Source organism: Mya arenaria, chromosome 1 (genome assembly GCF_026914265.1).
Source record: "Mya arenaria isolate MELC-2E11 chromosome 1, ASM2691426v1".
Taxonomy (NCBI): Eukaryota; Metazoa; Mollusca; class Bivalvia; order Myida; family Myidae; genus Mya; species Mya arenaria.
This window is the reverse complement of record NC_069122.1, coordinates 9,891,847-9,960,215: the sequence shown is the minus strand read 5'-3', so window position 1 is coordinate 9,960,215 and position 68,369 is coordinate 9,891,847. Positions and strand designations below refer to the sequence as shown.

The 68,369-nt window shown below is 34.3% G+C and overlaps 3 protein-coding genes across 8 annotated transcripts in view; all 3 read right to left on the bottom strand.

Moving 5' to 3' along the window:
• The window catches only part of LOC128214035 (uncharacterized), a 28,098-nt gene extending 28,005 nt beyond the window's left edge, over window positions 1–93 (bottom strand). The window contains exon 1 of the mRNA XM_052920302.1: window positions 1–93. This exon is cut by the window's left edge and continues 155 nt beyond it. Coding sequence (XP_052776262.1) covers window positions 1–45 — 45 coding nt within the window. The 5' untranslated portion in view covers window positions 46–93.
• Window positions 94–10,506: 10,413 nt separating this feature from the next.
• On the bottom strand, window positions 10,507–59,154 carry LOC128220090 (fatty-acid amide hydrolase 1-like). 4 transcript variants are annotated; one of them, XM_052928453.1, is made up of 19 exons: window positions 59,031–59,154; window positions 57,876–58,031; window positions 31,630–31,729; window positions 30,559–30,649; window positions 29,850–29,963; window positions 28,725–28,781; window positions 28,340–28,438; window positions 27,242–27,375; window positions 25,764–25,861; window positions 24,594–24,702; window positions 22,181–22,221; window positions 21,414–21,538; window positions 20,858–20,983; window positions 18,391–18,488; window positions 16,281–16,386; window positions 15,440–15,483; window positions 14,551–14,702; window positions 13,083–13,222; window positions 10,507–12,556 (listed from the first exon to the last, which is right to left on the bottom strand). In XM_052928453.1, exons 2-19 carry the CDS (start codon window positions 57,928–57,930, stop codon window positions 12,419–12,421), a joined length of 1,827 nt encoding a protein of 608 aa, XP_052784413.1. In that variant the 5' UTR covers window positions 57,931–58,031; window positions 59,031–59,154; the 3' UTR covers window positions 10,507–12,418. The 4 variants fall into 4 exon arrangements, with proteins under 4 accessions (XP_052784413.1, XP_052784569.1, XP_052784490.1 ...); XM_052928609.1 differs by lacking the exons at window positions 57,876–58,031; window positions 59,031–59,154 and adding exons at window positions 34,671–34,729; window positions 50,492–50,651; XM_052928530.1 differs by lacking the exons at window positions 57,876–58,031; window positions 59,031–59,154 and adding an exon at window positions 50,492–50,670.
• A 4,406-nt stretch (window positions 59,155–63,560) lies between these two features.
• Window positions 63,561–68,369, bottom strand: part of LOC128238600 (sulfotransferase 4A1-like) — an 11,266-nt gene continuing 6,457 nt past the window's right edge. For all 3 annotated transcript variants that reach the window (XM_052954696.1, XM_052954686.1, XM_052954701.1), the window contains 4 exons: window positions 67,795–67,924; window positions 66,837–66,931; window positions 65,413–65,599; window positions 63,561–63,989 (listed from right to left, as the gene is read on the bottom strand). In XM_052954696.1, the coding sequence (XP_052810656.1) occupies window positions 63,883–63,989; window positions 65,413–65,599; window positions 66,837–66,931; window positions 67,795–67,924 (519 nt within the window). In that variant the 3' untranslated portion in view covers window positions 63,561–63,882. The remainder of the gene's footprint in view (window positions 63,990–65,412; window positions 65,600–66,836; window positions 66,932–67,794; window positions 67,925–68,369) is intronic.

Below are 68,369 nucleotides of genomic sequence, written 5' to 3'. Positions count from 1 at the left end.
GATGAAATTATTAAACTGTTCACTAACCCATAAATCAGGCGTCATTTTTAATTCGATTTTGAAGTAAAACAACCTCAGGCCTGTTTATCGACATACAAAGGTTGTTATGTGTAATCGATTTGTGAACAGTTTTGAATATAACCCAAGTTATAGCATTGATTAATTTAAACGGGATCTTTAAATATAGACTCACACATGGTATCAAGTATTGGTAAAAGTTTATAAGTATGACTTGACAAAAGAGTATCATCAAAACAGTGGTTAAGTGCGACGCCCTGTAAAAGAACCACAATTGTGCTAGAAGCACACATTTTCCCGACATGAATATTTACATGAAAAGCTACAGAAACAAGCTCTGAAGCCAAAAGTTTAAACATAAACCCCGTTTAATGGCACAGGGTAAACGCCAAAGACATAAAACACAAAAACAAAAATCACAAACAAGAAAATCGGAACAACAGCTCAAAACTCCACAAATAGCACAGTGCATATATAATTTATAAAAAGTAGGTGTGTTAATCAAGGACTATTAGGTACCGCCTTGGAACGGTCCGTAAAATAAATTTACTGGGGATTTAAACTAGTTTGCGTGCACAACCTCACTCTTATCCCAACAATCCTGAATAAAGTAAAAACACAAAAGGTAAACCTTATCAATGCATGCATTAACTTGAGGAAACTTAATAATAATAACAAAGTACTTAAACTAATAGGTCATCCCCAAGTACTTCGATGATTAAGGATCCCAACTCTATCAGCAAACAAAAGAATACAATGCAGAGTACCTAATGCAAACTTTTAAAAAATACCATGCATTTATTGTTTGAAACAATGAGCATCACACATAGTCTTCCTTAACAAATAAAAGGTTTAAAACTGTGTGATCATAGAGTTTCTTAATAAAAAGCATCCATGTACTTAAACTGGTGAATAAGTAAAGAAAACATTATTAAAAGTAAAAACGACATGTATTAGCTAAACTTTTCTTGCAAATGATTACCTAAGTAAAATTTTACAAGAAAGAGACGTCACACGCTGGAGCATCCATAGCCAGCTGAAAAGACGGACTTAAAGATAACATGAATCTGCAGAATTGTCATAAAATCAAAGCACTGAAAGATTAGTTATGAAAGGACGTCATATTCAACCTTATATTTTGTATGGGGAATTCATCATAAAAAATTGAATCCAATTTCATCCTTTGACGCTTCTATTTTCTTCTCTAGTGTACAGTATCAAGATTATTTACATCCGTATGTTACCATATAAAACAAAGGCTATTTGTAAAATTAAACACAGAAGTAACATATTTGTATTTGAATGAGACTCCGTGCGTATGGTCACAATATCCCAGATGGGAGGTCGGTGACTATGGTCCTTATTCCCTAGTAAGAATGTCGTCATCTATGCGTATGGCTTCGCATTCTAGGTAAGATGTCGGTCTGAATGTGCATTGTCAATATGTCCCAGTTGTCAGTCTTAAGGCGCATGGACCCCATACTAAAGGTGGAATGTCGTTCACCATCTCCCCCAGGTGGTATGTCAGTGTACACCTCCCCCAGGTGAGAGTTCGGTTTCCTTTAACCTAAGGTGGGATGTCCGTCAGCATCTTTCTCATCTTGGAATGTCGGTCTCTATCTCCGCCAGGTGAGATGGCGATCACCATTTCCCCCTGAAGGTTTCGGTCTTTATCTTCGCCTGGTGGAATGTCAGTGGCCATTTCCCCAAGAAGGTATGACGATCTCCATCTCCTCCAGGTTGGATGTTAATCTACATTTCTCCAAGGTGGTATGTAGGTCATCATCTCCTTCACATGAAAAGTCGATCTCTATATCCCTCAAATGGGAGGTTGGCCGCCATCTCCCCCAAGATGGGATGTCGGTCTACATCTTCCTCTGGTGAGATGTCAGTCTCAATCTTCCCTAAGTTGGAATATCAGTCTGCATTTCCCAATGTGGGATGTCGGTCTTCATCACCCTTAAGTGGAATGTCGGTCTCCATCTCCGCCAGATAGGATGTCGGTCTCAATCGCCCCTTGGTAGGATGTCAGTCTCAATCGCCAGAGGTTAGATGTCAGTCACAACTGCCCTTGGCGGGATGTCAGTCTCAATGCATATGGACCACTAGAATCGTGTGGTATGTAGGTCTCGATTTCCCCCATGTGGGATGTCGTTTTCCTTATCACCAAAGGGGTGATGTCGGTCTTCATCTCCCCCACATGGGATTGTTGTCTATATTTACTCGGGCTAATTAATTATTTCTCGCTTTAATTGTCATCAAGTTTTCACGCACCTTTCAAGAAATAATGCTTCACTTTCCTCTGAACTTCTTAAAGACCGATTCGACATAATCTCAGAATCACTGCGCGCATATCCATGACAACCACGAATTATCACATAAACATACGCATTAATTTTCACTACTCACAAGAGTTCCGGCAAAAAAATCGTTTTCACTTATTTTTGTTTAATTGAGGTGGGTGGCCACTCTTTTAAGATATGTTCATCCCAACCCTCGCGCAGGCTGTTTTGCGCAAATTCGGTAAACCTCGTTACCGCAAAACACCTTACGTTCGGGTCGGGATGAACCTATCTTACACTCTCGGCCATGGAAGATACTTATAATCTCCCACTAGGACATTTCCCATGGAAGGGATGGAAACTGACGATCCCATCTTGGGAAGACGTCCGGCAACCCAACTGGGGAAGATGCAGATTAAAAACCCCTAAGGGAGATGGAGACTTACACCCCAACTAATGGAAATTGAGAACGGAGGATAGAGAAAGACGCATATTCCCCCTGGGTGAGATGGAAGACAACATCCAAGTTTGGATAGGTAAATTGGCATTCCCTATGTGGAGATAGAGACCTTTATCAAACCTGGAGAAGATGGAAACTAACATTCTAACCTACGGAGATTGAGAACGAAATTCCATACAACGGTAATGGAGACCAACATCCCACTTTATTGGGGGAAATGGAGGCCGACATCCAACATCCCGAAGTTGGTAACCGATTTCACACCAAAGGGAGATGGAAACGGTCATCTTTTCTGGAGAAAATGGATACCGACATCCAACCTGGCGGAGATAAACACTGACATTACACAGTGTGGATATTGAGACAGACATTACATTTGTCGGAGATGGAGACCAACTTCTCAACTTGGGGAGTTGTAGGCCGACATAACACCACGGGGAGATGGAGACCGATTTCCCACCTGGATGCAGATGAAAAGCGACGACCAAAACTAAGGAGAAAAAGACCGACATCATATATAATTATGTGCAAATGAGGAAGATGGAGGCCGATATTCCCCCTTCCATAGATGGAGACCAAAATTATACTTGAGGGAGATTGAAGCCAACATCCATACAAGGAAATATCGAAACCGACAACATTAAACCAGGCAGAGATAAACAGTGACATCCCCCCTTGCGGACATGGCCGCTGACATCACACTTGTCGGAGACGGAAACCAACTTCCCGGCTACGGGAGTTGATGACAGACGTACCACCTCGATTAAATAGAAACAAACATATTCTACTTGAGGATATAGACAGTGGCGTGCAATATGGGAGAATAAAAGACTCACAACCCACCTGGCGGAGGTGTGGACCAACATCCCTACTGGCAGAGATGGAGACCGACATCCCGTTTGGCAGAATTGGAGACCGACAAACCACCGTTATCAATTGGAGATTAACATCCCATCTGGGGGAGATGGAGGCTGATATCGTACCTGGAAACATGGAGACCGTCGAACCGACAGGGGAAGATATGAAGACGGACATCCACCTGGGAGAAACGGAGACGGGCGTCGCATTTTAGGGAGATGGAGACAGACATCCCACCTCAGGAAAACGGAGACTAACATTACACCTTGGCGAGATGGAAATTGACTTTACCCTTGCGGCGATGGGGACCGACATACCACCTTGGGGAGACACAGACATCCAAGTTTAAATAATTGGTCTATTGGCATGGCACCGGACATCCCACTTTGGGGAAATGGACACGGATATCCCTTCTTGGGGAAACATCACAGCATCACAACTGAGGGAGATTGAGATATATATCTGATCTGGGGGAGATGGAGACCGATTTTTTTTTCAAGGGGACATTGTGACCAAGATCCCGCCTGGGGGAGATGGAGACTGACATTGCACCTTGAGGATTTGGAGACGGATACCCTAGGTGGCATGTCGGTCTCCGTCTCCCCCCCCCGCAGGGTAGTGTCGGTTTCCATCTCCACCATGTTGGATGTGAGTCTCCATTTCTCCTAGGATTTATGTGAATCACCGTCTTCGTCAAATAGGAGGTCGGTCTCCATATCTCTCAAATTGGATCTCGGTCTCCATCCCCCACCCCCCGGATGGAATGTCGGTCTTCATCTTTCTCTGGTGGGATATCATTCTACATATCCCCAAGGTGGGATGTGGAAATCTTAATCTGCAAGGGGGAATGTCGGGATCCATTTCCACCTGGTGAAGTCGGTCTCTATGCTCTATATCATAATGCATGTTGCCTCCATACCCAGTTGGGATGTCGGTCGCAAGGCTTAATGTCACCTTACTTGATGATGTATGTCTGTCTCCAAGCATATTGTCACCACTCCCCATACTTCTTGTGGGATGTCTGTTTAAATGCGTATTTATGTGTAATGTCCCATACCTCTTGTGTGATGTCTTTCTCCATGCATAATTTCCATACCTCTTGTGTGATGTCTTTCTCCATGCATAATTTCCATACCTCTTGTGTGATGTCTTTCTCCATGCATAATTTCCATACCTCTTGTGTGATGTCTTTCTCCATGCATAATGTCCATACCTCTTGTGTGATGTCTTTCTCCATGCATAATGTCCCATACCTCTTGTGTGATGTCTTTCTCCATGCATAAATTCCCATACCTCTTGTGTGATGTCTTTCTCATTGCATAAAATCCCATACCTCTTGTGTGATGACTTTCTCCATGCATAATTTCCCATACCTCTTGTGTGATGTCTTTCTCCATGCATAATGTCCCTTACCTCTTGTGTGATGTCTTTCTCCATGCATAATGTCCCTTACCTCTTGTGTGATGTCTTTCTCCATGCATAATGTCCCTTACCTCTTGTGTGATGTCTTTCTCCATGCATAATGTCCCTTACCTCTTGTGTGATGTCTTTCTCCATGCACAATTTCTCATACTTCTTATCGGGTGCCTTTCTCCATTTATAATATTAGTTACACTGTTAGTAGCTGGGGGGGTATGTGATATATACACCCCAGTGGTTTCATACCACGCTCGAGCTTCGCTCTCGCATGGTATGAAACCACTGGGGGTGTATATCACATACCCCCCCCCTCCCAGCTACTAACAGTGTAACGAATATATCTCACCGAGTACCTTTAATAATAAGATTATATTAAGATATAATGTATGTGTTATGAAAATATTCAGTGACGCTTAAATATTGTCACAAAATTATATTTTAAGAAATACAAAAAGTTTGTTATCAAGTTTATTTGGAATAAAAACAATAACAATGTAAATATAGTAATAACATTGTTTGACAGCATATATATTTTCTCAGTAAGGTTACATTAAATTATAACTGTACAAGAAAGATGTATCACAGCCAATAAATTTAATAATAAGAAAAACAACAACAGTAAACTGTTTTTAACACTTTTTTTAACAATTTCTTGAAGGCAACTCCTCAGCACACTTGCAGATTTCTTGTTGCATCAAAGCATCTCTTCTGAATTTAATTTTAACCTTTTTTGAGAGATTCGTCAGTTGTTGTGCTTGTAAACCGTTTTTTAGTCGCCATTTTGTAACCATTGACTCATGTAAACAGTCGGTTACACTCAACAGATTGCTGGAATAAAATCGATATTCAATAACGTGCATGAGTTGGCTCCCCTACAGTGAAAAGATAAGCCGAGAGAGAAGTTACACATTTTTCGGCCGCCATTTTGTTACGTATTCTGCGGAGTATGAAAGTTACAGGGGTGGTATGAAACCTACTGGAAATTACGGGGGGGGGGGAGGGTATGGATTATACACGTCGTGCACGTGACCGCTCTAGGCCAATTGGATAGCGTCATTCATGTAGATAGATAAATAGATTTATTCGTGCATATATATGTCATAGTAACAAACCAAATATCTCATAAAGTTATAACACAGACTGATATACAAAGTATTAGTGATGATATCTATACTAAAGCACAACATCATTAGAATGCTTTGGATACATACGTGCGTTAATAAAGATTTAATTCAATGTGGCAAATATATAACACAGGATAACCCATTAAAGTTATTCAACTTATTTCCAATGGGGTCCTTATGACAAATATAATTATTTGCCAAGATCTCAGTTGTAAGCTGTTTAAAGTAGGTTTTCTTATACAAAAATAGCATGCATGTACTCTTGACCAGTTAAAGAATGATTAAATGTTTGATATCGAACTTTTACAGTTATAATGCAACCGACTGTTAAAACCATATGACACTTAAGCATAATATGACAAAAATCTTTGGACTGATATGCAAGATTAAATGAATAACAATTAATAAAATAGGAAATCTTCCATTTCTGCACATTTCATACCAACAATGAGATGTGATTTCATTTCTTTTTTAAAAGTATTCTTATTTTTCAATTCTTTTAACTTTATTGGAAGACTGTTCCAGTCCTGGATTGCTTGATAAAAGATAGTATTTAATATAAAACTGTCAGCCTGTGGCACTTTAAAATTTCCAGCACTATGTCTACTGTTGTAAGAATGTGTGGACGAGACTAAAGTAAAATGTTCCTGTAAGTATGATGGGCATTTGCTATTAAAGATTTTATGTACATGGTATAGTCGTAGTTGCTTTATCCTATTTTCTATATTACGCCATCCAATATCACTGAAAGCCGAGACTTTCAGGGAAGTTCTACAATCATAGCCATAAATAAATCTGACAACTTTGTTCTGAGTGACCTGTAATCTGTTCTTGAATTGTTTATATATACCACTGTACCAAGATGTCGATGCATAGTCAAAATGACATTGTATTAAGGAGTTACATAACAATCTTCTTAGATTCATATCTAAAAAACGATTTTGTCTATATAAATTTTATAGCCTTGAATTAACTTTACCGACAATATTGTTAACAATAGATGCAGCACTGGGATCATTGTCCAGTATACTTACAAGATATTTAACAGATTGTTTAGGTTTTATGATATGGACATTGCAGTTAACATTAAAGCTATCAACTTTTGTTAGTTTTCTTTTAGACCCAAATAAAATACATTCTGTTTTTCCAAGATGCAAAGATAGTTTGTTGTCAACTAACCACTTACTACTGTTTTCAATTTCCTTGCCGAGTACATTACTAATAACAGACGGATCTTTGTGTGAGAAAAGGATAGCACTATCATCTGCATATAATATTAATTTACATTTTTCACTTATCCTTATACTCATATCATTGACATAGCATAAAAACAGCAACGGTCCAAGTATGCTTCCTTGAGGAACGCCACAAGAGATGTTCATGAATTCAGACGTTGTATTATTTACATTGACAACTTGTTTATGTCCAGATAAATATGATTGAAACCACTCAATTGAGTCCACACCAATTTCTTTTAACTTCTGACATAGAATTTTGTGATCTACGGTATCAAACGCCTTTTGAAGATCCAGCATAATCATTCCTGTATATAGACCTTTGGAATTTTGTTCTTTTATATGGTCGGTCAAATGAATTAGGCAGGAGTCAGTTGAATAGTTACATCTAAAACCACTCTGAAGTTCGTATAATAATCCATGTTTAACAAGAAAAGATTCTAGTTGGTTGTATACAACTCTTTCTAAGATTTTTGAAACTATACATAGTACGCTTACAGGTCGATAGTTTGAAACATCAGATCTGTTGTTTTTCTTAAACAATGCTTTAACTTTAGCATTTTTGAGTTCAGATGGTACAATGTTACTTGTGATAGAGCTGTTTATCAGAAATGTTACTGGTATCTTTAAAAATGGTGCAGGAATGTTATCTAACCCTGTGCTTTTTGAACAATTTAGTTTACATAGTTCCTTGTAAATGTATTCTTCACTAACAGTGTGAAGTTTAAATTTAACAGAGTCAGGATTTCTATCTTTATAAAATCGTTTAAAACAGTCAGACTCATAGTTAAACACATTGAAGGGCAAAGGTAGTTTTGTTACTAAAGTTGAGGCTACAGTAGTAAAAAAAGTATTATTAAAGTGATTTGCAATCTTACATGGTTCAAAACAATTTTCATCATCAATGTTCAAAACAATATTTGGAGAAGATTTACTTTTACTACTATATCCAAGATTTTTTAAATCTGACCACAGCTTTTTTGGATCGTTTTTATTTTCTTCCAGCTTGTTCGACATATAATCTGATTTGGCCTTAATTACTTCTTTCTGAACAAGGTTTCTGTAAAAACGATATTTATAATGTAGGAGGTGAGATATTGTCCCATACCTATTGTGTAATGTCTTTCCCCATGCATAAATTCCCATACCTATTGTGTGATGTATGGCTCCATGCATAATGTCCCATATCTATTGTGCAATGTCTTTCTCCGTGCATAATGTCCCATACCTATATTTGTAATGTCTATCCCCATGAATAAATTCCCATACCTCTTGTGTGATGTCTTTCTCCATGCATAATGTCCCATACCTCTTGTGTGATGTCTTTCTCCATGCATAATGTCCATACCTCTTGTGTGATGTCTTTCTCCATGCATAATGCCCCATACCTATTGTGTAATTTCTTTCCCCATGCATAAATTCCCATACCTATTGTGTGATGTCTTTCTCCATGCATAAATTCCCATACCTCTTGTGTGATGTCTTTCTCCGTGCATAAATTCAAATACCTCTTGTTGGATTTTTTTCCAAGGCAAGGTAAGAGCTGTCTATCCAGGACTGAGGACACAACGCACCCAATGATCCCTTATATATTGAATGTAAAGCACCCATCTTGGAATGAGGGAATTTTCAGAAGCGAATTAACTGAACTCGACTGTATTATAAGTGATGGACTGTTTCCATTACAGTTCACGCCCATTACTGAATATGATAATCAGAACATGCATTTATAGTAGAAGTGTTGACATTCCTCTGAAAATATTTATGAAACATATTAAACATTCACTCTTACTCCCAAATATGATTTACCACAATTAATACAATTATTTTAATATACCTACAAGTGTGTGTATACCACGTGATAAATTGCGTCATAAATGCTACGTCGGCAAGCAATATTTGATTTGAAAAAAGATTTTAAACAAAGATAACTTCAAAGTTTCTTCACCATTTTAAATGAAACATAGCGCAGTCTACGCCGCTTACGGAGCCCCACCTTCGTTCTTTTACCAGAATTTGATTGCGAGTTTAGTTTCTTACAACACTTCGACAAACCTTTTCACAATACGGCCGTCTGACGAAGCACGGTCAAAAACAGGTCTGTCGAAGTGTTTGATGAAACTAATGACCTCATCAAAATTTGGTTATAAAACAAATGCGGGGCTCTTTATGCGGCATAGACTGCCCTTTTTTTCATTTAAAATGGTGTTGTAATTAAAAAGTTATCTTTGATTTAAGTCTTTTTTCAAATCAAAATATTGCCTTCCGACGTAACATTATGACGTTATTATTTATCACGTGGTATACACACACTGAACAAGAATAAGTAAATGTTGAAAACGATGGTTATTATGCAGGATACTGTGTTTGATTTGAAAGGAAGGAGCAGAAAACACGGTTTTTCAAATTATTAGACCATAGTAGATCAGAGTAAATCTTTTTGCACCCACCAATCATTATATTTTTGCATTTTCAGATTTATCATTTTAAACACACAGTTTCCACCTTGTTATCAGTAATTTATAGTTTCCACACATGCATTATTTAGTAAGTGGTTAAAGATGAATCGCTCAAAATTTATCTTTGATATACATGTGTATGTATTGATTTTGACTTAGAGTGTCACTTTAATTGGAACATTTTACGACTCATTGTAAGCCCCGGGTATCAAATCAAAGCTTTTTCATTGTTTGAACTTTTTTTATCACTAGTATAATTGCACCTAACGAAGCTTTCTGTAAAGTTTCAATAAATTTGACGTAGTTGTTTCAAGCCGAAACACGGAGTCGGCCATTTTGATGTTGTATGTAAATCAAGACGTCTTGTATTTTTGTATAAGGTAACCATAGGAAGCCATCTGTGAAGTGTCATTGAATTTGGCCTGCTTGTCTTGGAGAAGAGGTCTTCCAAGCAACTGTTGGCAGGCGTAAGGACGGACAACAGACGAAAAACTGAGCTTAAAAGCTCACCTGGATGATGAGCACTCAGTGATAAGGTGAGCTTAAAATGTAAACATAAAGTATATGGTGGAATTTTATATTCTGCTTATGGACAGCCAAGATGTAGTATTATCATACTTCTGTGAACGAATCAGAGGGAAAATAACAAAACATGTTTAAAATTTATTTGTATTCACTACACACATCATGAAACCTTACACACGATCAATTTAATAGCTTTACCTTTTTAACTGTTGCCAGTTTTTCTGATTTTCTATTCAAGTCAGGAATATATTATTACCTTTATATAACAACAAATCAATGGAAATGTTTACCAAAAGACAAACATTCCTGTAAAAACTCCCAAATCATATTTAACATCTTGTTAGCCATAGCATATATTTAACATATTCTAATAACAATGGTATTGCCTACACCTGCTCCTGTTTTAAAACTAAATGGAAAAATAATGATTTTTTTCGCTTGCCAGCTCTGAATAAAAAAACAGCAAAATCAGTAGAATAAGAAAAGATGTGGCTTATATTCTAGTATCTGGCAGCTTTTATGGTAATATGTGGAAATGGCTAGATAACTAGATCAATTAATTATCCTTGGTACCAAGTAAATACATAATGTATAACTCCAATGAATGACTGCAGAAAGCAAGAGCTCATGAGCTATTGACGAGATGAATCTGGACATTTGATTGGACCCCATGACACGCCTCAGGAACTTTTTAAATAGGCGAGAAGTTACATTTATTTACTAATATTGATGTATTTTGAAGTTTGCTAACATATTTCCCATGGTATATTTTGTATAACAATCTGAATAGAAATTGGCTTTGTTTTCATGTATGTATATATAAATATATACATAAAAGTATATCATTTTTTTCTTTTCATCATTAAATAAACACAATAGGAAATGACATCTTGAGCAAATATAGATGTGAATATCACTTTATATGCACTCTGTCTCCATGGCCAAGTGGTAAAGGAATCCGCTTAAGTAGCAGGAGGTCTTCAAGTTTTGAGCATTGCACAGGGCTTGTTCTAATATGGCCGGTTGACGACTGAGCAGCTAGCTAAATCGAGGGGTACCCATTGCCTTCCTGCTAGGCACCTGGCATATGGGATAGGAATTAGGGTAAAGATGTTCACAAGGGTGGGTGTCTCATAAGCTCAACTGGCTGGCCCTTAACTAAGAGGGGTCACACTATAAAAAACAAACTCTTTACTTTACTTAGAAATATGGAAATTACAAAATGAAAACACATCAATAGCTATACTAATTACCGGGTATGGTAAAAAATCTAAATAAATTCACATCTATTATCATTCAATGCCTACATTCAATAAAAGAAACAAAAGATAAATGAATAAAACTACATGTAAAAGCAACTCACATAACATACAAATGTTATCCTTTAATGGATTTCAAACAACTACAGCTACTATTGATATGACATGATATGATAAAGTCCCCCGAATAAATGCGTATAAGTACCACTATGGAAATAAAATTTTAGCACCGGAGCAGGTCCCACCTCAAATCATCCCAAGTTTACTTTTTATTTCAATATAGGAAAACAAAAGTTCTTAAAAAAAAAAAATGCATTTCTGACTTGAAATTTTCTTAAGGGAGTACCCCAAAACCTCATTGCCAACACTTAAGCTAAATATATTTCTGGTCCTGAGGCACAGGGGCGCAAGTCAAAAGGTTAGATCGCAATTTGTTAAAAAATGGCCACAAAGTTTCAAATAATGTACTAAATCCAAGACCACTCTGCTATATATTAATGCTTTAAGTTTCCTTTAATTTCTTGTAAAAAAATCAAGTTAACATAAAGAGAAAATGGATTTGCTGAATTTGAATAAGTTAACAAGCATATATAAGGGTCATAAATCTGACAATGTGATAAAACTTAAAAGAGCTCCTTCTTACTGAGAGCAAATGAATAAAGCTTAAAGTAAGTATATATCTAAATATTATACTTAGAATAAAACATAATCAAATATGGACGTACAGACAGATGGACAGACAGGGTGATTACTTAAAGGCACCTTCAAAAGTTTGTAAATTATCTACTACTACGTGTCAAATGATGACGAAGACCACTTTCTAGATCCTTCATAACCCGGAGAGCCATTTCTTCCCTGTATGGAAGGGCAACGCACTGAACTGCAACAGGTAACCCAGCCGTGTCTGTACTGTAATACTGGAAAACAATTGTCATATTTTATAAGAACATAACCACACTGGTTAAATATGAACACAGCCCCACTTCTATTCTGTTGTTAACAACTAATTTACTCAAAAGATAAAACTATTGGCTAATGATGAAAGATTGTTTTTGATACTTAGACAACACTTACCTTATCAACACAATATTTGCATAGAACAGAAAGTAGTGCTAAAAATGGATTATTCATATTGACAATGACTGACCTACCTGAAATTGCAAATATGCAACAATAAAGGTAAATGGTTTAATCAGTCAGTGCCGAGGAGCAAATTTGGAATACTAGTCCAATCGAAACCAGTTGGTTCGATACCACTTGGCTTGATTTCCTCGGTGGCCCAACCAAATTCGTTTAACTCTTTGTAAGCATTCTCGATTGGCTCGATATTCGCAAGGTTTTTTGGACTGTCCATGGGATATTAAGCCAGCAGGTTTCGACTGTATTTCGAACCACTACCACTACCAAGCAACTTTTATACCCAAATATATTTTAAATTTTTACCTTTTTGATAAACTTCTGTGTCTGAGTATTCGATGGATAGTTTGCCATGTTCTTCTGATCGATAGCTGTGACTTTGGTTACAGGGACACATCCAGCTGGGTAGTTGATTACATTGTAGAGGGTCGTATAGGTTACACCACCTAAGAAAGAGATAGCATTGTGAAGATAAAGGTACAGGATTAACACTTATGTATTACATTTAAAGAATGGTGTAAGTATAACCAGATGTTTTACAAACAGTATGCCTCGTGAGTGCCCCTTTTTAAGACATGTGAAAGATTTAATCAAGGTGTTTAAAGAAAAAATCATCAATAGTTATGGTTGCACAAAGTTTTCACGAAAGTAAAGTCAAACATTTCCAGCGTTGAGCCGCAGTCAAGGCTTTCCCAAGACTGTTAACCAATCTTGACTATGGATCTAAACTCAGAACTCACAAATAGGTTTCATAGTTCTTCATAGACCTTCACCTTTTGACGTCAAAATCTATTGGGCTCTTCAGCTGATCTAAGGAAACCTACCATCTAAGGTCTAAGCATTCTGCAGTACTTGTGTGGACTAATAATACTTAGTTTACCAATCAACCAATCAACTGAAATTTTTAAACCAACATGCCATTTGCAAATCATTGCATCTAGATTTTTATATTTTGACGAGGAGGAGAATTTCTCCTTGTAGAGAGTAATCTAATGTTCAACTAACATTACAGATATTTGTCGGTACCAGTAGGTTGGACAAACATAAAGCATTGTCATGCAAATTCTTGCATTTAATTTATTGTCTTTCCATAAGTAATAACTTGCAGAAAGTGATCTCATGAACCAGATTACCTGACAGATATTTGAAAGTACCAGTAGGTTAGGAAAACATAGTCATTGTCAGGCATATCCTCACATTGACTTATTGTCTTGCCACAAGTATATAAGTATCAATCTATCATGTGTTTCCGATACGGATAAAAAAAATCTGACCCAAGGGCAGGCCTGTGAGCCGGTAACGAGGCTTGCCGAGTTACCGGTCATGCAGCACCCCCGAGGATCGAATTTTTCGATCTGGACCAGAAAAACATTATTGATTTATTTTTTGCATACATAAATTTATGAATTTATGGAAACATCGACGTAGAAAACACACTTTTGCACATTTCACCAAAAAGCTCGTGTGACTTTGTGTTCTGACGTCATAAAGTACAGTAATTTTAAATCACTATCGACGTCAAATAGTTCCTTAAAAAAACACACACTTTTACGATTATTTATTTTCAATTTTAATTATATTTTTGATTGTGCTTTATTGAATTCTTTTCATAAACCATACAATAAAAGAAATAAGAAGTGGCGCGTTGTTGTGCGTGACTCATCTTACATGGGGGGTATAAGACGAGATTTTCCAGCACCAGTCACATGACCAAAAACACACGTCTGGTATGCAAGACATAACTAGTAGCGATTGATCTCATTTGCCAACTTACCTAATAGATACTTGACGGTACCAGTGGGAGGGGCTACATAAGGCATTGTAGGGCAAATGATAGCATCTAGATTTTGCTCTTGCCACAAGTTGTAGAATTTCTCCTTGTAGATAGTGATCTCATGTGCCAACTTCCACCAGTCATAGACAGAACTGAAATGTGAGAAAAACAAATTGTTTTTTCCCCGGATTGGCAGAATTAATAACCTATTGAAATTTAATTTTAACTCAATAAGGAAGATAATATTCAATTATGAACTGATCCCTGTAATTATACTAAAAGAAATAGGATTTCATTTCCAAGTATATCGTTCAACAACATGTATGCTATCAAAATGTTCTAGCATGTAACCATGTCTAATATGTATCCGTCTGACATTGACAATGATTTTTTTTATTAAATCAAAACTCTACTATTTCATATCACTTAGGCCACACAAATTTAATTTTTTGTTCGAGAGATTTTGGCAGAGAAAAATTAACAAGGGCTAGCACTAAAAAAAATAGCAATTATACAACTTTTTGTTAGCTTGGAAACAAGAATGAGTGAAAGGGCAAACATTTTATCCTATATATAAATAATGATAATACAAAATAATTGCAACATTATTCACACTGCTTAGTGGAAGTTTGAGGAAGTTACCCCACAAAATATTTATTTTATATACATGGTTCTGTCTTCCGGAAGTTATCGCAGACACAATATAACATGATTTATGTTGCTTTATGAAAAGTGACTACACAAGAAAGTGTTTATATCATTTTTTCTCCAAATTTTTAAGCGAAATATATGAATAGTCACTTAAAAAAATGTTTCAATATCCATGCATATTCGGAAAAATTGGCATTGTAAATGCGAAGAAAGGAACATCAATTTGGCTTGGCCTTACTCTACTCCAAGCATGTTTCGCATTATTGTTCCAGCTGGCTTTTCCTGAAAAGGCAAAAATACCACTGGTAAACATGTTGCAAATTTGAAAACCGTTTAATTTACAAGAATACAAGTTTCCATACTTTTAAAAAAATAATCTTCATTTAATATTCATTTTCCTTTTATTTTCAATCTTCATCATTATTGACTTCAAATTCACTGATTCCAATTAAAATGTCTGTATCTATTTCTTTGCAAGAACCAATCAATTCAACTGAACTGATTTTACTAAAGTAAACAAAAGCCAGCAGCAAAAAATACCAAATTTCTACACAAATCATAATAATTGTAGTTGCAATAAATGAAATATAAATAAAATGTTATTTACACAAATATAGCAAATAGGATGTGATTGCATGTTTATCATATAAAATTATATCAAAGTAACAAAATAGAAGGAATTACATGTCTTGTGCAAACCATTAAAATTGCTTTAAAGCTTCATAAAAAATTGTGGCATGTTAGCCTTTTCCATGAACATCTTTAACATTTGACTAGAATTCTGCAAATCTGATGGGTCACCTGTAGGGAACACTCTTGTTTTTTTCTATTGAAGGTGACAATGACCTTGATTTATGACCCCTAAAAATAGGGGTCATATAATGACCACAACTAACATGCATTCCAAGTTTGAAGACTCTGTAATATCTTGTTCAAAATTTATTGGACAGAATGAAGTGTGATGACAACAACACAGACGGCATCGATAATACCCATGTGTTTGCCATACTTTGCTGATGACACAAACAGATACCAAACTTGTATATTTTTACTTTTATAAGTGTACATGTTTATCTTACCTTAGAGAAGAAGCTAACCACATGTGACAAAAGTCGGATCAGGAAGTTTGGAAGACGATATATTTTTACAAGCAGTGATATGGATGGATCTACCCGGTCTTCTGCCCTGAATGGTAAATGGAATATGACATTCACATGATTCAAAATACAAGCAAGTAACAAGAGAAATGGAAAGCGATTCCAACTTACCCTATTGGCCAAGAGGCATAACTCTCTTTTGACCAAGGGAACACTCTTTTAGGCAAGGTGCATAACTCTCTTTTTGGGCAAGGGAAATAACTAAATAAACCTTTAGCAAGAGGAAAAGGCCTTGATTTACACAATATCAGTATTGTCATCTATTTACTTTTCAACTTCCATTTCTTCAATGAATGGCCTTTCGGCAATAGTAAATCATTTCCGATTAGCGCAACATCTTCGGATATGTTTGGATTTTGAATCATCATTCTGTTGAATTCATGGAGAGAAAGAATGACTGTAAGGTTTATTATTTTTATGGTAATTCATTTCAAAACAATTCTTGAAAGAAATAATAACCTATTGGGGTAAGTATAAGTAATGAATTGCGTGATTGATGTCATAATCGAGGATATGAATGCAGTTGGGATGGTTAAAGTGCGCAATACATTCTGTTATTGAAACACTTGTGACAAGTGTTATGTTGATAATTCATCTGTTAAAACTCAAAGTACAATGGGGTTTTTTTTATGCTGCAGCCACTGCCACATTTAAGGACAAGATAACTAGGTCAATTTCTCCATTGTATTTTTAGCTAAATACATGTCATGTTGTCGTAAGGAAATAAAATGATCATCAGACAATTAATATGAAGTTGGATTGAAATTCCGGCAATGCAACTTTCACAGGAAATTCCAGTCCATAGATCTTATTATTCACTTTAGATCAATAGACAGCTAATCATGTAAATTAATATAATAATTTTTATCATTATCGTGACTTAATTTTTTTTTCACCAGTAGAATCCAATACCAGAATACATTTTTGACAAGTCTAAAAAAGTTCCCCTGGCTGGGTTTGATTTCACAAACTTTTTTCATAGATTGACACTTACACATGTGAATGAATGCACAACCTATGTAGTTAATCCAACTCCCTGACAAGAGCTCTGCTGAGCAAATACCAATGCTCGTCTGTTTTTCTTCAGTTAAACTATAAGTATGGCTGAATAATTATAATTAAGTGCCAGGATTATTGGCTTTGAAATGCTTGTACATGTAAGTTTTGTTTTTGGCAACATGTGTTCTAAGTTTCATTAAATATTTTGAATGATTTTGAAATGTGACAATGGTTATAACCAATGCATGATGCTGCTGCCAATGATGATGATACCAAGGCTATCACCATCAGGCCCAAAATAAATGGTTTGGTTGGGAAACATCCTTTTTTAAAACACGTATGGAAGGTAAGGCTTTTTTATTATATTTATTTTACTTCTTTATTAGGCTTTATCTAAGAATGTTATTGTCATCATTGGAGAATTGAAGTAAAGTAAGCTTCTGTTTAAAGTTTTTAATCTACATATTGAAACACACTGTTAAAAATGAATAAAAATATTATATATATTAAAAAAAATTCATTTTTTAACCAACTGACTATAAAAGCGGTAGGGTGGGCGCCTATTTAGTAGGTGAGGTCAGGTAACCCAAACCAAATATATTTTTTAGGCCTCAGTAGACTCTTCTTGGTCGAAAAAACAACTAAAGGAAAGCAAAGAAATATTTAAGGGTGCATATCTTCTAGAAGTATTAGTGTCTGCATCTCAGTCAAGAGGAGGTAGGTTCGATCCCCATCAGGAGTCAATACAGTGATGGTCTTTCAAGAAGGACACAAGTTCTACTGAACAAAAATACAGTAATAATCATGAAAAAATGGTTAAGGGAATATTTTAATAAGAGTAGTTTAAGGACCCTTATGGGAATCCTTTAAACTACGTATGATCAAGTTTTTTCACACAGCTTTAACAAAGCCTTAGAGAAGCTTTTTTGGCACAGGCTCTCTAGTACTTTATTTGTGTCCAGCTGTTTTCTTATTAAAAACTAACTCAGGAAAAAGGTATTATGAAGGTAAATGAAGACATCATATATCTTACATCTGACTGAGGAAATTATGACCACCGTCCCCAAAGGCCGCCTTGGAGAACAGAACGGAGAACATATGGGCTGCATCCGGCACTTCAAACGGCACCAACTGTAACGTGAGTTTAACAAGAGCACTGTATTCAAATGTAAATGCCCATATGTTTTTTTTTCAGTCGAACAAGGAAATAAGGAAATTGATAAAACCAGAGTTATGCATCTGCTGTACATGTGCATATTGCCTCTGGCAACAAGTGCACCTAGTTTCATTTTAATATCTAAAACAGTTTTGTCGTTAAAAGCAAGCCTAAAAAAATCACAACAACGGTAACGGCACCAAAGCTATGACAATATCTTTGTTTATTTAGATTATGCAATTCTCATTTACCAAAAACAAACATTTTTAAAATCATAAAAACATATATTTTTGCAAATAGAAAAAATATTATCAAACAAGGTTAAGAAAATGTATGAACATGCTATTGTCAAACAGTTATATTCAAAGACCTGTATTATAAGGCAACTGCTATGCAACAGTACATTACAAGAAAGCCCTTCAAAGTTTCTTTTGGCAAGAATTGAATTTGTTATTCACCACAAAATGAGCCTTTTATTAAGATGGTGATGTATAAAAAAATCTGAACTTTAAAAATGAAATTTAAAGCTGCACTCTCACAGACTGACCGTTTCGACAACTTTTTATTTTTTTTGTCTTGGAATGAGCCATATGTTTTGAAAATGTTTAAAATACTGATATAAGACTGCCAATAAAAGGTATACTAAGTTTGCAATTTTTAATATTTAAGTTGAAAGTTTATGTTTAATAGCTAAAAGTGTTACTAAGACTTGAAGATAAATGACATTTAAGAAGTTTACAAAACAATTGAGATTTGTTCTCATGTGAGTTATCTAATATCTTATATGAATTGTAAACACTGATGCCAACATCAGCTGATTTTGAAACAAATAAATGGAAAGTGGTCAAAGTTGATAATCTGAGAGTGCAGCTTTAAAACCACAAGGTCCGTTATGGATGTGTGGTTCAATTTAATTTGCTATTTTTCTATTGATGGACTTATAAACCCTTCCCCACCCCCCCTGCGCCCCTCCAAAAATTGCTTTTAAAAAGCAGGTCATTGCTTTGGGTAGGTAGCTGTCCGTAAGAGCGCTCTGCAATCTCACCCATGATAGAAGCAAAGCAAGAATTAAATATAGCCTAATATGGAAATAGCCTAACATGGTTATATTTTATTTTTAGAATTACCTGACCGCATTTAACATTCATTTTTCTAAAATCACATACAAAATATATTTAAATACAACACATGAAATTAACAGAATACCTGCAATATATATAATAACATGATCATTATTAAGTCATTTATGACTAAACAGTCTTTATAAAAGTCTTAAACATTATAGGCTGATGTTCAGAACTTTTATTAATTTAAGAACCTCATAAACATCATCATTGTTAACTTTCAAATCGTTACTGCTCTGGAAATTCAAAGAATATTACACTAAATCTTGTAATCTGCTGTCATTTAAACCTAATTCAGACATTATTTCTTAGCCTTACATAAATTTAAATATGTGAGCAGCCATCATCATATTTTTGACGTTCAAAAGTTAACAAAGATATTTTTAATCAAATTGGTAATTTTAACACAGTTCTGAAAAATCAGCATTTATATGTCTTTGAAATTTGATATGAATTTATTTAGTAGTGAACTGTGCTTTCCTTTTTGTAGTGTTTGACTGATTTGGGGGTCAGCATTCTATAAGGAACTAACAGAATAAGCTTCTGTCGTCTTTCAGACAGCAAATACAACTTGTAAATGCAGTAGCCTGCTTGTCATTAAACAGTGTTGATAATACTTTACTCTTTGTATTCTCTATTTCATAACCAACTATAATTTCATTTTATGACCAACTGATATGTTATTACCCATAATGCCCTTCACATGAAGTGAAAGTAGAATCCTCTCTACAAAAAATAAAAAGAGGAATGTAAATATATGAAGTAGGGGATAACTGTTTGTTTCAGTGTGAGATCGTTATAAATTTGACTGCATGTGCACCAGACTAAAAGTATATTGCACAAGTTTAATTATATGCCTTACCCGGTAATTTTGCCTAAAAATTGGTATAAAACGACATATAAATTAAATTCATTAAAAAAGCGTGCCAAAAATGCAAATGAAATATAACGTTTTTGATTTTGAGCCTAGCCCTGTGTGGTCTGATGTTTGATTTGGATAAAAGAACAGGCTTATTTAAAGTTTTGAAAATAGTGAAATATAACAAATTGATATTTCACTGTTTGAAGTATCATTTAATTTCACTGATAAATTTATTAAAACCACTGGAAAGTATATCCTAACTCTTAATGATCGAAGGGCTCAGCACAACGTGGGCGTACCTCCCTATAGAAATGGTAGCTACCCTTGCCTTCGACTGAGCCATCAGTATAATACTTACAGTGTGGCCGAACCTCTCCAATGCAACCTTGGCCTCCAGTAAACCGCGTTCCACACCAGGTATTGGTGGAACGTAGCCATCGCTGACGTAGTAGCCAATACGCAGTTGTCTTTTGGACTCGTACAGCTGATTTATATATAAATATATATATATATATATATATATGAAAGTTTTTGCACAATGGCACTTACAACAACACCTTGACGTGACAATACTTTTTTTGCAAAACGGATAAGCTTTAAATGAATAACAGCACTATCGTATGAATCCTATATTATTTAGTTTAGAAGATACTTTAGTGCAACATGTTTTTGTAACTTAATATATTAATCACACTCATTGGCATGATTTTACACGAGAGTGTGGTCTTGTGTTGTGGGGTAAATCCGAGTACACAGAGGAAACCCACTTGTCAGACTTTGTGACCATAAACCAAACTCACATGACAGTGCCCAAGCCGAGAATCGCACCCAGGTCGCCTAGGCGAGACGCCGGTGCACTAGCCCCTGCCCTTACCTGACAACTAATCCTACATTCCAGTACAAAGACAGTGAACCTGAGTATTGAAGGCCATTGGAGGTATCTGTGGTTCTTCAGTAAAAAGCCGTGGACACAGAATATCCTTCATGGCGGTGACGATTGTATCTACATCCCGACCCATAGGACCAATGGTGGGGGTGACTGTAAAATATGGGCACATTATTAAACAAGAGAACTCAGTCTCTACATCCCGACCCATAGGACCAATGGTGGGGGTGACTGTAAAAATTTGTGCACAATATTTAACAGAGAACTCAGGCCCAAATTTCTTCAGAAATCTTCATTGTAATAGGTTTAAATGTATTATTTCAATAAGCCAAATGATGTAACTGTACTTAGTAATTATAGATAAGAAAATGTAGTTGATTAAGCTTGTCAATTAATAAGTTTCTCTCAAACTTAAATTTAGCTCTTTAAAAATGCACTTTCACAGACTGACAGAATTGACATTTTTTAAAAACTATCTCAGAATTAGCACATTTTGGCTCAATGCTTTCAATTCAGACATAACAGATCTGAATTGTTAACAGGTAAACTGCCAAAAAAAATATTTTTTTCTTGAAGCGTTAGTAACGCTTTGCCATAAAACGTCATTTTTCAAAGGTAAATGTGAAAACTCCTATCTGCTCTTTTGTCAGCAGTTTAATATTACTGGTTTCCATGCATTTACACAAAAATTGAATATTTCTGAGACAAAAAATAAAAAAAAGTAGTCAAAACAATCAATCTGTGAGAGTGCAGCCTTAACATTAATACTAAACCTCTCTCATAACTTGCTCTCACCTAATGTCTGCCCATGAACCAACTCTTCAGTAGTTCTGTATCTAAAATATCAATGTGCAATTGTTAGAAACCGACTTTTTGGTGTGATACTTGGCCAATTGTTCAGAAATTTGTTGGAGTTAACAACATGATTAATGAGATCATTGATAACCTTTAAATATGATTAAGGTGTACAACAAGTATACTATTTTTTGTCGACGCATTGTTCATTTTGCCGCATAAAGTGGCCTCAGATACCCAATCAAGGGTACCTGACTTGACTTGAACATTTTTAAATGTGAGATATTTCAGAATGTGGTCATGTGTTTAAAAAAAGTGCATCTGTTACCGTTGTCTCAAATCTTGATAGATATACTGCAGATCTTAAGTGTTTCCATTAAATTTCCAGAGCAGTAGGGATTTTTAACCCTTAATCCGCTATATATCTAGTATAGTAATTTATATATAGCTGCTGAATTAATTATGGGTAATTAATTGAAATACACTGTGGTCACTTTAATAGCTGTATCTTTTTCATTTGTAGACCTAGAGTATCTAAACCTATATTGATCATCCTTGTTAAAAGGTCCAAGGTTTATGATGCCGATCTCGAAACAGATAATTGTAAATCGGTTTTACCTGTACAGGTGAGTTAATTACGATCAAGGTAAGAAAATGACAAAACCACTAGTTTTATAACTTAAACTACTTATTATTGCCCAAATGATTTACATTTAATAACGATGATGTTAACAATGTTGTTTAAGTTCTGAACAATCGGCCCATTAATTCCTCATTGTTACAAATATGGAGTTGCGCTATATGAAAGAGTGACTAAGATTCTCAAGCGAATGAGTCAATACATTCGTACATGTTCTGGCAATATTTATCAGAGCTTGGCCAGATAAATGAGTGTTATATAATTATGTACACAATGGAAGTTGGTATTGAAAATACAACTATATACGATATAATACGAACATGCAGTTATTGTCCACAGTTTACAAATATAGAATTATAGCCTGTACTTTAGACTGTGGAACTGGACTTGGAATACATTGTTTAGATTTCCATTTTTCCCTGTCTACTTGTTTAGATTTTGATTTATCACTGTCTACTTGTTTAGATTTTGATCTTTCCCTGTCTACTTAACGTATTAAAAGTTTTTACCAAATAATTTTCTCAATATATATTTCTCTTATCTATTATCAGCTCTAGTTATCTACAGTAAAATTTGGTAAAACATTTAACCCAAGAATAAATGGGCATGGGCATGCTTAAGGTCAACGGGGCACACTACCGATTCAAGGGGCACACTATATGTTAAAGGGGCACACTATATGTTAAAGGGGCACAACATAAATAAAAGGGGCACATTATAGACTAAAGGGGCACATTATAGGTTAAAGGGGCACACTATATGTTAAAGGGGCACAACATAAATAAAAGGGGCACATTATAGACTAAAGGGGCACATTATAGGTTAAAGGGGCACAACATAAATAAAAGGGGCACATTATAGACTAAAGGGGCACATTATAGGTTAAAGGGGCACAACATAAATAAAAGGGGCACATTTTAGGCTAAAGGGGCAAACTTTAGGTTAAAGGGGCACCATTTTGGTTAATGGGGTACACTATGTGTTAATGGGGCACACTATGTGTTAATGGGGCAGGGCACACTATGTGTCAATGGGGCACACTATGGATTAAATGTGCACAATTTGTGTTAATGGGTTAAAGGGGTACAATTCAAGTTAATGGGAAACACTATGGATTAAAGGGGTACAAATCCGGTTAGTGGGGCACACTATGGGTTAAAGGGTCACAGTAGATGTTAAAGGGGCACGGTATAGGATGATGAAAAAACATGATTTGTGTACAGATAAAAAATATTAGTGATAATTTGGTGCTCTTTTAACTTGAATTTGTGGCCATGCAGTTTTTAATTGAAAAGGAATATTTTTAAGGCTAATTTTTTTATTCTGTACACAAATCAAATCCTATATTGTGTCCCTTTTTAATGCTGCACTCTCACAGATTGTACGTTTTGACAGTTAATTTGTTGTTTTTTTGTCATGGAAAGAGCCAATTTTTTTAGAAAATCCATGGAAACCAGTTATATAAGACTGCTGACAAAAAATTAGATTGCAGATTTTTATATGATCGCAGATTTTTATATTTAAGTTAAAAAAGTTAGCAGTGGTTTAAGCCGTAAAAGATTAATTTTCGAATGGAAATATGCAAATCTGCGATCTGATCCTTTGTCAGCAATCTTTTATCATTGGTTTGCAGACATTTATGCCAAAATTTGCTCTTTCCAAGACAAAAAATGAAAATTGCGTAAAAATGGTATATCTGTGAGAGTGCAGCTTAAATAAAATGTTTATAATATCTTATTGTGCATTGTATATAAAATAATACATTCTTCCTACCCCAGTCTCCCAGCTGTTGGCTTAAGACAAAAGACGCCACAAAAATGTGACGGAATCCTAAGACTGCCACCTATGTCACTACCAAAACCCAGAATTGATGACTCGGCTCCTAAAATATATCAATGATAATGATATATGGGATCTGCTTCATTACACTTCCTGGATGCAACTTTCAATTTAAATCACATGTGTACATGTATTAAGTTTTACACTAGCCACTTTAGTATTTATGTTTTAGAATTCAGATGAATAAGCCAGAATTTTAAAATCTCTTATAAAGCTTTTCTTTAACAAACCTGGCTTTATTTTGAACAAGCCTATAGTGGCAAGAAATTATTAAATTAAAAGTAGAAAGCTTAAACATAACCCCGTTCAAGCCAGCTCTGTGGGCTAATATTTATTTCAAACAATGTCATCATAGAACTTTAAATTAAAGATTTGAATATGAAAGTATCAATGATGTAGATGAAACAAACCCCGTTGTTAATACGTATGATATTAATATGCATGATGCAAAATGAAATGATTGAATAAGTACTTGCCATGATTTATAGATATCTACAGATACAAAGAGAGAAAAACAAGATTTCAAATACAATGTTGGTGCACTAATTTAACACTACTACTAGGAGTTTTCAGCCATGGGGGAAAATTTAACAGTAAGGAGGGATTTTCACACTTGAGGGCCAATATAAAATAACTGCTAGATATTCATCCAATTTTTTTTTGTAAATGGGGATGGGGAGTAACTCATACCCCTAGCTGGTATTAATCAACACTATTCCCGGGCAGTACTGGATCAATACTCAAATAAAGACCCGAGTAAATTTTTAAGTGGCGGCAGAAAAAAAAGGGGGTGGGCGGGGATGAAATTCTAGCAATTTATTTTATTTCGCCTAATGGGGTAGTGCCAGCTATATGTTTTGTCATAATACTTCTTTCTTATTTTATTTCTGAAGTTTATGAGCACACAAACTTAGTTATTAATTTGCAAGCAGTAGTCAGATTTTTATTCTACTAAAATTAGATTCGAGCTGAAAGGCAAACATTACGTTGTATGTAAACTTACCATGAAGCAAGTGTGAAAAAGTTAGTTGAAGTTGAAAATATAACTTGCTTACCTACTATATAAATCTGTTTCAATACATTTAAGTTGATTTAAGTTCCTACCAAGAATTGCTCCTTCTCCTCCCGATGACCCTCCCGGTCCCCTTCCGTGGTTGTGTGGGTTCACTGTTGTCCCATATAAGGGGTTGGAGCACTCAAATCTAAGAATGATATATAGGATATTAACATTAATGGGTACCATGACATCATTTTCCCTTGGCTTAACGTAAAACACTTTTCAAATTTCACATCATTTTCCCTTGGCCAAACGTTCACATTTTCAAACTCGACATCATTTTCTCTTATTTTCCCTTGGTCGAACATACAACACTTTTCAACCTATTTGACATACCATGCCGTGTTAAATACAAGTCAAGAAAAACAGCCGCAGAGCAGACGCCAAACTCATCTGCTCTTTTTTAGTTGATAAAGGGGGGTAACTCAACAATTATTAAAGCCAGAGTTATGGGCCTTGCTTTGAACTTCAAGATTTAATATTTTGCACATTATGACGAATCCATTGCAACCAACAACAACACCAACGCCATCAGCAACGACACCAAGACTATGACAATACCTCGAAGTCTAATTTTTTCTAAAAACAAACAAGCAAACAAATGAAAGAGAACCAGTACTAAAAGACAACAATCTTGCATTGAAAATAACCATTCAAACACTACATGTTGAATCATCACTTATACATACAGACAACATTTCCCCATTGGAAACAAGGAAAAATATCCATGCATTTGCCATTGTTGCACAATATTCCCACAGGCCCTTTAATGAAAGTTTTTATGTCCTAATACTAATATAAAGTTTATACTGCTACATGAAATTACATTGTCATGACTTTTTCTAAGAAATTAAAGTCAATAAAAATGGAAATCAAGATTATAAGTATCTTCCATGGCTGAGAGTGTAAGATAGGTTCATTCCGACCCGAGCGTAGGGTCGGGATGAACCTATCTTACACGAGCAGCTATGGTAGATGCTTTTTCTCCCACCTCAGTTAAACAAAAGTAAGTAAAAATGTATTTTTTTGCTGGAACTCTTTTGTGATTAGTGAGAATAATTGCGTACGGATATGCGATAATTCCTGGTTGTCATGGATATTCGCGCAGTGATTCAGAGTATGTAAATGGTCTGATCGGTCTTTAAATAGTTCTAAGAAGAGTGAAGCATTATTTCTTGAAAGGTGCGTGAAAACTGTTTTTTGGTGACATTTGAAGCAAGAAATAATTAACTCGCGTTCTAAATATTGCCACCAGACAAGGTTTCCATGATGCGCTACAGACGACAGTCTTCAACAAGGGAGGTAATTACAATTTGGTGACCATTAAAAGATTTTCCATACGGGCATTTTATCTTTGCCTGTGGGCAAGATAAGAATTTCTAGCATGGTTAAATTAATGGATCTACTTATCTGAGGTGGGAGAAAAATATCTCTCTATTGGTCTCATTTAATTTGCCCTTCTTATAATAAAAAAAATAATTCAACAAGGAGCTAGACATAATGGTCAATAACAACAGACACTTACGTCATCATGGACTGTGGTATATTTGTGCGAACAAATGGCACACAACCAAGCTCCTTCAGGACCGAAACCATCGGCCCATCTTTAAGTGCAGGTTTATCCACAAATATACTCATTCCACCTGTACTGTCATAGCCCTGAAATATATCTGGCTCCAATGAATGGAATTCCCAATATGACAGACCGTGATCCTATCTTTAACTTTGCTATTTCCATGGGAAAAATTCCCATTTTGAAATAAAGTTTCAAAACGGTATAAAATTCCTATGCGTTCTGATTTTACATGCAGAAAAAAATTATCACTTGGGAAGGATTATATCAACCAACTGCACCATATTAAAAAGCGGGACAATTCAAATTATTTAAATTGTCACATGTGTTTTACAGATTGAATTTTTTAATATTGCTCCCACGGAAAAATCCCATATTCAAATATATATAGAGAAATAATCCTATTTTCGAAGTAGAAGTTACATATTTCCATGGGCTCCCCCCTATCAAATGCTACATCTCCATTTTACTTTTTCAAATGCAGAAATTGTTCTTGTTTGTAAAGGAAAACATCAAACCATAGCACTAAACTCAATCATGTTTACAATTAGGACAATGCCCAAACTTTTCAAAAATGAGACATAAATATAGTTGCATATAAATGATAATGTCATTCATCACTGAAATTGCCATAAATAAAAATGTTATTCATCACTGAAATTGTCATAAATAAAAATGTTATTCTTCACTGAAATTGCCATAAATAAAGATGTCATTCATCATTGAAAATGCCATAAATAAAAATGTTATTCTTCACTGAAATTGCCATGAATAAAAATGTTATTCTTCACTGAAATTGCCATGAATAAAAATGTTATTCTTCACTGAAATTGCCATAAATAAAAATGTTATTCTTCACTGAAATTGCCATAAATAAAAATGTTATTCTTCACTGAATTTGCCATAAATAAAAATGTTATTCTTCACTGAAATTGCCATAAATAAAAATGTTATTCTTCACTGAAATTGCCATAAATAAAATGTTATTCTTCACTGAAATTGCCATAAATAAAAAGGTTATTCTTCATTGAATTTGGCATAAATGCATACCTTTAGATAGTAGTTCTCCTTGATGCTCACAGGAATACCATGTAGAGGTCTGGGGTCTTTTCCATTTTCTAACTCTTTATCTAGTTGCTTTGCATATTCCTAAAGTTTAAAAACAAGGTCAAGGTTGCAAATGAGTTTTAAAAGGGAGTGATTGAAACCAGAAAATCATGGGAAATAATGCAACAAAGTTATTCAAGAAAACCTTTTGGGGGAAATTTACATTATAACAAAACATATTGTAAATTAAACAGAACTTCTTTGGATCTCAATAAATGGCAATATCAAGATAATGGTTAATGGTTAATGAGGTAAAATTTATAGCGATATAACTTTTATATTATTTATTTAAAAAAAAAAGTGAAAGCAAGCGCAAATGTTGTTTAACCATTGCTTCTTTGACTGGTTCAACCATGAAGTTCAGAGTCTTGTTTGTCTCCAATGCCTGTAAAATAATCACAGATATAAGAGATATGTATACGAGATAATGAATGATCTTAAACCTAATGTTTACAATTACACAATGTTGTTTGCCCTAAACTATGACAGATTCTGATAACTCATTAATGACACAAACAGGGACAAAGTAGACTAAAATCTAACGACGAACCTTTAAGAAGCACAGTGTTTAGTCCTAATACATGTCTGACACTAAAGGAGAGACACATACCATTATACAACAACAGCAGACAACAATTGCAACAAAATTATCTTTATTAATGAATGGTGAAGTTACCACCTTAGTACTGTCAGCAAAACAGGCCCCAATTTCTTGAAATATCCTGCTGGTATTTAAGTATAAAATGTTCAAGTATCTTGGCTATTTTAATTGGCTAAAATATAGTTATGGTTATTGTTCACTTACTTTCCCTCTTAGTGCTTTACTAAAGTACAACATGTATGTAAGTTTCAATCCAGAAGTTTTCAAGTTATTTTCTGGACAAAAGTTTGACAACAAAAAAGGGCCATAACTCTGTATATTGCATCAATAGAGTTGTGGTTCTTGTACACTGCACTTCTTCACATTCTGCTTTATCATTGTATGAGGTTTTATTAGATTCAATCTTGCAGTTTTCAACTTATGCTCTGGACAATCAAATGTATCAAAGGGCGATTACTCTGTAATTAGCTATAATAGAGTTATGTTTCCTGTATACAACACTTGTTCTCATAATTTTTCATAATTGTATACAGTTTGATAAATTCCATCCAGTAGTTTTCAAGTTATGCTCCAGACAAATGGAAATTGCAACAGACCCACCAACCAAGCGACCACAGGGTGACTCCTTTATACCCCCTTCAAACTTCCTTCGCCGTGGGTATACAAATGAGACCTCTAGAAAGAGTCTTTGTATTGATAAAATTTTGTAGGGGAAACCAATTAACTGAGATGACCCACTTGACTGGCATCGTGAACAAAGTGAAACTCACATAAGCTCAGGCTAAAAATAAAACCTGTGACTCCTTGGCATGAAGTGAGTGTGCTAACAACAGCCATAACCGATAAACCTACCCTAGTTTGGTAAGCCTTCAAAACTGTGACAGCTTTCAGTTCTCCTTTCCGAAGCTTTTCTTTCAATTGGGAAAACTTGAGGCCCAATATTCTCTCCACTTCTTTCTTGGGTATCTGGAATTTTTACAACTTGGAAATAAAAATTAACTTGTTAAAACATATTATATCAATTTATTTTTGATCACCTTAAGAATGTTTTAAAGCTTAATGATTGATTTAATGAAGGTGGCAAAGATAAAGCATTATGAGTAAAATCAGAACATTTTAACAGACTGCACAAATTGCTATGTGCACCTGTTGGGGTTCAAACCCACAACTTCGGGTTCTGCAAGAGGACGCTCTACCACGTCGCTATAAAAGCTGGCTCTGTAGCTAGTAGACAGTATAAGTGCATATACTTATTGAATACCTGGTTACACATTCCCCCTCCATTTTGAAATTTGTTCTCCTATTTCGGAGACAAAGGTCAATTTGCAATGACCTTTAGGCTTTTCGTGCAACATGGACGCCAAATGTAACAGACTGCACAAATTGCTATGTGCAGCTGTCGGGGTTCGAACCCACGACCAAATGCCGTATGTTTGTTCAATTATAACTAAATGAAATTGCCACCTATAATTCAGACTTATAGCAGTCCGCAAAATACTCCACCAGTGCAGGACTCCCAATGATTATTTTAACCAAATGTAATTTACAATGTAAATCCTACCCCATTATGATCCATGTCATCCTGCAACTGTTTGATTGCATCTTTGCACTGCTTCTGCTTATTTAATATCCTGGCTTTTATCCTGTACCATCTGAAGGTCATAAAATCACTTGTATTTTTGGGCACTCCAGATAAGGATTTTCCATGTTAGAACAGTATATTGATTACAAAGTTGATCAGTATATTGATTACAATGTTGATCAGTATATTGATTACAATGTTAAAACACTTTAACAGTATATTGATTACAATATTAAACCAGAATATTTATCACAATATTAAACAGTACATTAATTACAATGTTAAACAGTATCTTAATTACAAAGTTAAACAGTCATATTGATTACAATGTTGAAAACAGAATATTGATTATGATGTTAAACAGTATATTGATTACAATGTTTATTCATAATGATTACAATGGTAAAACAGAATAGTGATTATAATGTTTTACAGTATACTGATAACAGTGTTAAGACAGAATATTAATTAAAGGTTTAACAGTTTATTAATTACAAAGTTAAACAATTATATTGATTACAATGTTAAAACAGAATATTGATTGCAATGCTAATCAATGTATTGATTACAATATACTGAAATAGAATATTGATTACAATATCAGAACAGAATATTGATTTTAATGTAAAACAATTATGTTCATATTAACATGTTGAACAGTTTATCGATTACAATGCTAAAACAATAAACTTGTATAGAATATATTGTTGAACAGTATATTAATTACACTGCTAACACAATATATTACATTGATTATAAAAACACGGATTAGTTTAGAATTTCCTGTGTGAACTTATCCAAAGAAATAAACATCTAAAAGAAGATATATTCTATGGTTTGTTATATACCCGGTACTTTATACACGAGTTTGGAGAACAGTTCTATGGTTATACTTATCACCAATTCTGAGGTTTTTTTTACTAGTTGGCAAATTGCCTTCTTAAGGTAAAAAATAAGCTAGAGTTTAAAATCCAGATGACAGCCAAAAATCCGTTTTTTTAAGGCTTAGGTGCAATTTTTGGTTACCGATAAAAAAACAGAAAGCCATACCTAAACAGTTTTGTTGCTGCTAGAATTGTTGTAACTCCAGCAACAACGGTCAAGAGAATCCTGACCATATTCTCAGGAGACGTTGCTGGTACCACGTAATCTGTAGGAGTAGAAAACAGCAATGACAAAAAAGAGCAAAATGAAAGGTCAACATTTTAGTACCCAGGGGTGGTATTTAATATTCAGCTAAGCTTATGGTCATACATGATTGCCTTCATTCAATCTATTGGTCAGTTATAAATAACCAGTAATTTGATTAGCTACACCGTTTAAACATCTAATTAAGACCAATTTTGAATACCAGCCCAGAGCAACAAGCCAATGTATTTGGCTTTGGGTTTTTTTGCTGAAAATAGTAAAGGTAAATACATGGAGCAAGTAAGTTTTTTCTTCTTAGAAATATCTTAATACTTTTGATAAATATCATAGACTAAAAATTTAGTTCTGTTGAGGGTTTTTTTTATAAGGCAATTATTTGGCAATTATCTAAGCTGAAATTTTGCTAAATTGGACTATATTTCCCAAGTGCAAAAGTGAGTTGCTGTTTTTTCAAAATTATTAAATAAAAATAATTTCTTTTTGAAAATCTATTTTTCACTGTTATATAGCGAATTTCAGCCACAAGAATAAGGACCTATAACATACTGCAAACAAAATAAAATGAATAATTATGTCTTAATATTACTAATTTAGGGATAAGATTTCAGCAAATATAACACTATTATAGCGAAATAGTCACAAGGAGGACCCCGGATGCAAATACTCAAACATTTTTCTATTCTTTTGAGGTGGGGAATGGGGCTGAATTTTAGCCCTAAATTGTTTAGAAAGACAGCCCTGTCATGGTTGGCCGGGTAACACATATATATATGTAGTGCTTTACTATATCATTCAAAAGCATAGAAAATTATTAGAAATGTAACAAAACAAAAATATATGTATCACGCCTACAACATAAATGACACAACACGATTGGTCCAGGACTGGTCACCCAGTGACCCCATATTTTTCCATATTGGATCACCAAATTTATATCATACTATTTCCCGATTCTGATGAATATTTTGATGAGTAAATGAAACATGAAATTTGCGTTACTGGGTGAGAAGGTGACCCAGTGCTCCAGCTAGGCCTAAATAGCAGGGTGGGGCACCCTGCTGCCCTTTTCCAGCACCATGCTGCCTTTTTACTTCACCCTGCTATGCCCTTTTGTTTGACAGAGTCAATTTTCAGAAATGAGTATGAAAATAATAAATATACATAGTTTTGACACTAAATTAAAGAAAACAGCTAAGGAGTAAGGTATTCATAACTAACTATTAAGATAGAAAGTAATTACAACAAATACACAATAAGAATTCAACATTGGCCCTTGCAAGTGCCCGATCAAGGCTCATTGAAAGTGCCCTTTTTAACCTAGCACCCTGCCCTTTTCAAATCCTGGCTGGACCACTGTGACCCAATATGTGATATATTGTTTTCAAATGTAAGTGAACAATTGTAGAACATGGTGACTTTCAGTTTAAAGAAAATGCTGGTTTATATAAAATGCTTATAAGAACACGCAAAAAACAAATGCCACTGCAAAAGCAATTATTGATGATATTTAAATCTCCCATGTTGAAGGCAAATTTAAGCACAAGCCTCTGGGAAGCTTTTCCTGAAATAAATGGGTGAAAGTTTGAATTTTTCAAAATACTGAAAATAGGGTGTTTACATAGGGAAATGCCATTTTTACAATACATTATATAGGATAAATATTTTCCAAAATACTGAATTCAGTATCAATACTGAAAACTTTCACCCATGGAAATATGGTATGTAAGAATATGACATAATTTGACATGATTTTTGATGTATCAAAAAAAAACATTGGCTAAAGTCAAAAGTTTTTTAAATAATTGCCAGGGTAAGTTACAAGAAATATGGCTAATATGACACAATGATGTAATATCCCCTTGCGATTTAAACAATATGAATGTTTCTCTATTTAATAGACTACAGGCAAATGATAACATATGATTTTAAAATGAAAGTGGCAATGAGTTATTTAAAGGGAGTTTCAGTGATCGAAATTAAATTAACAAGCTTAAATCCATATCCTGTCAATAATTAATTCCCTGGCTTTGAAAAATTAACAAACTCTGTGACATGCTTTGTTCAAAATCAAAATATTAAACAATCACAGGAGCTCTTTTATCAGTATAGAACTTGCAGGTTTGTAATCTGGATCAGAGTTATCTGGTATTTGGAAACCATTCGGGACTCCTCGGCCATTTTTCATCGAAAACAACCTTGAAAGTATGCAGGTAGAAAAAGTTCGTAAAATTTTAAATAATAGTATAAATTAATTGTAGTGTTTTAACAAGTTTTATTTGTATATCTAAGTTTAAAATGATAGCCAGTAATATTTTAGTGAATTATTGCATAAATACTTCAGATTCCCTAGAGTAAAGTCATTAAGTTTAACTGCTAAAATGAAATTACTACGCGATCTACTTGCAGCATAGTTAAATGTTAAGATTTCTGACATTGAAAACTGTCCATATACATCCAAGTTTGTTTTCAATGGAAAATGGCAAAGGAGCTCCGTATTATCCGAAACGAGCAATTTGGTCCCTAGGTTGATCTCTTGGTCTACGAATCATAAAGAAAGTGTTCTTATGTACTCTGTAATGCACAAAAAATAAATAAATAATCCACTTTTGTTCGTTTATTTTTACTTCTAAGATCTTTTCAATATTTCAAACAACTGCAAATTTCCTACTAAAATACCGTAATATAACCCTTTTAACCTAAGGACCAAATTGCTCAATTCGGAAAGCTCTACTGTCCAAAACTGCAGTCAAACTACCAGGTAACTGGTTTGGATTACCCACCTTTTTCACTGTTTACTATTTGCCATTATTATAATAGGCATGTAATGGACAAGCTTATAATGCTAATTTCAATCACTTTTTGGTGAATGGTAAATGAACATGAGCAGACATCAAACATGATCAAACCACTTCTAAAAGTTAGTCAACTGTTATTGAAAGAACCTGTTTAAACTTCTGTACATCCTGAAACTTCCTTGCACATGGCTGTAGTTAGTGGAAAGCTGCAATACCATAAAAATGTTAACATGTTCATTATCATTCTTTTAGGAATATTTGCAATTTTATATACTATGGAATACAGGAAATATAAAAACATGCATCCGTAACTGTTAAAGATATGCTCATTCTATGTGCCTGATCAATAAGTTTGTTATGTCAACCAGCCATGCCTGACCACAAAAACTTACATGCTGGAGTATTGTTCAAACAGTCACTACTGAGTCAAGGGCCTATGCTGAGTGTTACCTGGTCCATATCAACAGCTCAGGGCTCGAATTTAGCACTCGCACACTCACAAAATGCGAGCCAAAATTGGAAAATGCGGGTTGAATTTAAAGACACAAAATTTGCAGAAAATATGCAATCCTTGAAATAGATATGAACATAATTGGTGATTAATTCCTGCACACTAGATATAAAACTAATTTTAGAAATGCCTCCTTTCGTTTTCTGATAAACACACAGAAATTGATGAGGTAGATTAACATTTATAATGCACACAGGCAGGTACTTGTTACTATAATGTGGCAGGTACTCGTTACTATATAGTTTTTTAGACTGGTCTTTCGAATTGGTTTCCATTTTTGGCGGCTGTATTTAGTGATAATGGTATTGAGACACAGTCTTTTTTTGGCACCTACTGGAAATATATCTTATGTTACTGCAATCCAAAATGGCGATTAAATTGACAGAAGTTTTCCATGTATAGAAACATAACTAATGTAATCAGTAATACCGTAGACTTTGCTACTAAATCTTGAATGCAGTGGTCGAAATCTACACAAGCCAACAAGCCCTGCACTGGTAAAATGTCTTTCGGGCTTGCTCAAATTCTGAATTTTATATAGTAGGGCTTGTTCAACAAGAGCTGTCGTAAGACAGCGCGCTCGACTACGCTGCTTTGACTTAGAATACAATAATGATGTAATAATACCAAGTTTGGTCTCTTTATGTCAAACCTAACTAAAATTATTCGATACATAAGGTGACTTTGATGCTGCCCTCCCACCGGCCCGCCCAAACAATGACGCAAGTCATCCAAATATGATTTCCAAATATGCCTTTCAAAGGAAAAAAAATAATTTAAATTCAAGGGCCATAATTTGTATTTAGGCTTAAAACGGAGTTATGTTTCTTGTGGTAAGATGGTCGTAAATAATTTTGGATTTTATTAAGTGCATTTAATGATCGGTATAGAAGTTTTTTTATTAAAATCCCGACTTGCCCTTAACTTTTACTTGCATAAAACTTTAACCTAAGTCAATCAGGGGCCATAACTTGTATTAGGATATGGAGTTATGTAACCTAATTGGGAGATGGTCCTGAAAGATTGTGTGAAGTATTAAGTCAATTGAATGAAGGGTATCAAACCTATCAAGTTATCAAACAATATCCCAACCTGCCCTAAAACTCAGGGTTCGAATTTAACTTTGAGGAGCACTCGGAAAATTTTGCGAGTGCATTTTGAGGCAACTCGCAAAATGACAAATCAACTTGCAATTTTATCATTTGCTTTATTCCTTTATAATATTGTATAATTATAGTAGGAATTAACACCCAAGACATATTATGAATATTAAAAAGTATCAATCTTGAGTGACTCGACTACTAGAACTTGTTGATGGCTTATTCTATTTGGGGGGTATGGAAAGACTCGTCTGATGCTGGCAGCTTTTTGATAACAAAGCTGTCCAATAATTTGACATTGTTCACTAAATGTATATTTACCCTCGCCATCGGGTAATTTAATACCCATTCAACAAGCACGCTACAGATTTCATTAAGTCTTTAAGTATTAAAAACAATTAAATAATAAATTTAAAATAAAAAAGCAACAGTAAATGTAGCGTGGATACTTTGGACCATGAAATATATCGATCAACGAAGTCTCAGTCCAGAGTTTTTGCCCTCCAAACTTATCATTTTGATAAAGGTTACCCAGGGTCAGTGTTTATAAACACCACTGTGATAATGATCTAAAGCAAGCCCCAGAGTTATAAATACTGACAGCCCAGCTGGTATTACATTTCTAACACATGTTTCTGAGAAGCGAGCTGTACATAGTATTTTCACTTGTTTTTGTCATTCAGAACATTTCAGAACAGATTTAGTATACTTTAAATATTTAAGTGGAAGAAATAATTTTATTGCATTTCTTTAAAATAATAAGACAATTAAATTTACATACAACATTGAACACTTCAAGGCACATGGAATGATCATTTCAAGGCCAGAGTTGGGTTTTTTTCAAAATTTATTCTTTTTTTATAAGTTCATTTATCTATTTGTACTTTATTTGAGACTCATATGCTATAAACATGGATTACTAAAATTTCAAATACATTAAATTATCATGAAAAGCTCTCACACTGTTATTTCAGCTGATACTAACACATTCTTGATTCTTATTATTTTAAGAATGAAAACAAATCGTGAATATGTGCAGTTTAAATGTTTTCAATATTTTTTTATTTTTTTTAAATCATTTATCTATTTGTACTTTATTTGAGACTCATATGCTATAAACATGGATTACTAAAATTTCACTTAATTTACTGCAACATAATATCGCTTAGTGAATAAGAGTTACGTAATAAATATTGATATTGATATCTTACGTGAATAAAATTAGCTTCATCATTATGTCTTTTCAACACAAACTAATTGCATTTTATTAAAAAAGTCAATGTTATCTATTACCATATAAACGCGTCCAAAAATTACCACAGGTGCAAATTTGCATACTTGGCATAAAAACGCAATAGATCGTAATGATTAGATGACATAACTGTTTCATAATGTACTTCATACGGACATACAATACTACGCATTTCAAAATGAAGGTCAAAATCATTTGAATGTGAAAATGCAAATATGATACCAATATCGACAGCGCTGTTTTGATGAAATATTCGGTTTGTTTGAAGTCATAACATAAATACAATCACAAAACAGCTAATAAATATATTTCATCTCTTTTCCCATATTAAAAGTCAAGTCAACCATACAGTGTCCCTACTTAAGCGCATCGAGTGCTTAACAACCTACATATGAAATGTTTTTATGAGTCTCATGTAAGCCCATCCAGCCAGAAGTATGACCTTTTAGGTCCATTTTGTGTTTTTCCAACCTAATGTGTTAATATTCTTGTACCAAACAACCCAATAAACATCATTCCCCAGGTCGAAGCAGTATTTAGAAAGCAAAAACGTGTTTCTATAAGTCCACTAAATTCCTCAAACCCCATTATGATACAATTTCAAATTGTGTATTGTAGACAAAAAAGGTCTCCAGTGGCCCGCGGCATCCTTATTGTGGTCACAGACAAGCCGACTCATGATCAAACAAGCCCCAGAGGGGCTCTAAAAAAGTCAAGCCAGGGCTCATTCATCCTCGTTATGGCTACAATCAACCCATATCTGCCATACAGTCACCACAGACAGACTGTTCTTAAGTCCATTGTGTGTCCAATAAACAATTTGTGCCAAACAAATAATAAAGGGGCTCTATAAAGCTCTATATATGAAGTGCACAATTGACAACAGTTTTGTAATACTAGTACTTGAGACAATTTAGTGTAAAGAAATCAAGTCACTGAAGTACCCTGTAAATCTAAATTTTGCTGCAATGAAGTTTATCTAGTGTCAAACATACCACAGTAAGGCTCTTTTACATCCAACTCAGTTCAAAATAATCACAAATGCAGCTACATTTAAGTCTATCATGTGTCAAGCAAACAACAATGCAGCACAACAATTGGTATTCTTAACTACATAAGGCTTCTACACGAATCCGTCCAGGGTCTGACGATTCCTTTTGTGGATACAGTCAAGAATATTCATAGATAAACAAACTTCAGAGGGTCTAAACGTAAGCTAGTCCAGTGCTCTATTATTTTCATTATGCCTGCAATAAAGCACATTCAGAGCCAAACAAACGCATGTGTAGCTTTGCTCTTGTTAAGCCTAATCAGTGCTACATTGACCACATTTTGGCAACCATAATGCCCATTTAAACCCAAACAAGCTCATGTGCAGCCGTCATTAAGCATTCCCAGTGCCTAATACACCATATCAGTACGGCTTTTATAGCAAAGCATACTAAGTTCAGACGGTTGCTGTGACCTTGGAAAAGATAGGTAGGGTTTTAATGGCGACACTTCCTCATACTATGCTGGTCACTTCTGCCAAACATTTTGTTTTTCAAATCTGACCATCAAAATTAAACTTGACAAAAACGAGACAGACTGACGGACACATACATAGTTTAAAAGGTTGCTGTGACCTTGATCTTAAAGTTAGGGACACGGATCTTGAGCGCAACACATCCTCATGCTATGGCGGTCTTTTCTGCCAAAACATCAGGACATGAATGAGAAAGATATAGAATCGACAAAAACGGGACGGAGGGACCGACTGCATGTACCTCCTTTTCAATGACGTTTTTAGGCTCAAGACTTTTGTAATAGACCACAAAAATTTAACTAAGTTCATGTGGAGTTGAAAAAAAACATACTCGAAAGTACCAAATTTCAATGAAAATCATTCTCTGAAACATACCTGAAATAATGTTTGATTTACAAAATAAGTTCATGTACAAGTATGTAATATTTTGCGTATATTAACAGTAAAACACATGTATACACACAGATATGAATGGGAAAACTCCCATAAACTGAAAAGCTACTTGAAGGTCTGGTGTTGAGCTAATTGTAACTGTATTGCATAATAATTCTATAAATAAGATACTACAGGAAAGGACATTCAGGTGTACAATCCATAAGTCATTCAGTGCGGGTTTCTCCCTTCTGCCTGCACTGTTCTAGTGAATCAAGATAAATATACCAAGTAGCATTGTATGTAAGATGGAAGAACATTTATCCTTTATCATATTCATTAATATATAACTCTAATAATTTTGCAGACATATATTGGTGTTCATACTACAACTTCTTGGTATACTGGGTCATTTTCCTCTGTACATGTATGTTTTTGTGTGTAAGTTCAAACACTATCTAGCCTTGCGCTTGCAAATCATATACTTCTGAACATTCTAAAGACTCTTATTTCCATATAGTGCTGTTATGGATAATTGGTTTAAATATGTACATTTGTAAATAATTTGTTATACTCTCTTTTTAAAGCTGTGATCTGAATGGAAATAGTATTTTATATATAATACAATTGTGTTCACATTCTCTTAAAATTGTAGTTGATAGGCATTATAGAATAAAACACTAGTATAAAAGTTTAGTTGAATCTGATTATAACCTTTTGCTATGATGCCCGTTTTAAGAATAAGTATTGGGGGTGGGTTTGGTTGTGAGTCGGTTTTGAGTGGTGAGTGAATGAGTGGATGGGTGGGTGTGTCGGCAAGTTGGATGGATTGACGGGCAGGCCTGAGAGTGAGCGAGCGAGTGCCATGCTATCATTCATATGTTTTTTTTCTTATTATCACATAAAAGGCATTATCGCTCAATTCGTTCAGCACCATCAGTGCTTTGATTATACATGCACTTCATTCATGAAAAGTCAATGCTAACATACTGAAATTGGTCAGTACAAGAAACATCTGGGAATACACACAGTAAATAGCCCAGCAGGATGACATGCTAAGTGGTGATTTATTGACTGGTTCAATTTCATGGACTGATAAGCCCTTTTCTCAAAATGAGGAGTTTGGGAGGCAATTTCCCTGGACTTGTCTATTCATTTTGACAGGATGATTGGGTTTACATATAGTGCGCAAAAGCGCTAAATTTAGCCAATGATTGAGCTAGGTGATTACGTCATTCGTATAAATTTACTTTGTATTATGCACGCCTCGGAGCATCCCAGAAAGATTCAAGATAAAACTCAGCCTTTTCCGTATTTGTTCTATTTTTGAAAACCTACTAGAGCGTGACTCCGTACTGTCTTCTTTATACCGGTAGTGTAAACATGCCACTTATAGGCTGTTTACACTTGACTACATAGCGGAATTAGGTTCATGTTTATTCTACTTTCCTTTTAACATTTTGTGGTCTAGAAAAAGCCACTCGCAGAATTTTGCGAGCTTGAATAAAAGTCACTCGCAATTTCCAAATGTCGCTCGCATTTTGTGAGTATGCGAGCCTAAATTCAAACCCTGAAACTTTAACCTAAGTTCCATAGTCAATCAGGGGCCATAATCTGTGTAAAGAATAATATGGAGTTATCTAACCTCATCATGTGATGGCTCTGAACATATGTGTGAAGTCTCAAGTCAATTGAATGAATGGTATTGGAGTTTTAAGTGAAAATCCCAACTTGCCCTAAAACTTTCACCTGCCCTAAAACTTTAACCTAAGTCAATCAGGGGCCATAACTTGTATTTAGGATAATATGGAGTTATGTAACCTCATTGTGTGATGGTCCTGAACAACTGTGTTAAGTATTAAGTCAATTAAACAAAGGATATAGAAGTTATTAATAAATATTCCAACTTGCCCTAAAACTTTAACCTAAGTTCCATAGTCAATCAGGGGCCATAATCTGTGTAAAGAATAATATGGAGTTATCTAACCTCATCATGTGATGGCCCTGAACAACTGTGTGAAGCATTAAGTCAATTGAATGTAGGGTATTGGACTTATGTGAAAATCCCAACTTGCCCTAAAACTTTAACCAGACGCCGACGCTGACGATGGGGCTAGTAGTATAGCCCACCTATTCTTTGAATAGTTGAGCTAAAAATTTGATGCCAAGCAATAGTATAAGAATTCAGGCTTGTTAATCCAAAAGTCTAATTTCGATGACTGTGAATGTGTAGCTTTTGTTTGTTTATTGAACGATGTTAATGAATATATTTTACATTGGTATGAATCTGTGTACCTGGGAATAAAATGAATATATCAGTGCCGTTAAGCCAGACTTAAAAAAACACCTATGCAAATTTGTCTAGAAGGATCTGAGGGCATGCCCCCCCCCAGGATTTTTTTTTGGCAAGAAGCGATATCCTGCATTCTGAAGTATCTTTGATCGATGGATTGTGTACATTGAGGCAATTGAAGTAAGTTGAAAAAAGTTATTTTAAGAGCTATAGAAATTGTTATAGGCCCTAAAAAACACAGAGGCAGCTGCCTCGGTGAAGCTACGGCACTGTATACAGGGTTCGACACCAACGGTAGTCTGAGACTACCAGATTTTTGGTCGGACTACAAGACATTTTAAGTCAATAGTCCGTCGGACTACTAGAAGAAAGTGAATATCACGTCAGTTAATTGAGCATAACACCTTTATTACGATTAAACTTGCGTAAAACATGATGTCAAGAAGTCGATTATCACCGGTAAACACTCATTGTAAAGCTTGCCGAAGATGGCCGAGCAGTTCGGGACAACGTGGACTGTTAACCGAATTTCGCGCGCATTTCGTATAGCCTTTCGATCAATGTTTAAACCAGTCAGTAGAATGTCTTTATTTAGAAAGGGAAAAACCATTTTCGCACTCTATGGTGTGTTTTAACAGTCAGACATGTGCACCTCTGCTAATGTCAGCGAGGTAGATTTGGGTCCAACTGGCAGAATTTCTAAATCCCTTGCATTTTCAGTCAAAAACAATGAAAGATACGATGTAGACAAACACTTGACGGTTGTTACTATTTTTAGATTTTCTGAAAATACGTTATGGTTATTATGGTTTAAGGTATTGCCAAATGTCGGTGTTTATATAAAGCAAACAGAAGGAACAGTATGTCTGGCTTATGAAATCTTTTAAACTGGCTTTTAGAAGAGCAGCTGATAAATTAATCATACTGCCAAAATAGGTATTATGCAGTGTAAGTGCAGACGACGACAGAGTTGTGTGTGTTAATTTTCGCGCCAAAATGTCAACATTTTATACATTGAAGCTTAAGGGCCAATAAAAATTGACACCACGCCGATAGCGATAAGGCTACACCTAGTGTCACATGACCTCTTAATTAGGGACCTCCGACAAATACACAGAAGCAGACGATAATAATACAAAAGTTATCAATGACAATCAGATAAAAAATGCATGGAACATGGTAAAACATAGCAATAAAAGCAAGTATTACATTAAATAAGTTCATTATTATTAATTGTATGCAATGTATTATTCAGGTAGAAATATGTCTAGACTTTGAAATAGTTTATTTCTAAATAACATCGGAGTTTTGTTACAGTACAATAACAGTCTCTATTTTAAAACTCAAATAAAGGGAAACAAAACATGTATTAATTTCCTATCCGAAAATCAACAAAAAAGATGTTTGTATAGATCCATTGTCAAAACTCAATGGATTTCGCTGTTTTTCTTCCTTGCTCGATTCAGAATCACCTGTTTTATACAAGTGCAATGCATTATTATCAGTATTGATATAACTACCTTATTGTTTCCCTCAATGAATACATTTCCGTATTAAATGAAATGCAAAACTGTTCTAACAATCAGCATAGAAATTTTGAAACGACCATAGTCATTATAAATGCAAAGGTTTTTACTTTGATTTGCGTCATTTAAAAATATGATTTTGTTTCATTCTTACGTATATACTTTTTGTGACCTTAAGCTATATATCAGATATTTAATTTAATTTAATAAAAAATGTAATTCACATAAATTGAGGTGTCTTTTTCACTAATATGTCAAACAAACTTAAAAGCAAATGTATATGCTTCGGTTTTAAACTTTTTGCACAATAAGGAGACAAATTTCAAAATCAAACTAAATCGCAAGATATCATCAATATTGTACACTAATTCTCATAATGATATTTCTTATATAAAGGCTATTAAAACAGAAATATACGTATTTTATGTACGTTTACATTAGGCCTAAACAAAAAATAGGTTTGTTTCTGGTTACCCGACCGACTCAATTTATTTGCCACCGACTCAAAATATTTTATTGCAAAAAAAAAATCACTTGCCAAAAAAAATCCGGTATCCGGAAAAAAATAGTCCGAAATTTATGCCATTTGCTAAATTCCACAACTAGATATTTTTCCAGCACCAACCGGTGCATTAGTTCTTTTTTCCTGACAACAAAATGCCCCTTGAGTAGACCGGAATGGCAACGAAATTAACATGCCTGATTGCAGTAAATGTATACCCTTGCACTCATTGTGCATTGGGATTCAAACAATTGTGTAGAACAAGGACAACCTATAAAATACCTTTTCGATGAGTTACATGGCAGAAAAGATGTTGAAGTTGACTGCCAGAAAAAAAAACAAAAAAAAAACCTACCAACCGACCCAATATTTTTTGGGCATGTAACCAGAAACAAACCATATTTTTTTTAGGCCTTAAGACATTTTGAGAATTAAATTAGTCTACTAAACAGTCCCTTGTTATCAATTATAATTTATACTGATAAGCCCTGCCTAATCTGAACGCTAGTTTGACTGACAGGCAGCGTCATGTAAATTGTTACTTTACTCCCATACAAAAATTATAAGTATATTCTGATTTAGTATGTGACATGAATCATATAAATGATATGCATTTTATACCTAATTGTTAGGGAGCTTGGTGGTGAGGCCCGACATCTAGTGGTACGAGACAAATCCTGTAAATCTGGATGACAAACAGGCAGAGGTTTCTGAGTTTTCCCCAGAAGGAGGGTTTTATCTCAGTTTTTCCTCGGCCAGTCGATCACGTCTGTAATAGTCGGGAGTCCATAAGGGGAAAAGTCGCTTATTTTTGACGGTCCATGGCATCGGAGAGTAGAATTTGGCATGCATGCTATATCTTAACTTTGATATGTTAGTAATCTGAAACTGCCCCATGCCATCCGAGATTTGGCCCTATATGCTCAGAATTAGGTCAAAGGTCAACTGAGTGCACTTTATGTACATGGTAATTGAAAAAACATCATATCTTTGTCAGTTTTAGGTTTACAATAACCCAACTGGTATCAAAATGAAGCTTAGGCTTTGGCCTTTATTTACCACTTACTAAATTTTATATACCTAATTTGTATACTCATGAATATTAATGAGAATGTCCAAAAAAGGGTGATTTTTTAAAAAATATAATAATTTATGGACAATAGTTTTGCAATATCTTCGTTATTTATGTTATTTATACAGCCAGACTTTACCAAAATAAGGATGAGATATTCCTCTATCAGTAAATATATACTTTTTAATATTTTGATGCATCATTTACATGCACAATTACTGCTTAAAGTGGGTGGGGTAACTTGACACCAAAATCTTGAAAAATCCAAATGTTGTAAAATTAAAAAATCCGATGTTGTTTTCTTTTACATATGGTTTATGTATATAATGTGTATTAATTACCAGTATTTGTACATGGATCAATAACAATTATATAGGTCAAAGGTCATTCAAGTGCAATAATAAGTCAATTCAAGTCAATGTGTTACGTCGGGAGACCATAAGCGGAAAAGTCGCTCATTTTTGACGGCCCATGGCATCATAGAGTAAAACTGATTCAATTCCATAATCGTATTGCCCAATATCAGCTGTGTGTGACTCCACACAATGCCACTGACAAAATCGAATGTGAAGGTGAGAAACTAGGTCAAGGGTCAAGTAAGTGCAAAATTTATTGAAACTCTACCTGTCTTACTCGATGTCGTTTAACTTTAAAACGCTTATATTTATCAACTTATATTTTGTTCTATATTATCATTGTATATATAGCTTTCTAGTAAATTCTCCAACAATGTTTCCAAAAGGTAGGGTTAAGGTCATTTAAAGGTCAACAAGCGAAACATACTCGAAAATTTTAGTATACATAATATGTTTTCTTTTTATTTAGCTTTATGCATCTTTATATTGGTGTTTAAAGGTAATACAAAACAGCCCATTGTATAATCTTTGGTTTCAGCAAAATTGGGCACTAGAATGATGTCGGTTACTATGGTTACCAACAAAGCACAAAACATTGCCCAGGTTTGCTGATTCAATGACTTATGTTTTGCATATCTTATATCTGTTTTATTTAATAAAATATGTTTTTTTATTAAAAATATATATCAGTTCTATGAACAAATAGCTTTTGTGAGGCCAACTTTTAAAGTCAAATAAGGTCAAGGTCAATGTACTTTCGAGGTCAAACACGGAAATTAGCAAATAAAACAACATCTATGTGTTATCAAGAATTATTTGCCTTTGTTATGCTGTTTGGTACACACAAGTGTATTAGTGAGGATGGAAAAATCTGCAACTGTGAACGTTGCCATGGCAATAAATGCTCCCACCAACAACTGATGCTCTTGAATTGCACATTGCAAGAGCAAATTATCAAGCAGCAATTTGGATCACAGCTGATGTACCAATTGTTGATACAGAGATCAGGCCTGTAGATACTAAGGCATGGCAAGATGGTCCTGATGGATTAGAAGTTGTCTGGAAACGATTACCAACAGTACCTGATGCTTGTATTGAACTGACAAGTTGTGGGTGTAAAACCAAGTGCAAATCTATCCGCTGCAAATGCTTTAAAGCGTCATTGAAATGTACACCAGCATGTGGGTGTGATGGCATCAATTGCGCTAATCCAATTGACACTTGAGTCTATTAACTATGCACCTTTAAGTAAGAAGTTGGAAAACTCTGCATATGCATTTGAATTTACACATGTCCTACACATAGGCAATTGTAGTCAACGCCTATTGACAGCATTGTAGGGAATGAATCAACTGCTCTTGACAAGCAAATGCTCAATCCAACAGTGATTGCAATGCAATTAAACAAGGAAATTATATTTTGCCTTGATTTTTATCAAGTTTTCCTAGTGGATACTCTTTACATAGATTGTGGGCAATACATTAACTGTTCATACTATCCTCGGCAAGCTATGTTTAGATTTACCAACAAGGAAATCATCTGATAAAGAATAATGAGTGTGGATGAGTATTGAACTAATGGCCGCATCTCAGTAAAGATGCATTAATATGCTAACAGTAATATCTAATAGGTATTTCTTCCAAATAAGTACTGTAAAGTGCCATTATATTTGAGACTACATGTATTGACAACATTGTATGATATGAAGCATTTGCTAGTTGCGAGCAAACGCTTCATTTCTTAAAATGATTTAATTACAGTAAACAAGAAATGAAGTTTCAGTTGCCTAACTGTTAGTATTTTTATTAGAGTTTTTCATCACAGATAGGTCTAAGCATAGCTTGATGAGTAAATGGTTAAACACTAAACATTTCCTCGACGAGCTATGTTCAGACTTACCAACAATGAAAGTATCTGATGAAAAAAGGGAATGTTAGTGGCTACATGTTTAATCCTATGCCGCGTCATATCAGACGCATTAAGATTGTACCAGTAATATTTTATAGAGCTTTCTCACACAGAAGCGCCGTCTATTAATGCCTCAACATTGGATAACATTGAAAACATTGTAGCAGGGGTGTAGAAATTAATTCAAGTAGCAGGGAATATCCTAAAAGTAGGCGGGGGGTCTGGGTGTCCTCCCCCTGTTAGGGTCAAGAGGCAACGCCCCTTGTGGGATGAATTTAAGCCTTTTTAACCAAACATTCTAGTCTTCTGGTGCATGTTTATTTTGTAACAGGGAACCTTAACATAAATGTACTATAATATGATACTGAAACTGAGTACTAGCCCCCCCACCCACCAGTCAGGGCTAACTAATGAACCAAACTACTGTCAAATTCAGATTCAGGATAATATTATAACATTCCAGACCACATGCCTTGACATTTGCTAGCTATTCCCTCCTAATAATATTTGTAATTTCTTCTCTACCAATTATATACTTTCAGCCACTGAATCACTATAAACCTCTGAAAATTAAACATCTAACTTCATTTTCTGTGGTTCTAGATATTTCACCTGCAGCTAACTTATTCCATTTTAATAACCAAAAGAAATATCTGGACACTTTGTGACATTTAAAGCGTACTAAATTTCACCCAACGTACATGTAAAATTCATCAAAATAATGGATTATTTTTAGCAGTGACATCACCGCAAGCTTGTTCATTTTGTTTACACCTGGTTAAGTTTAACATGCGTATATAAAATTTACTGTTGCGTAAATGGTAATAGGACTAACAGAAGGCCAGACACGTTCATGTTGCATACTTACTACGCTTTATTGTGTCTGGGGAAAAAATATTTATTTCACCCTCCATTGCTTCGCAAATCATTAATTTCAAAACATCCGCAGAGGGGATGCGACTAATAAGGTCATGTATCGAGCTAATGTTATTGTATTCGGAACACTGGGAAACCCAAACCTAATACTTGAAAAACATCCCAGAGGGGGATGCGACTAATGACGTCACATATCGAGCTAATGCTGTATTGTAGTCGGAACGCGCGGAAAGCAAAATAAACAATACCAACAATCAAGATTTTAAACGGATGTAAACAGAACAGCCATGACAAAAAATAACAGATTTTATTTTTGTTGATGCGGGGAAATTAGCCGGGTGGAGATGCTAAAGTAACCGGGTTATTTTACCGGCTCCCGGCCCATTTCTACACCCCTGTTGTAGGACATAAATGATTGCTCGAGCAAACGCTCTATATCCTTAAATGGTTTCAATAAATAAGAAAACAAATAATTTGTAATGCCAATATATTCATAGTTTTCATTTGAGTTTAACTTGTGGATCATTCTTACAAAAGCCTTCGTAGAAAATTGTAAAATGTTAACATGTTCATTTTAACACAATCAAGATTTGCCGATAAGGAAAGTGTCTGATGAAAAATATGTTAACATAGACCTGCTTTAAGTGTATTGAAATCATTTCAGCAAATACAGATTTTGCTCGAAACAATTAAGCAAACGATTCATCTTCTACTGTGATTTTAACAGTCATTACAAATGTGGCGATAAGGGCATTTCTGTGTAGAAAAATCATTAATAACACACTAAACATTGTTAACTTAGTTTGGTTAACAGTGCAAAACATAATAGTTATGACTGCTAGTGTTTTATGTATGTCTTTGCATTAATACATGCATACTTTAATAAATGACTTAAATTTACTTATTATTGCACTTGAATGACCTTTGACCTATTTAATTGTTATTGATCAATGTACAAATACTGGTTATTAATACACATTATAAACATAAACCATATTTAATAGAAAACAACATCTGAATTTTTAATTTTATAACATTTGGATTTTTCAAGATGTTGGTGTCAAGTTACCCCACCCACTTTAAGCAGTAATTGTGCATGTAAACGATACATCAAAATATTAAAAAGTATATGTTTTCTGATAGAGGAATATCTCATCCTTATTTTGGTAAAGTCTGGCTATATAAATAACATAAATAACGAAGATATTGCCAAACTAGTGTCCATAAATTATTATTTTCTTAAAAAAACCCCCTTTTTTCAGACATTCTCATTAATATTCATAAGTATACAAATAAGGTATATAAAATTTAGTAAGTGGTAAATGAAGGCCAAATCCTAAGCTCCATTTTGATACCATGTGGGTTATTGTAAACCTAAAATTGACAAAGATATGGTGTTTTTTCAATTACCATGTATATAAAGTGCACTCAGTTGACCTTTGACCTAATTCTGAGCATATAGGGCAAAATCTCGAGTGGCATGGGGCAGTTTCAGATGATATAGCACGCATGCCACATTCTACTCTCCGATGCCATGGCTCGTCACATTTTCCTCTGATGGACTCCCGACTATAAGCTCCATTTTTGTCAGGCATGATGTTATTAAAACATACTTTGCTCATGTTGCAAGTTCATGCTGTATGTGTTAATCGGTTTCCCAAATTGCTTCACTGAGACTTCCAAAATAATACCATTGAAAAGTATTGATTTTGTTGTTTTCTATAGGATAGGAGGTTATAGAATGGTATTAAGGGAATGTTGCTTTTCATCACATTCAGAGATCTGTATGCAATACTAACTGTCATGATTTATTGCAATAGATATGTATCTTAATTAATACTCACATGGAATATTTTATCAGCCTGTTCAGGTCTTTTGAAAGGGGGAAAAACTCATAATATGAGGAAATTATTGAAATATGAGTCAATTTTATTTTAATAATTTTCTCATTGGCAGGAGACAGAAATGCTTAGTCTTAAACATGTAAAACTTCTGATTTTTTGTGTAAAGCGATTAATTTTTCTCAAATGGCTTATTTCACAAGAAAAAAATTTCCAAAAAAAATCAGGGGTCTTTTTAAAAAAAAAAAGGGCAGAAGAAAGGCCTGAATAATCTTAATTGATAAAATTTGTCATTTTGCTCTGAGTTTAGATTCGACCCAGCATAGGCCTTTGTGTTCTATATTGACACAGTACTGTAGCGAAGGTAGCTGTTTAGACAATACAATTAAGCTTCTAAGGCACCATTCAATTGTAACCCCCAGGTCCGGGGGAATAGCAGTTACTTTGACTTTAGGTCCAGCCAATCCCAAGTAAAATCTCTGCCCTACTAAAACAAACAGCTGTTTAATAAATTCCCGCCAAATGCCCCCGCACCTCGGGGACATCCTAATTTAATCCCATTTCCCGCTCTTTTCGGTGCGAAAACAAAACCACAGCATTCACTTGGCACTGCAGGGCCACATAGAAGGTAATAACATGGCCCTCTTCCGCCGCTTTCCATGGTATACCCCCGAATCTGTGGGAACCATGGTAACAATTGACTGGTGCATGTAAACTGAACAAGTTCTGTGTGACATTGGCAAATGAGGGCGGCAATCTAAGATTGAATCTTACACTGCATATTGATCAAACATACCTCGAGTTACTTGTAGCAAAGTGAATTCATTAAATTACCTCGATATATATCCTCCATCATTAAAATCTCTTACACACGACGCTTTTATCTGTTTCAAGGCGCTAAAGGTACAAATTAAGCATTTAAACACTTAAACTGAAACCGAAAACACCAACGTAGTATGGCATTTTTTTTAAAAGGGAGGCTACTGTGGCAAGTGTTATATGGGAAACGAAATCGAATATTTAGAGGATTCGATTTTGGTTAACGTAAATCGTTCTGAAGGGCGGTGCAAAAGCACGGTTACCGGTACCCGGTATTTGCAATCACTTTCCGATAGGACTGCTATAGTTAATATTATATGGCTGTTGTGGAGTTATAATTATTAGATATGCTCTTACTTTAAACTAAATGCCTTCATTTGATAACAAAGGTTATAGTTATCCAAACTGTATCCAATTATATATTTTGGCAGATAAGGCGATAAACCGAAACTGGATCCATTTTAGTCAATCGCACACTTCAATAAGGCTAAAGTTTTTATATAAAAAAAAAATGAAAATGACTTTCAACTGACCCCCGTATAGTCAACAAAACTATATGGGATTCAGTTTTGATAACTCAACAAATGTTATAAAGTCATATTACACCAGACAGTTGATTAGGGATTCAGTTTTGGTTAAATGCAATTTATGGGTATACAATTACTATATGTGATCCAGTTTTTTGCATCTCTACTGTAGGCTAGGCATTGAAAGCACGTTACAATGAACAGCTATAATGATATATCTACAAAATGCAATGAACCGAAACTGAATCCCATTTAGTCAGTCGGAAGTCAACTGTTCATTTCAATATGCATTCAATGCCTAGAGATATCAAAACTGGATCCCATATAGCATTGATGCTTTACTCATGAAATGCAATTGCATTTAACCAAAACATGATCCTTTTAAGTCTACTGTCCAATTTAAAATGAATATGCGTTTGTTGTGTTTTCAAAACTGGATCCCATATACAGAGGAAAATGTGTTTTTACCAAAACGGGATCCCTTACAGTCAACTGTTCGTTTCATTATAATGCTCACGGTTTAGAGATATCAAAACTGGATCCCATATAAAGTAATGCTACACACATACAATGCAATTAACCAAAACTGAATCCCTTTTAGTCAGTTAAGTCAACTGTGTATTTCAATATGTTTTCACTGCCTAAGGATATCAAGCCTGGATCCATCTAGTAGTTTAATACCCATACATTTATGTTGCAAAAATGCAATTAACCAAAACTGAATCCCTTACAGTCAGTTGCGTCAACTGTTCATTTCAATGTGCGTTCATTGCCTAGCCTACAGTAGAGATGCCAAAACTGGATCCCATATAGTAATTGTATACCCATAAATTGCATTTAACCAAAACTGACTCCCATATAGTAATTGTATACCCATACATTGCAGTTAACCAAAACTGACTCCCATATAGTAATTGTATACCTGTAAATTGCATTTAACCAAAACTGACTCCCATATAGTAATTGAAGACCCATAAATTGCATTTAATCAAAACTGACTCCCATAAAGTAATTGTTTAACTGTAAATTGCAGTTAACCAAAACTGACTCCCATATAGTCAGCTGATTCAGCTGTTCATTGTAACGTGTTTTCAATGCCTAGCCTACAGTAGAGAAGCCACAACTGGATCCCATATAGTAATTGTATACCCATAAATTGCATTTAACAAAAACTGAATCCCATATAGTAATTGTATACCCATAAATTGCACTTAACCAAAACTGACTCCCATATAGTAATTGTATACCCATAAATTGCACTTAACCAAAACTGACTCCCATATAGTAATTGTATACCCATAAATTGCACTTAACCAAAACTGACTCCCATATAGTAATTGTATACCCATAAATTGCATTTAACAAAAACTGAATCCCATATAGTAATTGTATACCCATAAATTGCACTAAACCAAAACTGACTCCCATATAGTAATTGTATACCCATAAATTGCATTTCACCAAAACTGACTCCCATATAGTAATTGTATACCCATAAATTGCATTTAACAAAAACTGAATCCCATATAGTAATTGTATACCCATAAATTGCATTTAACAAAAACTGACTCCCATATAGTAATTGTATACCCATAAATTGCATTTAACAAAAACTGAATCCCATATAGTAATTGTATACCCATAAGTTGCATTTAACAAAAACTGGATCCCATATAGTAATTGTATACCCATAAGTTGCATTTAACAAAAACTGAATCCCATATAGTAATTGTATACCCATAAATTGCATTTAACAAAAACTGAATCCCATATAGTAATTGTATACCCATAAATTGCACTTAACCAAAACTGACTCCCATATAGTAATTTTATACCCATAAATTGCACTTAACCAAAACTGACTCCCATATAGTAATTGTATAACCATCAATTGCAGTTAACCAAAACTGACTCCCTTATAGTAATTGAATACCCATAAATTGCAGTTAACCAAAACTGACTCCCATATAGTCAGCTGATTCAGCTGTTTATTGTAACGTGTTTTCAATGCCTAGCCTACAGTTAAGATGCCAAAATTTGATCCCATATAGCAATTGTATACCCATAAATTGCATTTAACAAACACTGAATCCTTTTAATCAACTGTCTTATGTTATATGATTATATATTCGTTGAGTTACCAAAACTGGATCCCGTATAGTAAGGATTTTCTTTTTTTACCAAAACTGACTCCCATATAGTCAATTCTTCGTTTCAGTATAGTAATCATATCACAGTAATCACGGCCAATATATATTAAAACTGCTTCCCATATAGTTTTCTTATACCCATAGACAGCTTTAAACCATTATGTAGCAAATAAGTCATTTTACGACATTATCCATTTTTGAATCCCCTCATTCATTGAATAATGAGAAAACGTCTCCCATATAACCTCCACCGGCTACTGTTAAGGCATTCGGAACTCCTCGGCCATTTTTTTCAAAAACAACTTGTTGTTTTTGAAAAAATGGCCGAGGAGCTCCGAATGCTGTTAAGGCTGGAAGTTAATTTGTCTGGTTCCCAGCGTACTCTATACAACAAGAGTACCGGTAGTGAAATGGTTAGGGCAGGTAACCCAGGCATGCATTTCCAAAAACAAAAACAAAACATTCGGAACTCCTCGGCTATTTCGATACAAAACAAAAGAGTACCGAATGACAAAAGAGGGTTGGTTTATTATCCGGTAATAAAAATACTTCATGATACAAACTTTAAAATCGGGATCTAGCTTTCTCTGTTAAAAGCGGTACGGTTTAAAGCGATAGATACTCAATCGTAAAAATACAATATATTACAAAGGGACATCTATAATTATTAAAATTGGATAATTAATGTAAAATAAAAGAAAAATAGCATATTGAGCTGTATGAACATGTCAGTGATGTATTCACGGTCTAATAAACGATGACTGTCGCATCATTTCACCCCGAAGTTTTATTGCCGATACAAGAAGTTAATTTCTCATGGTATACGGAAAGCGTCTAGGATTCGTATTGAACTTTCTGTCTAATTTTCTATAAATATTAGCGCTGAAGTTTGTAAAATGGTCTCCATTGATCATTTATAATATTTTGATAATTATTTATTGAAGCCGTTACAGTCCGTCAAGTTCTCATTTGTACTATTATTATTATCATTACAGTATTATTATTATTATTATTATTATTATTATTATTATTATTATTATTATTATTATTATTATTATTATTCTCATTTTTTTCCTGTCTCAGTTGAATAACCATATCTTATCAAAGCAGTTAAAGCGTTTAAAGGCTTTTTGACTTCTACGTTTTGTGAGTATAGTCATGCAATTGTAAAACAAATTAACATAAATATGCATGCTTATGAATTTTTTGCAAATTCTTTAAGGTTTCATGCTGAAACTCAATTAAATCAAAACCATGAAGTACTTGAAATACTTATTTAAAAAGTATGGAGTAATACGCAATTGCAATTGCATATGAAGCCTTAACTGGACTTTCTAGTTTCACAAACAATGCACTGCCACGAATGAAGCATTGAGGCATTTAAAAAAAATACGCTCTATTCTCCAAACATGACTGAGTCGTTGAATTCACAACCAGGGTATGCCCGCTTAAACCAAATGCATCCAACTAAATGTATTGGACATGTTAATGAAGTTTATGTTTAAGGTATCTTTCTACAATGTCAGGATCTTTCTGGATCAAATCACCCCATTCTATTTAGCCTGTAGTTTTGATATACTTTAATATTGCACTCAATCTATGCCACTCGTGGACAAAATGAACAAATTTATATCAATGGTTTGAAAAAATGCAACGTGCTCAAGGCTCTTGGCTGAAATTACCAAGACAAACTGAGAAATCTTCACACGTTGTCGCATTACCATTTATTTTGTGTAAGTACACACGAACAATCTTAATAAAAAAAAACTGTCAAGTAAGCGCAGATGCAAGGCTATTTTAAACATACAAACTTAGTATATTGATATATGAATAGCAATCAAGAAAAAAAGATTATCGGATAAAATAAAATATTATAATTTCATTTAAAACATTTTGGTACGATATCTTACGGCAAACTGAGCATTTTATTGCATCTTCAATAAGATAAATGTTTTCCGGGTTTTACCGAGATTTTCGGTTATATTTCCTGGAAATAAACCTGTTCAAATACGATGACCCAGATTCTATTTTTAACAGATAGTATATAGATCACCGACCGCGGCCAAAATGTAAAAACATATGTAATTATTTGATTCAGTACGCGTTCATTTTAAAACTAATTGCATATTCTGCTTTTTATTGCATTTTCTTTCTCGTAGATATTAAAATAATTACACTTATTTCAACTGTGAAATTATACAAACACACAGCTTATTCGCACTGTATTAACGCGCAACATATTATGAATACTCATGACAGCGTTACTTTCAACAAACGCAGCTCCCCGTATCTATTAGAGCAGACCAGAGAAGACTGATAATGTAATTTAGGTTGTTGACCATCGCAGTTCTAACAACGCTGTAGTTGATACACCCTTGCGCGCATTAATTTAAATGTAACAAAATGTTATGTCGAACTGCCGATGATGATTTCGATTTACGGTTTTAAAAGTCTGCAGGTGTAACGGCCCACAGCCTAATAGCCCCAACACTGGAAACAAAGTGCAACTTAATTTTCAGCAAAGGTAAAACCGGTCCACATGGCCAATGTATTTTGTGGCTCAAAAATGCAGAATAGAGATCAACCAGGGGCCATTTATCATGGGGTTTCCTGTTTACTATACTTCAATTTTTGTGTTTGGGTGATGCATTATTTGGAGGATTTTAAGTACACACAAAACAACGTTGAACGCTTGATTCTTATTAAATCGTTATGTATTTGAACATACTAAAATACCTTTATATCCATCAAAGTAAAGTTCTTACTGGAGCAAAATACAAAAGGTTAAATTTAATGTCACCTTTTACCATTCATAATTTTATTTGAAATAATATCTTATCAATCAAAGTTAAAAAAAAATCTGGCGCCAATTGCATATGGCTAAATGGAATTAAATTTCACCAGTTTAAAAAAAAAATATTATAATTAAAGATTGTGGCTTATAAAGTCCACATTTGGAAAAATCTCTTTTGTTTTATTTGCTCTTCCTTTTCTAAATGCCGTAAAAATAATGTCTTAATCAATCTGCAGAAAAACTACATACTTGGTACGCACAGCTGCCAATATAATATCCATGTATGTAATAAGAATAACATATGCAGAAGATTCCGAATAACAAAAATTCTTGTAATGTGCCTGTGATTGAAATAATTGGTTATTGGTCCAAGGTCAAATCCATTGAAAACTGTATTTTGTCTCCTGAAGTTTGCGTATTCCGTTTGCATCATACATGGTGCATTGTGACGAAAATTGCAACGTGTTGAAAGGTGTGCTATGAGCACAGATTGGTCATAATCATTAGGGTGGATATTCTTGTATAAACAACTTGTCATTAAATGGCATTAACATATTAGGATATATAATAACGACGACTATAGTTACCTTACAAAGCTTCTGAATTTGATATAAAGATTTTTATTATGTTCTTTTGGAACAACCTCATTACACATATGCCATATTTATGACAAAACTACTAATACAATAATTTGCGAAAGCATATTTTCTGAAATAAAGTTATTAAAATTATATTATAGTATCTTTTCTTGTAAAAAGAACATGTCAATTACACTTAAATACACAATAATGACGATCACTATACATGTACTAAAACGCAGCTTATGACTAACTAACAATAAGCGATTTTTTATGGTTTTGTAACAGCAAAATGAAAGACAACGGCATATCAATATCGTAACTTCTTACAAAATACTATTCATACATACGTTCAAAACTGATTTTTAAAAATATATTAATCTTAAAACCAATGATTTAAAAAACAAACCACTATTCGTTGTTTTTGGGATTCGGGAAATTTCGTATTTTTTATTAAAGATTCCGATTATTGCCAGAAATTGCCGAATTTGAAAAAACACAAAAAAATTAAAGGGTGTTTAACTAAAATAGGTAAGTAAAAGAAACATCGAATGTTATTAATTTTTAATGATTTGAAAAGTCCGATACTATAAAGAAAGAAGGGATATTTTTATGGACTATATAGTGAAATACGAATAACTGTTTGGTCAAATCTCGTCGCTATATATATACAGGCTTATAATGGGAAACAAGGGTGGTCAAGTTCAAACAAAAGGTAAGTAATATCTTATAATATATTCATAAATAACGACAAGCAAATGTAGCGTTTAAATAGTATTACTTGGTAAAAGCAATTACGACATAATCCACCGTTGTGGAGAAATTGAAAATTAAGCGAAATTATCCTTCTATTATTAAAGATGCACTCTCGCTCCCAAATAATATTTACCAGAATTTATAATATTGTTTTATTATTCCAAAACAGGATGAATCAATGTCAAAAACAGTTGTTCTAATGAAGGATACCGAGTTTAATTTGAAAGAAATGGTCATAAAACACGGTATTTCTACCTTATGAGACTATATAATAGACCACAGTAAATCTTTCAACATTGACCGATCATTTAATATTTTTGCGCTTATTGCTATTAAATACACGGTTACAATCTTGTTATCAGTTATTAATATTTTTCATAAATGCATAATTTAGTAAGTAGTTAGGTTTATCAGTCAAAATTTATGCTTGTTATATATGTGTTTGTATTGATTTTGAATAAGAGTGTCACTTTAATGCAGATTCTGTGTCGATAAACATAAATGTTGGACATGAATGTAAAATAAAAGAAAGTACTTAATCCAATGAAAATAGATTGGAATTCTTAAATTTAACGAAACAGAATGTTTAATCACCTTCCTTATTGTTTGTTGACGTATGGATGGGAGCCATAGGTACTGTGTTCTTCATTCGAGGTATAAATCCACAAGCAGGACAAGTCAGGCGTCAGTTTAGGTAACCGTATCCCTGTCCAAAATGTTCACACGGATGATCAGGAATTCAATCTCGAACTTAAAAAACATATGCTCTTAGAATTGCACTTATTTGAATAAAATGAAGTTTTATTTTGACTAATAGTAATTTATGGACATTTATTAGAAGGACGTGGCAATTTTTAATAAGTGACTCAACAAAGGAGTAGTTGTGGCAAAGAAGGTAAATATTGTAGAAAAGTTCTAAAGTTTTGGATCGTTTTTAAACCAATCGGATGGCAGTATTTTTTCCCTCAAATTATTCAATTTTTAAATTCCATATTAATTTCAAAAAAAAAATAAAATAGTACCTACATGCTCCATTTTTACGCGTATGTATTTCAGTGATAGGGGCGAAAACACCCTCAATTTCATAGGATCATACCTTGTCAGTAAAAACCAAAATCAATTATCTACTTTATCATTACTAGGAGGTCGTAACGCTGCACTCTCACAGATTTTCCGTTTTTACAACTTTTTTTATCATTTTGCGTAAATATCTGCAAACCAGTGATATAAGACTGCTGACAAAAGATCAGATCGCAGATTTTCATATTTCCGTTCGAAAATTAGTATTTTATGGCTTAAAGCGTTACTAACGGTTTAAAAAAAATGCTAAACATCAATTTTTGAACTTAATTATAACAATCTGCGACCTAAATTTGTGCCAGCAGTCTTATATGACTGGTTTCCATGCATTTTTGCACAACTTGGCTCATTCCAAGAAAAAGAAAAAAAACAGTTGTCAAAACGTTCAATCTGTAAGAGTGCAGCTTTAATGGAACATAAACTTTCGCATAGTGTTGCTAGGCTTGAGTGTTTATTTTCAATAAAAACACTCCAAATAAACAATAACCTTTACACAATAATGATAATTAATTACGGGGAGTATATGTTATCTGTTTCACGTCGTATGTGAGAACAATATTTTTGATCCCGTTAGAACCGCGACCATTTGCTAAGTCACTTTGTTATCTTTTCATTTAAAAATACTTAATTACTGACTCTCTATCGAAATGCATTTGTGTCAGATCTTACCGACGTTACAAGTTCCACGATTATATCAGTAAGCTAAAAATATAAATCGAAAAAAATATAATCCAAAATCATTTACTTAGGACACAAATGTATGAAACTCAACTTTCACCAATATCATTGTGAGAATATAAAATACAACGCAGATTATTAAGGAAAATATTTTATCCCGATGATATTGTTTAATTAGTCATAACAAGAGTCATTAGAGTGGACACTTGAAAAAAGGCATTCGAACAATTGATACGCAATTATTTGAAACGACCGCATGTTTTAAACCGATGGTAAATTAACGATGTAAACCATTCAGTGTTTTTCAGCAGATTCGCAATCATTTAGAACTAGACTTAATCACTAAGATATTCAACTTTTGCGGGTGCACTCCCTGCATCAGAGTTTGCGTTGAAAATTTGCCAGCCAATGAGGTAGTTGTCTAAGACAGTTAAATGACATGAAGTAATATTTTAATGATTAAGAAGGACACTTTCGCTACGCTCATTCCGCCCATTTATAATCATTAAGATTTAACTTCATACTTTCTAACTATTACTAATATACATTCTTTTTTTACAGTTTTTCTTTCTTTTTTTCTACAATACGTTACATTAACCCTTCAGGAATTAATAGGTCTGTTATCAGAATCGTGCCAATCGGGTCTTTTTATGTTTTCGTCTACAACAAGGGTTCGTCATGCACAGTTTTCTCTAGGACTTTACCCGGTTCGGATTAAACTGATCCGAAGAACATCAGCAGGTGTTGCATCTACAATAAATCAGTATTAATAACATGTTTTCTGATAGAGCGAGGATAGTATAAGCACTCTATGTATTCCTCAATCACAACGGGCCAGCTTACTCAATCACCCCACGTTTTCATTTTGAGAATCAAAATTTGAAATGTAACAACCTTTGGTTATCAAACAGCTTTGGTCAGTTTGAGGATTTCCTGATTTCAAGTCAAGATCAATATATCCGGTTATTATATTCGCTTAGTTCGTTAAGTGACCTTATGTTAGTTATTGATCATAATTTAGATTTTGGTGTTAAGGGAGGTAATGCCCTGTTTAGTAATTAATTAAAGTATTGCTTGTTACTCGGATTTAAAATGATACTCAAGCATACTCACTTTTTAATGAGTCCATACAATACACATGGACAGGTGGTATTATCTCATTCAGGTAGAAAAATACCACCATAAGACAACTAAAGGATTTTTAGAATTCAACAAACCTCTATTTGGTTGTGCAAGCAGTACTGCAACATTTCAGGTAATTGTCGATACGTTTCCGGGGACTTCTGCACGAATCTTAGATGACTTAATACTCATGAGCAATCTCCTTATACTATCTAGACATATAATAAAATCATTATGGCACGACTACAGTACGCAGGCTTCAATTTATCCCGAGAAAATAGTTTATTTTATTGAGCAGAAAGTAAAATATATAAGGCACTATCCGCCGTGAAATGATATAAAATCCGAACTTTCCAATACCAACAAAGCCGGACAACAATGATCATTATTGGCGCTACAACTTCTGCATGAGTCAGTCCCCTAATGTGTATATGGACCGTTGACGTCATAAAATTGTATTTTTGTTAAACGCGATGATATGCTGACCGATCGACTCCACATAAAAATGGTCCCTTCTGGTACGTTATTTGTACATGTATATAAAGTATAATATTACTATTAATTAAAGATGCACTCTTACTCCCAAGTAAGATTTACCAATTAATACTATTGTTTAAATATACCAAAAAGGAAGACTAAATGTTTAAAACAATGGTTCTTATGAAGGATAACGAGTTTAATTTGAAAGAAAAGTGCATAAAACACGGAATTTTCTTATGAGACGATAGACGTGACCAGAAAAGCTTTTAGCATTCACCAAACATTTAATATTTTGGAGTTTCCAGCTATTAAATACACGGCTACAATATTGTTATCAGTAATTAATATTTTCCATAAATGCATTATTAAGGAACTAGTAAAGGTTTATCAGCAAATATTATGTTTGTTATACATGTGTATATATCGATTTTGAATAAGAGTGTCGCTTTAATGACTACATGTGATGTTGCATTTAATTAACATTGTTTATGTTATTTTCTAGAATGTTAATTGAGTATATACATTCGTTATATTTGGATATGATATCATAAACACGAAACTATGGAAAATGATTCTTTATTCAACATCGCACCCTTATAAAAAGGACATTAACTACGAACCTTTACAGAATTGGTCTTACCTCTATTAGGATACATAGTATACAACCTTATAAATGTTAAAGGTCAAGGTCAAACCAGTATATTTGCTGCACAGTATCGAGCTCGCATAAATAATCGAGGTGTTTATAAACTGGCTGTAAACCACAGCATTTAAATGCGTTAATTTCTCAATAACATTTCGTCATATTGACACTTGATCTCTATCTTACGACACACATTGGTCTATTATATCAATAATACATCTGAAAATGCCCTGACAAAAGGTTTGCACTCAGCCCTCGAACTGATGATACAATGTTTTCTGGTATTCCATTTCTTAGAGAACTATCTCATTTTGCATAATGCCAACAATGAATTTTGTCCATGCTTTCCCGATAAATTCAGATTTTAAACTGATTCATAGTTTCAATTTATTTACAGAATTAATTCCAGAGTTTCCAGATGAATAAATTCATAGATTATACTAATTAAATATTTACAAGCAATTCTAAGTATATAGTTACATTTAATCATCTATAAATTATAATAAGTAATACATATATGTATTTTGCTATCATGTATGTATATAAACCTATAGTACTGACCGAAAACCAACATGAGCAGTACGCCCTATTCAGCTACACAGGTTAAGGAAATCTAGAATTTCAGACTAGAATATATCAATTAAATTTTGATTATTTCGACAACGGTTAATACCATTAAACATATCATATACTTTTAAGTCAGAATGATCACATCGACTTAAACGGGTAAGTTAGACATTGACGGTAAGAATACACGAATGATTTTGAAATTGGACAATGCGTTGAACACGGTCACGTATACATATACATTAAGTATGATCTTAAATCTGCACTCTCACAGATTGACCATTTTTGACATATTTTGTTCTGTCTTAAAATGAGCTATTTTTGCGTAAATGTCTGGAAACCAGTGATACAAGACTGCTGACAAAGATCAGATTGCAGTTTTTCATATTTTCGTTCGAAAATTGAAGTTTATAGCTTAAAGCGTAAGAACATTTGTATATACCTCCTGGTTCGTCATAAGAGAGGGATAGAAGGATGTCTTCATGTTACAATAGGGAAGAAACATTGATTCATCACTATAAGACTGAATTAAATGTGGATTAATAACAGTGTGTGTGTGTGTGTGTGTCTGTGTGTGCGTGCGTGCGTGCGTGCGTGCGTGCGTGATCTGGTTTCCCTCCCCGAAGAAGTTCAAACTGTGACATTCAGCTGGAACAATTGATTTTGGAAATTATAAAGGCATTATATTATTGACCTACTTTGTTCCAAACGGTCACTCTGTTACTGAAAATTATTCTTACTAAGGGCATTGCCGTAATTGAATGCAAATATGTGTATTGAGGCCAATACTTGAAATGAAGATTAAAGTCCTCATGCGTGGTCCTCATGCGTGATAAATCATTAGCACATACGTCATCCAAAACAACAACAGGTGGAAAACTCTCCAACACCCTGCCTCAGGTCCCTGCCCACAGTGATGTTTGTTTCTAGAAGGAAGACAATGCTTGCTGGAAACAAATATGCCAACATTATGGCATTTCGGGCCATTAGTACAAGGGCAAGAAATAAACTTCATGGGGACACGGTCAGGAATGTAGGGAGGGTGTTAGATAGTATAAGTATTACACGTATTAGAACACAGCGAACATGGGAATAAGGAAACTTAAACACCGTTGGAACAAGTGTAAAAGTTAAAAGGGAGAAAAATAAATATAAAAGGTCCACAAACAAGCCCATGAGTGTTGTCCACATGCGTAATGATTAAAAATCAATTGTATCAATCTTATCGCATCTGGTACGACTTTATAACATTTAAGTATAAATGCGGACAATTATATCAGATATCGAAACTCGATGGCTCGATATTCTAGGGACCGGCCAAAGTACTTCGAGCCTCGAGAATATCGAGCCAAGCGGGATTGCTTACAGAATGTTTTTTTTTTCATTTGTTACATAAAGTCTTATTTACCTCGTTTGTTATTGGCTACGCTATATCCGCAAGAGAAGGAAGAGTATTTATTGGGCATAGTTAGGCACCCTAAATTTCGTAATATGACTTATTCGATTATTAGAAAATATCAATTTTATTTTTTATTTATAATAAAAATACTTTTATGCGAAAACAAGCAATTGCAAACAGTGGGTAACACAAACATAGCTTAAAAGTTATATCAAAATGCATATTAATTTAGGGATGGATAACAATTAGAGACATAACTTAAAGTGATGGCATGTTTATTCAAACTGTTTTAAATTCCAAACCATTTAAATTCGACAGTAATTATAATATCAGTCAAGCATTTTTAATCGATTAACGCCTTGTGCTAAATGAAGCCAATCAAACAAATCAAGACGTGAGATTCTTAAATGAACCCGCGAAAATGACATCGACCCAAGCAACCAAATCAAAGTGTGAAATTCTTGTTTGGGACCGCGAAAACCACTTCGAGCGTGGAGAAATATCGACCCTCAAGATATCGAGCCATCCGATCGAAATTTATATGAACAAAGAGTAAATAAAAATCGGTCCTTTTAATTTGGTTCGAGCCAACGAGGATATCGAGCCAACGAGTTTCGACTGTATTGATGTTCCTAATTGTCCCTTAACACAAGTCCGGTTCCCTCGAGCTCCTGCACCATAAGGTCAATCTTCTTAACAGCATCCGGGGTCAAGAGGTCCTTCCACACACCTGCTTTACCTTAAATATAAATCATAGTCCTTTATATCGTATTGCTACATGTAGCGAAACAAGGAAGCTTGTGAGATATAAGAAGTCATCTAATAATATTTGATGAAGTTTTCTTCAAAGTGGAACTGGTTTATAAACGTACGGGATGCATTGCGATCATACTCTTTGGAAGAAAAATTATTCCGAAGATCTTAAAAAATAATAAAAAGGCATTTTCGAATTGTTTGAGATTGTTCAGTGAAAAAACATGCATGTGTAACACTATTCACTAGTGTCGTTAATCGGTGTCCAAATCTTTCGTTGATTAATCGGTCGAAATTTCTGACTAAAATAGCGATTAATCAGGTTTTTAGCCATGAAGATTATAACTGTATACAGCTTTAAATAACTTAATAACATATAATTTATCTTATTGAACTTCTGAAATATATACATAGAACCTGATTCTAAGTAATTCTATTATCCAACAATTTGTTAGTAATTTATTTAGAGCTGTATAACTTTTAAAATTCCACCATCCTACAGAAAAATACTCATACAAAGCTTACAATGACAATGTGACAAAACTAATGGATAATACTAAGTCTACCATTTTTACCATTTTATTTTTCAACAATACACTGTTAAAATGTCATCAATAGACGCATTATGTTTTTAACAAATACACAGAATACACAAATGCTTAATCAATGTTGTTGACAGCTGGCGATATTTTAAACAAACAGAATTGTGTCGCCAAATTGTTGATGCTTTTTTGACGTTTTGCCTGGAATTGGGACCGTCGTGCAATTATTTGCGGTGGCTTCCATTTTGTACAGCAGACCGAACGTAATTTTTGTAGTTGCCATTGAATGGCCGAGCGAATGCAGTTGTCCAATCAGATAGCATGTAACGAATGGTTGTTTTAAATTAAGGGGGAAGTCACTGTGGTACAATTATTTGACAAATTAAAATTTTCGTCAACGAATAATCTTGCCGATATCATCAACGATTAACTGACTACTATCCTCGACCCGCGGCACCGACTTAAGCAGTAATAATACTTCAACCAAAACTACATGGACAAGTCCAGAACTGAGTAGCCGAACCTTTAACGACGAACCTAATATTTCAAAGGACAGGTAAATGTCTTACAGACACTTAATGATATGAAACAACGTGCATATCAGCACAGACAAACCATGCAAGCATAAAATTTTCATTGTATTACTAAAATGAAATAAAATGAAACTTTCAAGAAAGAACAAGAATATCACACACTGTTCTCGTGTAAAGTTGTTGAAATGATTATTCATAACATTAACAGTGTCATTAAAGCAAATACTGTCACATATAGTTATAATAGCATTATTACAATACATAATATAATCCTAATAGAATTCAACACAACCACAGTTGGCACAAGTGTATTTATACATGAAAGTTGACTTACCCTTATTTATAAATCCTCCGTATGCATTATCGTTGACCCATTTATAGTCCCTGTAGTAAGACAGGTTCACTTTTTCGTTACTTCGCATGCTTTCCACATGGCAATGTTTACATATCCGATCTATGTCATTTTCAGAAAGCTCTTTGTTCAAAAAAGCTGCAATCGTCCGCACGTGTCCGGGTAGGTCCTGCAAAGTAAACGATTGTTTTTTGTTGTTGTTTTTTGCGTTTTCTAGCAAATGCATTGCATTTCAATCTTCTTACTAAAAGCGACTGTTCTTTAAGGTAATCAATTCAACATTAATACCAAACTATTCTACTGTCTATGTATCAAAATGTTTAAATACTTTTAACTTTCAAGCAAAATTTCACTAAGAGCTTTGCTTTATATAGATATTCATGAATCAAGTGAATAAGATTGTTATATTATCCTAGTCATTCATTACCTCACTTAAATATAACATATCATAGTAGTAGCTACATTATGGTGTTTTTCAAAAATGTTACCCATGGATGCAAAAATGATAAAATGGAATAATCAGTGTAAAATAATCACGATGTTAATACCTAAAGTGCAGTAGCACATCTTTGTATTCAAACGATGGATGGATTACCTTAAGGTATTGAGCTAATTATTTGTTGTTACTTACTATTTCGTCTGCGGCCTAGTCAGCCGCAGCAGTTAGATGACTAAAAGGACAGTGAAAGGGCAATTTATATATTTATTATCAAGGTATCCAACGTAGTAATGAGCTTGTCATTGTACGGAGACAGTGGCGGTTATGTTAAATATGAATGACTAGTGACTCCATATTAGTTGTGTATCATTGAATGGGCATTGCTTTCTGATTTCTTATTTGAAGAAATAATGGCTGAAAATACACAATAGCGAAGGCATTTTAGTTTATCATAGTGTTCCTTATTTCGACTAAAATCAGATGTGAATGACCAATTTTGTAATGTACCACGACAAAAATGTATGTTTGTAATATCTATGTCTGTTTAATTTTGCCATATTCTTCCTCCTCACATTCAACCATTGAATTAACCAAAATGATATAGGGTATATCACATAACTGTATAGAAGAAACCGTAAATAAGGATTGATTGTCCATGCCGTATGAGCGTATGAAGCCAACTTGACTGAAGCGTGCCAGCATTTTAAAAAATAAAATGAACAAATCAAAGTTAAACCTTTGTACAACCGACATTGTATCACCGATCCTCAAATGTAACATAGTATTTTCGAATTCAACTGGTTAAATGCCGTCGCTCTAATAATAAAAGGGCAATAATGAAAAATCAATGAAGTAATAGCCCCTTGCGGTTCATGCAAAAAATGAGTGTGTGTTTTCTATTCATACAAAATGCAAAAATAATGTTTTGAATTTTAGTATAATTTGAATGAAGTGGGGAAAGTATGACCTGAACAAGGTCTTCGTATTTCAGGTACAGCATGTTGTCTTTGGTCCTATTTTCCCAGTACCCGAGAACGTGTTTTGTCCATGGACCATACAAACCTGAAGGCAAAGATATACATTTTACACACATGTACGAATGATGCTTAATGTTGCTTGAACCATGTCGTTGCGTGTTTTATTTTGGTTTTCGCCAATACATTAACTCACAAAACTGAACAGTAACACGTAGGCGGAGTTTAACCCTGCACTACCTAGCGTAAGGATATAATGCTATTCCCATATATGCCCATATTACTGAATATATTCTTGCCGACATGGACCATAACAGTTATTGCACAACCCCTTTTGGTTGTTAATATTCAACTTGTGCTTCGTTTCAAGTATGATTCCAGTCACTCGGGTTGATGCAGTAGTAAATATTTGTCATTTTACTTAATATGTCTATTTGAACAATGCCAAAACATATGGCCAATGTCATGTTTTCTGTTTGGGGAGTAGTATTCTAAACCAAAATGATTTTATTCGTAGTTAATATAAATAACAATGTAGAAATACATTCCAATACTAAATCAGTTGTAAAGCATTATATTTATAAATGATGTTAACTGTCAATTCATTTTAGAGCTAAACGAAACAGTACACTATTTTACCACAATTAAACATAATAATGTGTGTACCCCATGCCATACATATATGTTATGGATATATTGAGATTTTTCTTATATTCCATCACACAGACCAATACTGTAATGTCTATACTTTATAATGATATTGCAGCTTGAAATCGTCTCTGGGTGGTGTAGCAAATAGTGGTATGCGTAGCGAATACTGTCCATAATTGCTGCGTAGTTTGGATCTACCACTTGCTTACCGAATACATATAAAACCCCTCAAACCCCAAGAGCGGAATTGACTTGATCAAAGTGAAAAAAAAAACAACAACTAAAGACTAAATGGTTTACTTTTGCCTTGGACAAATAGGTCGATAAACTTGTCCCAAGAACTGTCCTGCTCTGCCTCAATGTCCGTCCACTTCTGCAAACGATAGTATGACGCCACAACGTCCTTCGGGTTGCGAGCAATGTAGATTATCTGAAACAGGTGCATTCAACGTTTGTTTTTTTAAACACTTATCATTAAGTAGTTTAATGAATATCAAGAAACCTAAAGGGCCAACCCTAGAAACCAATAATTCAAGTATTGCCCCTTTCAAGAGGCAAAAGGTTAGGGCTCACAAAACACTGAACAAAAGACACAAAACGTACCACACTGACCACACATGCATGGATATAACCATATCAATAAATCATGAGACTCCATAACTATGCATGTTTAGTTAATCCATACTCTTACTCACGGATAAGACTGACCACAATTAAAACTATTGTTTTAATATTCCAAAAAGAATGAGTAAATGTCGAAAACAATGGTTCTTATGAAGGTTACCGGGTTTAATTTGAAAGAAAAACACGGTATTTCTACATTATGAGACGATAGTTGATCACTGTAAATGTTTTAGTACCACCCAGTCATTTAA

Bases quoted from the DNA above. Each gene is read 5' to 3' on its own strand.
- LOC128220090 (XM_052928380.1), bottom strand. From the start codon at position 47,869: ATGATTTGCGAAGCAATGGAGGGTGAAATAAATATTTTTTCCCCAGAC. The intron at 21,539-22,180 runs GTGAGAGCAAGT...CATATTTTACAG, and splicing joins GGTTCATGGGCAGACATTAG to TCACCCCCACCATTGGTCCT. The intron at 15,484-16,280 runs GTAAGATAAACA...TTGCCTTTTCAG, and splicing joins TGGTTAGCTTCTTCTCTAAG to GAAAAGCCAGCTGGAACAAT.